This window comes from Dipteris shenzhenensis, chromosome 5, assembly GCF_047967505.1.
Source record: "Dipteris shenzhenensis isolate YYH24624 ecotype China chromosome 5, Dip_SZ_1.0, whole genome shotgun sequence".
In the NCBI taxonomy this organism is placed as follows: domain Eukaryota; kingdom Viridiplantae; phylum Streptophyta; class Polypodiopsida; order Gleicheniales; family Dipteridaceae; genus Dipteris; species Dipteris shenzhenensis.
Window position 1 is genome coordinate 35,690,736 of NC_141600.1, and position 72,089 is coordinate 35,762,824.

At 39.7% G+C, this 72,089-nt stretch overlaps 1 protein-coding gene and 1 pseudogene across 1 annotated transcript; both read left to right on the top strand.

The window, feature by feature from the left end:
• Nucleotides 1-20,741: 20,741 nt before the first annotated feature.
• On the top strand, nucleotides 20,742-21,994 carry LOC147901952 (geranylgeranyl pyrophosphate synthase 7, chloroplastic-like). Its single transcript, XM_087375088.1, has one exon. It carries the CDS (start codon nucleotides 20,880-20,882, stop codon nucleotides 21,915-21,917), a length of 1,038 nt encoding a protein of 345 aa, XP_087231214.1. The 5' UTR covers nucleotides 20,742-20,879; the 3' UTR covers nucleotides 21,918-21,994.
• A 5,266-nt stretch (nucleotides 21,995-27,260) lies between these two features.
• LOC147901953 (geranylgeranyl pyrophosphate synthase, chloroplastic-like) lies at nucleotides 27,261-28,179 on the top strand (annotated as a pseudogene).
• The last annotated feature ends 43,910 nt before the right edge of the window (nucleotides 28,180-72,089 follow it).

The window sequence follows — 72,089 nt, forward strand, 5'->3', positions numbered from 1 at the left end:
GAGAAGGAGAGGAAGTGCTCTTGTATGGAGCAGCAATGCTGCAACAGTGTGGAGGTGAAGTAATTAACGCGAAGCAATCGAGGCGAAGGTAGAAACTTGGACTTATGGAGCCTTATGGCACAGCAGCAGTACGGGACTGGGTATAGAGCCAAGGAGCTCTTAGTTATAAGGGCGACGAAGGTAGCGAGAGGGACTAAGGAAGAGCAATTGTGGCCTGGAGGATCAATGGAGTTCGACTCCAATAGCGTAGTCCTAGAGTATAAATAGGCTCCCTAGTAGATAGTCAGGGAGTACCACGGCTAGGGAGGCGGATTGGCTATATGCCTAAAACTACGTGTAAGTGTAAAAAACTAGGATTGGTGTAGAAAAGTGGGCTACAGGCGGGTAGAAAGTGCGAGGAGGGGGGTCACTAAATATAGGTAGTTTTAACCACTCTAATAGGCCTTAGTTTTAACCATTCTAAAAGGCTTTAAAATTAACCACTCTAATAGGTTTTAGTTTTAAGCAATCTAATAGAGGTAGATTTAGCCAATCTAATTTGCTTTAGCGCACTTTAGAAAAAAATAGGAATAAATAAGAAATAAATAAGGGGACTTTTAGAGAGAGAACAATATAATACAAATTAATTAAAGGGGGTTTTGAAAACACATAGGGAAAATATTAATAATAAACAATACATGAAAAAGCCATTATTAAAGGAAATAAAAAATTGGGAGATAAGGATGAAAAAAATAGAAACACCAATAACATTAGAATATATAAAAATTAAAAGAAAATTTAAATGGAAACTTTAAAAAATGAAGAAAATTTATAGAAAAGCTATTAATACATGCTAAAAAGGAAAGAGGAAAAAAAGAAAAGAAAAAAATAAAGAAGGGAGAGAAAAAAAGCAAGAAATAGAAAATTGAGGCACGTAAAATTTTTGAACAAATAAGAAAAATTGGATATAAAGTGTTAGAAAAAGGGAGAATACATAGGAAAATTAGGGAAACTAAAGAGAGGCATGGGAAAAACTAGGGGATGGGGGGTAGGTGTGAAAAAAGGGGGAAGAGTTTATGAAGTGTGTGTGTGTGTGTGTGTGCGTGTGTGTAAGACTTAAAAAATTAAAATCAAAAAATAAATTAACATTAACTAAAATCTAAAAAATTAAATTAAAATCAAAAAATTAAATAAAGAATAAGAAAGTGAGGAGGGTTAAGGTGGGCATATAAGGGAACCTAGGTTTGTGCTAGCATGGGGCTAGGGACTATATATAAAAGAGAGGAAGGTGTGTGTGTGTGTGTGTGTGTGTGTGTGTGTGTAGGTGGGCATATAAGGGAACCTAGGTTTGTGCTAGCATGGGGCCAGGGTCTATATATAAAAGAGAGGAAGGTGTGTGTCTGTGTATGTGTGTGTGTGTGTGTGTGTGTGTGTGTGTGTGTGAGAGAGAGAGAGAGAGAGAGAGAGAGAGAGAGAGAGAGAGAGAGAGAGAGAGAGAGAGAGACCAAGGGTTTGTGTGTGTGTGTGTGAGTATAGTTTTGGCCGATGAGTAGGAGACACCCTCAAGGAGACTATAAGCTGAGTAGAGATTCCCTCAAGCAGCAAGAACACTATAGGATAAACACACAAAGAGACAAAGTAACTAACTCAAAAACATCACAAACTTGGGGATCTAGCATTGCAAGACTCTAGTCTACTAGATAGCTCAACCACATAACAAAGATAGTAGCGAGAAGACGATTTTGAAAGTAGATATCTATTTTCCTACGTAAGTATAGCCAAGAGTCACCTGAAAAACTTCCTACATAGTTGCCATACCACTTGAAGTGAGAAGAAAATAACATGCCAAGGACACCCCAAGATAACTTTCAAGCATATGCGAGTCCAGCAATGTAAATAAAGAGGCAAGAGATACACATCGTCACACTTGAGAGACTGCCATGAGCATGTAAAGGTTGAAGCTTTTTAGAAACGTCCTTCTGGTTCACGAAAGATGTAGCAGAAACCAGTCAATGAGAGACAAGAGTAGGTAAAGGAAGTGGGCATCGAGTGCAGCAGTAGAAGCAAGCAAAGGGCAAGAAGGCGAATCCTCCAAAAGAAGAAGAGTAGGTGGTGCACACCAACACCGCCATTATATCCAGCCAAACATAGAAACCTATCCATTGATCGAGGAAGGATCATGCACACACCATAGCTGTATCCTGTCCTTTTCATTATAACTAAGGTGGGTGGTAAAGAACATTATTTAACACATTATTGTAATAATCCCCTCCAATGTACATAGATGCAACAAACTATCCAAGAGCATCAAATTTAAGCTATGATTGAATACACCATCATATATAAGAGGTAAGGAAATCAAACCAAATTAATCAAATTTAAGGTTCAATTTGATTTAGAGAAAACCATATAATGCCATATACTACCAAAGTGAAAGATAAAGCATAAAGAGGAGGATAGTATCTCCAAGAAGCTCTTGTATGATGTCTTAGAGCTTACCACAATGCCAAAATGTAATAAGAAATACACACAAATAATATAAAGTCCATCCCATCGCATCTGATGCTAATGATATGAAATAAAAAGGAAAACACCACAACACAAAAACTCAAATGTTCATCGGTAGTAGTGTCTCAATCCCAATGGCAATCATCCTTCCCAAACTAGAAAGTCTCAGTAGATCATTCATCCCTCAGATTGACTGTACCCTACATGCCACATAAAATAAACTTGCAATGTCAGTGTGTCAATTAGTGAGTCAATATCGATCAGGGTGAGTGTGTGTGTGAGTGAGTTCATATGTGCGTATGAAGACTAGGAAACATGTGTGTGTGTGTGTGTGTGTGTGTGTGTGTGTGTCAACATGTGTGTAAGTGTATGTGTAAGTAAGGGTGCACATAGAATTGTGTGTGTGTTTAAAATAAAAAACCTCTTAACAACATAGCACACGAAGCTCAAATAAGAGTGGATAAAAAATTATTTGTTACATGGTTGTTCATACAACTAGAAATTGGTACAAAAGTGTAGAAAAGTAATAATGCCGGTGTAGTCCTGACAAGCATCTTATTTACTAAAGAGGAGAATCTGCATACCTACCACCATCCAACAAGAAAACACGATAAGAACTAGGTTAACTTAAGTTGGGAAGACAGGTGTCATAAACCCTCCTCCCTTGTTATCGGGGTCACAATAAACTAGAAGCTTAGCCATAAACTTAACCAGCATGGTGTAACCAATTAAGTGAAAAAAGATGGGTTTGTTCAAGTGTGGATTGGGTAGAGTGTTTTAGGTGAGGTACCCTGTATGAAAGGACTATTTTAATCATAAACAATGAGCAAATGGAGGGTAAGAACAGTAACTTGGGGTAACTAACACATGAAAAAATTAAATGGGTATGTTAAAACGCCTAAGGTGATTAAAGTTAGGAAGAGGATACCTTTAAGGTAGTTTAGAAAGAATAGATGAACCTAAATTTGTATGGGGTGATCTTGGGTTTTTAAAAAAATCTTGGCCTTTGAAAGAATTTAAAAAATAGGAGGAAGGAGGTGGTGGATTAGAAGGTGAAAAAGGAGGGGAATTTAGCAAGGAAACCAAAGTGTGCATAACAGAGATGGGGGAGGGACAAAGAGAGGAGAATAAAAGAAAACAAAAAAGGGGGGAGATATATATATAGAGAGGAGGGGGTGGAAGGAAAAAAATGTGTATATAGAGAGAGTGGCGAGGGGGGGAGGGGGGTTATAAATATTTGTGAGGGGAGAACTTTTAGAAATAAATATAATGAAAAGGGGAAATTTAGATATTAATATTGAGAAGGGAGGAATTAGATGTAGATATATGGAAGGGGGAACTTGAATACTAATATTGAGAAGAAAAAGGGGGGGGAAAGGAAAAAATTAGATGTAAATATATGGAAGGAAAAAGCAAATATATAGAAAGGGGGAGTATTTTAGAAAAGGGGGGAAAGGAATTATAAGGGGGGACTTAGATGTGCATAGTAAATATATAGAAAAAAAGGGGGGTAAAAAGAGGTGAATAGAATTATAAAAAATGGGGTCACAATACCTGTCGCTATGGACTGTACTTGTAAGTCTATGGAGTTGGAGGGCTATCGAGGGAATCATCCCAAACTTGTGTAAGGGGAACATTAAAGGAGCCGCAATGATCACTGAGGTGACCGGGCAACGTAGTGGAGGAGGATTAAGGAGGCCAAGCGCAATCGGGTGGGAACTTCTATTCCTTTGAAGATCTGCAGTGGGGCAAGTATCGGCGGTACAGCGTGCAGGGCAAAGAGCAGGACCTCAGCAAGGGAGGCAAGGAGTGTAGTACTATAGAAGCTGGGCACTATGAGAAGAGCAAGGTCATACTCCTACTGGCAGCATGGACTAGAGCCACAAACCAGACTCGTTACCGGAGCCTGGGGCAGACTATAGAGAAAGAGGGCATTCTCTAGAGGACAGCTCCCATATTAACGCACACGGGAAGTAATCAGTACCGGGGACGAGAGAGGTGACTAGACGAGAGGCATCATCAATGCGGCCATGTCGTTTATGGAGGCTATCAATAAACAAAGGATAGGGAGGCTAGGATTAGACTAGAGGAGGAGTGTTTAAATAGGCTAGGGAGTCTTATTTAGGGAAGGGGGTCAAGAGACAAAATCAAGGAAAGGGGGCATCAGGTTTTTTGGGAAATGGTTAGGGATTACTTAATGGAAGATTTTAGTATAACATAAGTTTAGTTAGGGACTTTTACTTAGAGGAGGTTAGAAGTAAGCTTTAGAACTTTTGAATTGCTAGGGAGAAAGGTGGGAAAAAAGCAAAAAATGATTTTTTAGGGGCAATAAGGTATGGATAGTGATAGTTTATTAAATTATTTTCATAGTGGTTAATTAAGAGGAAAAAATGAATAAAAATTCGAGTAAAAACGCCCGAGGTGATCAAAGTTAGGAAGGGGATACCTTTAAGGTAGTTTAGAAAGAATAGATGAACCTAAGTTTGTATGGGGTGATCTTGGGTTTTTAAAAAAAGCTTGGCCTTTGAAAGGGTTTAAAAAATGGGCGGGAGGAGGTGGTGGATTAGAAGGTGAAAAAGGAGGGGAATTTTGCAGGGAAACCAAAGTGTGCATAATAGAGATGGGGGAGGGACAAAGAGAGCAAAATAAAAGAAAACAAGTTTTTAGAAAAAAAGGGGGGAGAGATATATATAGAGAGGAGGGGGTGGAAGGAAAAAAATGTATATAGAGAGAGTGCCAGGGGGGGGGTTATAAATACTTGTGAGGAGAGAACTTTTAGAAATAAATATAATGAAAAGGGGAAATTTAGATATTAATATTGAGAAGGGGGGAATTAGATGTAGATATATGGAAGGGGGAACTTGAATACTAATATTGAGAAGAAAAAGGGGGGGAAAGGCAAAAATTAGATGTAAATATATGGAAGGAAAAGGAAAATATATAAAAAGGGGGAGTATTTTAGAAAAGGGGGGAAAGGAATTATAAGGGGAGACTTAGATGTACATGGTAAATATATAGAAAAAAAGGGGGGGTAAAAAGAGGTGAATATAATTATAAAAAATGGGGTCACAATACTTGTCGCTATGGACTGTACTTGTAAGTCTATGGAGCTGGAGGGCCATCGAGGGAGTCATGCCAAACCTACATAAGGGGGACATTAAAGGAGCCGTAGTGATCACTAAGGGGACCGGGCAGCACAGTCAAGAGGAGGATTAAGGAGGCCAAGCATAATCGGTGGGAACTTCCATTCCTTTAAAGATCTACAGTGGGGCAAGTACCAACGGTACAATGCACGGGGCAAAGAGCAGGACCTCAGTGAGGGAAGCAAGGAGTGTAGTACTATAGAAGTTGGGCACAATGAGAAGAGCAGGGTCATACTCCTACCAACAGCACAGACTGGAGCCATAAACCAGACTTATTATCGGAGCTTGGGGCAAACTACAGAGAAAGAGGGCATTCTCTAGAGGACAGCTCCCATATTAATGCACACGGGAGGTAATCAATACCGAGGGTGAGAGAGGTGACTAGACAAGAGGTGTCATTGATGCGACTGTGCCATTTATGGAGGCTATCAATAAACAAGGGATAGGGAGGCTAGGATTATACTATAGGAGGCTAGGGAGCCTTAGTCGGGGAAGGGGGATAGGAGACAAAGTCAAGGAAAGGGGGCGTCGGGTTTTTTGGGGAATGGTTAGGGATTAGTTAATGGAAGATTTTAGTATAACATAAGTCTAGTTAGGGACTTTTACTTAAAGGAGGTTAGAAGTAAGCTTTAGAACTTTTGAATTGCTAGGGAGAAAGGTAGGAAAAAAACAAAAAATGACTTTTTAGGGGCAATAAGGTATGGATAGTGATAGTTTATTAAATTATGTTCATAGTGGTTAATTAAGAGAAAAAAATGAATAAATTTTTAAGTATAGAAAATAACGATACGAAATGTAGGATATTAGAAGATAAAGAAAAAGTATATATATATATATATACATAACTGTATATATAAATGATGAAAAGTTAAACAAGAAAATATAGTTTAGTAAGGGAAACTAGGTAACTAGTAAAAAAACTATTTTTAAAAAAAAGAAAGAAGTTATGGACACAAGGAGAACATTGAGGGAAAAGACAGAAAAAAGTTGTAGGAAACAAACAAAATTGGGGATAATAAAAAGTTACAAATGAAAGAATAAGAAATCGGAGAGAGAGAGAGAGAGAGAGAGAGAGGGGGGGGTCTAAACAAGAGAAAGGAAGGTGTAGGAAGTGTGTGTGTGTGTGTGTGTGTGTGTTTCCTATCAATAAATCTAGCCTACTACACTACTGGACCAGTCTTCAATGCTTCAGTAAACTAAATGCAAACAAAGGCCATTGCCCCTTTTTTTCAAAACAACAAGTGAGAGTAATCCATTAAAATTCCACCCCTTCAGATAGAGTATCGAAGTGGGAGTCATCATAGATATTCATATTCATATTAGTAAAATGTCAAACATACAAAAGTAATCTCAAACATATAAATTCATTCCCATATTACAATAGATGGAGATAATCTTCCACAAAGCTCTGCTTGAAGTTGCCAACTCTGTATTTTTTGTCCATTCAATCATGCCAAAGATTTTATAATGCCAATTCAATGGAGAGGTATGCCGACTCACCTAGCACCATCACAACATAATGAAAGTTAGGACATCTCATTCATGTTGTGGAAGCTAGGCTTCAATGCCAGCACATAGTTGTTATCCATGTCACCCTATCTAGATCAACATCAATTAAATCTTAGCTTTTTTGCATTCCATAAATAGACAAATGTTGGCAAAATAACCCAAAGTTTATGGAAATTTTGAAGTAATAAAGAAACCTTTAACTATTCAAATTTTTTCCCAAATGGTATAGACGAATAGTCAAAGCTATAATTTCAGCAAGCTCTATTGTAATTTCAGCAAGTTTTGACTACAATTTTAGCAAGTCATAACTATATTTTCAACCAGTCACAATTATAATTTTAGCAAGTCAAACTATAATTTTAGCAAGTCAAAACTATAATCTTAGCAAGTTTGACTGTAATTTCAGCAAGTCAAAAATGTAATTTTAGCAAGCTAGACTTTAATTCTAGCAAGTCAAATCTGTAATTACAGTAAGCCAAACTACAATTCCAACCAATCAAAACTGTAATTTCAATAAGTGAAACTCGTACATTTGCAAGTCAAACTATAATTCCAGCAAGTCAAAACTATAATTTCAGCCAGTTATACTATAATTCCATCTAGTCCAAACTGTAATTTCAGTATGTTTGATTGTTCCAAAGGATGTCTCAAATCCAAAATCCTTTCCCAAGTAACCCAAGGGTATTAAATACTACTTCTCAAACACTAGTTAAGCCATACAATCGCCATTCATGCTTCTCCCAAACATAAAAGTAATAAATCTACTTTATGCAGAGGAAAGCATACCTAGCACTGAGCAACATTTATAGCAATATCCGTGGTAGCTTCTTGATAACTTGTCCTAATTAAGAGACATAAATATCCATGGAAACCTAAGAACCATAGTAATTTCTTCCATGGTAACTTATCCCATGGCAACTTAAGAGATATACATATCCATCCAGCAACTTGTCTCGCTTAATAAACCTCCATAGGAAACGTAAGTATACATGGAAACTTATCCCACTACTAAAGAAGTATTAGAATGACTTTAAAGACAATAAATTTACAATTAGTAAAGGGAGAGCTTATATCAAATGTTAAGATTAGCAAAGGGAAAGCTTAAGAGGATGCTTTAAGCCTTATCACACGTAAAAATTGCAATAAGGTCCAAAAATTGTAGTACCCATATGATCTATCCTTTTCTACACTCAACTAAGTCTTTGCTAGCCCAAGATCATTTATTTGGGAATCATAAAAGAGACAAGACATCCTTCAGGAGCTTCAAGTATAAAGAATGCCCAAAACTTTCACCAAATGGAGTATAAAGCAAATTCAAGTACTATTTAAGACTCCGAAGGGAATACCATCCTTTAAAGGGATTCCTAAGTAATAAAGAAACCTTTAGAGTAATAAAGAAACCATCTATATCATCCAATGTAGGTTAATAAGTCTCAGTTCGCAATATGCACATGTAGTCAAGTGCCACCATGGGTGACTATAAGAGATGGTCCAAAGTGAAGTACTCTCTAGTGCATTATAGTAGCAATGCCATTGAGAGACTGTAAGAGAAAATCCAAAGTGAGGTAATTTAGTGTGTATCCAAATTACAAAACAACCAGAGAAGCATGTCATCATCGTGCTCGCTCCCTCATGCAACAGACTACCAATGTTTCAAAGGTCCATTGCCTCTGAATATGCAACCATAAACAGCTAGGAGAAACATGGTGTGCTCAGAGCTTGCTTCACACAGAATATATCAACTGCTAACAAGGCATTGCTAGAGGACCGGCTCCCTTCAGTTATAAACCCATGGCTACATTGACACAGTGCTCTAATCTATATGACAATGTAGAAGTCCTGAGCGTGGTTCCATCGACACAATGCTCTCAATATCACTAGTTCAAACGTTGACACTGTCAAGCCTCTATTAATTCTCTCTACTATTCTGTCCGCACACTAGGTAAAAGAGAATGCTCTTGAAAACACACTTAGACGTCAAAGCAGAAGGCACCACCAAAGTTGAGTACCCATCCATCTACCTCCAATTGACATATCATAAAAAATCAACAATGTTTCCAAGGGTGACTTGAGAGTGCTCTCAACGGAAGCAAGAATGGAAGAGAGAGAGAGAGAAACAGAGAGCCACACAAGTTTTGGTGGGTGCAGAACCACCCTAATCTTCTTTTTCATTCATTTATATATGTGTTTGAGTATTGTACATAACTGGGGTAAAGGCACAGTGACCTTTAACCCCCACAACCTCCCACATAAAGGACAATGTGCCTTTAAGGGAGAACAACCAGTGAGCATACTATCCAATGCCCATCAATACATGACAATACTCAAACCGTTGACTAGGTAAACTCCTCGTCAGCATATCTATAGGGTTATCGTCTGTATGAACCTTGACAAGCTCTATGCACTTATCCTCAAGTACCTCCCTGATGAAATGGTACCTGACCTCAATGTGTTTGGTCTTTGCATGAAAAACTGGATTCCGTGGTTGCTGAATAGCACTCATGGAATCACTATGCAATGTCGGTACACCTGTATGAATCCCCAAATCTCCCACTAGCTGATCAAGCCATATAGCCTCCTTGCAACCCTCTATGGCTGCAACATACTCAGCCTCTGTGGTAGACAAAGCAATGCACTTCTATGTGCGAGACATCCACAACACTACACCACCTACAAAGGTGAACACATAACCAGAAGTGGATCTCCTACTATCCACATGCCCTGCATAGTCTGAATCTGTGTACCCAAGTACACGCATGTCTCCTCTACCAAAGCAGATGAAAACATCTCCTTGGTACCCTTCATGTACCTCATGATGCACTTAACTGCCTCCCAATGCCTCTTTCCTAGATTAGCCATATACCGGCTAACAACTCCCACTGCAAATGCAGTGTCTAGTCTAGTAGCTATCATAGCATACATAAGACTCCCAACCGCTGATGCATAAAGAACCTTGGCCATGATGGCCCTCTCCTCATCTGATTTGGGACTATCTGTATGACTCAGTTTCACATATGGAGGTAATGGAGTTCTCACTGCCTTCCCCCCCTCCATATTGAAACGCTGCAATACTTTTGTAACATACTCCTTCTATGAAAGCCAAAGGAGTTTCCTACTTCGATCACGCGTGATGCGCATACCAAGAATATGACCTGCAAGTCCCATGCATGGATGATAATGATGATGAAGCACTTAGCAACAACGAACATTTTGTGGAAATATTGATGATGATAATGAGAGTGCTCTCAACGGAAGCAAGAACAGAAGAGGGAGAGAGAGAAACCGAGAGCCACACAAGTTTTGGTGGGTGCAGAACCACCCTAATCTTCTTTTTCATTCATTTATATATGTGCTTGAGTATTGTACATAACCGGGGTAAAGGCACAGTGACCTTTAACCCCCACAACCTCCCACTTAACGGACAATGTGCCTTTAAGGGAGAACAACCAATGAGCATACTATCCAATGTCCATCAATACATGACAATACTCAAACTGCTGACTAGGTAGACTCTTCGTCAGCATATTTGCAGGGTTATCATCTGTATGAACCTTGACAAGCTCTATGCACTTGTCCTCAAGTACCTCCCTGATGAAATGGTACCTGACCTCAATGTGTTTGGTCTTTGCATGAAAGACTGGATTCCGTGCTAGCTGAATAGCACTCATGGAATCACTATGCAATGTTGGTACACCTGTATGAATCCCCAAATCTCCCACTAGCCGATCAAGCCATATAGCTTCCTTGCAACCCTCTGTGGCTGCAACATACTCAGCCTATGTGGTAGACAAAGCAACGCACTTCTGTGCACGAGACATCCACGACACTGCACCACCTACAAAGGTGAACACATAACCAGAAGTGGATCTCCTGCTATCCACATGCTCTGCATAGTCTGAATCTGTGTACCCAAGTACACGAATGTCTCCTCTACCAAAGCAAATGCACATCTCCTTGGTACCCTTCATGTACCTCATGATGCACTTAACGGCCTCCCAATGCCTCTTTCCTGGATTAGCCATATACCGGCTAACAACTCCCATTGCAAATGCAATGTCTGGTCTAGTAGCTATCATAGCATACATAAGACTCCCAACCGCTAATGCATAAGGAACCTTGGCCATCATGGCCCTTTCCTCATCTGATTTGGGACTATTTGTATGACTCAATTTCACATATGGAGGCAATGGAGTACTCACTGCCTTCCCCCCCTCCATATTGAAATGCTGCAATACTTTTGTAACATACTCCTTTTGTGAAAGCCAAAGGAGTTTCCTACTCCGATCACATGTGATGCGCATACCAAGAATATGACCTGCAAGTCCCAAATCCTTCATATCAAAGGCCTCATGCAACTTGGCATGTAAGGCATCTAGCTCATAAGTATTCTTGCTAGCCAATAGCATATCATCCACATATAGTGCCAGGATTATCAGGCTATTATCCTTAGCCCTTTTAGTGTAGAGGCAGTGATCAATTTCACTCCTTCTAAAACCCTGGGACCGAATGAAAGCATCAAACTTCTGATACCATTCTCTAGGCACTTGCTTAAGACCATAGAGACTCTTCTTCAACTTGCAAACTAAATGCTCTTTGCCCTTTTCTTCAAAGCCTTCCGGCTGCACCATGTAAATTTCCTCATGCAAATCCCCATGCAAGAAGGCTGTCTTGACATCCATCTGCATAAGCTCCATATCCTATGCTGCCACTAGTCCAAGCATGCATCTAAGTGTGGTCATCTTCACAACCGGAGAGAATATCTCATCAAAGTCCACACCCTTCTCTTGCTTGAACCCTTTAGCGACCAAACGGGCCTTGTACCTAGGCACATCATCACCTGTGACCTTCATCTTGTAGACCCATTTACATAGCAATGCTTTCTTTCCATGTGGCAAAGAAACCAAGTCCCAAGTATTATTCTTCATAAGTGAACTCATCTCTAATTGCATAGCATACTCCCACTTGCATTGATCCTCATGCATCATAGCCTCTTTGTAGCAAGAAGGCTCCCCGCAATCAGTAAGCATCACATAGTCTACTCTTGGAACAAACCTATCAGGCGGTCTAGACACTCTAGATGATTTTCTCAAGAGCATTTCAACTTGTTGTCCCACCTGCATATCAGCCACATTTAGCTCATCATTTCCACTAATAGATGATCCATCATCTACCCTTGATTGTATACATGTGGGACTACTTGGTGGTACCATTTCTTGCACATTTGGTGCATGGACAGCTTGCTGTCTATCAACATATGCAAGTGGATTCACATCCTGGAAAGTGATTCTCCTCATTTCCACATCCCTCATGGGTGCCTTATGTATCTTCTTCTCATTGAAGACTACATCATGGCTGCGTATGATCTTCTTTGCTTCTGGATCCTAGAGACGATAGCCCATCTCTCCACTTTCACCATAACCCAAAAAGATGCATTTCCTAGACTTAGGATCTAGCTTCTTTCGAAGCTCTTTTGGCACATGTGCATATGCCTCACATCCAAATATACGCAAATGAGAGTAAGAAGGCTTCTTGCCACTCCATGCCTCTTTAGGAATACCACCATCCAAACTCTTACTAGGTGATCTATTGATCACATGCACTGCAATCTTCATTGCCTCAGCCCAAAAACCACCAGAAAGACTTGCATTGGAAAGCATGCATTGCAACCTTTCTTGAATGGTACGGTTCATCTTTTCTGCAACTGGATTCTGCTCTAGAATACGAGGGGATGTGAGCTCCCTCTTAATCCGAGGTGTATCACAGAAATGCTGAAAGTCATGAGAGAGATACTCTCCACCATTTTCAGTCCATAGGCATTTAAGCATTCTACCTAAACTAATTCTCAACCAAGGCCAGCCATTTCTGAAATACCTGGAACACATCACTCTTCCGAGCTATAGCATAAGCCCACACTTTCCTAGTTGCATCATCAATGAATGTCACATAGTATTCAGCCCCGCCTAATGATCGTGTAGGCATGGGACCACATACGTCTGAATGCACCAAATCAATCTTTTCAAACTCTTTCTTTCCCCTTCTTTTATGGGCTGATTTAGTCTGCTTCCCATAGAGACAGTGCTCACAAAATTCAAAATCAGAGAAACTCAAATGTGGTACATAACCCAGATGGCATAAGAGTTTCATTCCATTCTAGCTCATGTGCCCCAACTTGCAATGCCACAAAGAAGTGCTTGGCTGCTCGGTTATTGTAACAACATGATCAAATACCCCTGATACATGTAAGGGTCCCACACTTGGCACCCCTGGCCAAAAGCATAGAGCCCTTCTGAATTTTCCAACTTTGAAAGCCAAAAGTGGTGTGAAAACCAGCATCATCTAGCTAACCCACTGAAATAAGACTCTTGGTCAACTTAGGCACATGTCTCACATTTTTCAAAATAAATGCAGACCCCTTTGCAAAAGAAAACTTTATGTCACCTACTCCTACTATGTCACATGCATAGTCATTTCCAAGATGCACACAACCTGTCTTTCCACTGTCATAAGTGGAGAACCATTCCCTATGGGGAGTAACATGGAATGAAGCACCAGAATCCAAAATCCAATCCTAGGAATAGGCATCATCTGAAGTGGTAAACAACTCTGCAGATAAACTAGATATGAAGAGAACATCATTGTCACTATCATGTGTGACTGCATTGATCTCCTCGATCTTCACTTTTCCTTTATCCTCCCTTGGACTCTCTTCCTTTTGATTTGCACCCTAATTTGCATTCTTTTTCTTATCCTTTTGCTCTCTTTTCAGCTTCTAGCAATCCTTTTTCATATGGCCCTTCTTGCCACAGTGGTAACACTCAATGTTCCGTGCCCTGGATTTGCTATGAGACTTCCCTCTTTCTTGGGACTTCCCCCCGAACTGTGATCTGCCCCTTTGCACATTTAAGGCTGCATCCTGCTTGTTGCCATCCATAGACTTCTGTCTAATCTCCTCGGCCAACAAGCTACCCACAACATCATCAAATTTCAGTACTCCACTAGGTGCAGAGTTACTGACAGCTGTACGGAAGGTATCCCATGAGGAGGGCATGAGGATGGCAATGAACATAAGAGAAATATTGCCTTAGTCTCCGCATCAAAATTCATCTTTTGAGCCTAAAGCTGGCTGAAAATAATATTCAATTCATTCAAGTGAGAAGCAATGGAGACCCCTTCCTTCATCTGTAGCTCAAACAACCTCTCATGAGGTAAACTTTATTAGAGGCAGTTTCCTTTTCATAAGTGGCACACAGTTTCTTCCACAAATATTCCATAGTCTGCTCATTTACTACTGTGAAATAAACTGACTCTGCAAGATGAAGTTTAATAGTAGACTTTGCTAATGCATCCAACTCATTCCAATCATTCTCAGACATATTTGCAGGCTTAGCTTCAATCCCTACCAAGGGTTTAATCTGCTTCTTTTGAATAAGCACATCCCTTATCTGTTCTTTCCACAAAGAAAAGTTTGTCCCATCAAACTTTTTAATGTTGAAAAACTCCTTTTCAGACATGGAAGAGGATGCCATGATGCAAATAAAGCAAAATCCCAAATGCTAGTACCTGTAAGAGAGAATCACACCAAATACCAGGTGCACCCAAATGTGTATGCCACAATAGAGTGAAATATCACCAAAACTCATGTCTCAAAGCATCTGACTCAGGTGCATATACTATGCATCCATATGAGCAAATTTGGCCCAAAAGAAAATGCCAACTACAATGGCAATCCAAAATGCCAATAAGTGCCAAATGACTCAAGCATAAACACCATCCACTAGCATATGCATTAATAATATCTCATCCAAGAGAGCATAGCACTATCAATGCATCACCTGCAATGTGTTAAAGCTGTCCCTCAGCATAAAATAGCATCCATGTGCAATGCGTCCATAAAAATAGCATCCCACAAGCCAATTCGGGCCTATCAGCGCATCCAATAAGGACCGCAATGCATCCAAATGGCCTATAAATCATCCACTGCAACCCAATGCATACCACGAATGAGCGCACACTGCTCAAACTGCAACCAAAGTGATCTACATAAGGTATGCTCAAGAAATCATAGTCCCACGGTAATGACCGCTACTGAAAATAGAACCTGAGATGCCTCAAAACATGGGCGCCATTGCATAATCGGACTCAGCAAGAAAATCTGCAAATATCTCTCTTCTGTTGGAACTCCAAAATCCCAACCGATGAGTGAGAAATGGGAGTCAACACTTATCCATTGCCATGTGGCATAAATCTAAGGTTTCAAAACCTTACAATGAAAAATGCATAACAGAGAGACGAAATCGAATACACAGAGGATCTATAACTCTGAAAATCCTCCACCGAATTGTGTAAGAACTGAGAGGTAGGGGTTTTTGGGCATCCGGAACGCAATGGGATAGACGGTTTTGGAAACCGTGGTCTCAATCACTAGGTCCAACACACCGACTGAAAAACGTTTTTGGAAATAGAGCTATTTGTAAACTCCATCGGAGTGCAAATGATGAGCAACATAGAAGTTTTAGGACCTCTTGAGTCCACCAGAACTAACAAATCTACAAATGGTTGCTCCAAACTTGAGTTCCAACACCTGGGCAGAAAAACGTAGAAACTAACACAGTGAGTCAGAAATCCAATGAAATGATCCTAGATTCAAGAATGAAGGTGTTTCCAAGCTCTTGAAGTGAAGTGGACACCAAAAGCAAGCAATAGTTGCCTCTACAAGTCAATACGGAGTCTCTGTCATCGAACAAAACAGGGAAAAGCTCAAAAATTGACTTTTTCTTTGAAAACACTTAACAGGCTCTCAAAACCACTTCGCAAAACCAAAGTGACTTTTCCAAAGGTTCCTCCAAGGTCTCTACACACTCGGATGCAAGTAAAGTCACCCACAAAGCTTCCCATAGAGCTACTGAGCTTCAAGCATTCACACACGCTCAGCTAGATCACCCGGGCTCTGATACCAGTTGAGAGTGCTCTCAACGGAAGCAAGATCGGAAGAGGGAGAGAGAGAAACAGAGAGCCACACAAGTTTTGGTGGGTTTAGAACTACCCTAATCTTCTTTTTCATTTATTTATAGATGTGTTTGAGTATTGTACATAACCGGGGTAAAGGCACAGTGACCTTTAACCCCCACATGACCAAGGTATTGGCAATTTAAAAGCCTAATCCAAATGACACCCATATCAACTGTACCAAAAAATTATTAGTAATTTGACATATATGGGGCGAGTAGAGCCCATATCTTCTCGAAGCCATCGAATCAAGGACCATAAGGGAATCACCACAATTAATACAAGACCAATTAGGTCTTAAGCATAGTCCACATGCAAGGAAACTACAAGGATCCCCAAGGGAATGTATGTGTGTGTGTGTGTGTGTGTGTGTGGCCCACCCCCAACCCAAAGAGTAATACCACATGGTGGGGAGTAAGCCCACCATGGGAACTTACTCCCCACCTACTGATAATAAGTGAATAAAAGTGGATATGTATGATAAGTGTCAAAATAAAAAATGATTCCAATAGTAAATGTATAAACCACTTCTACAAAATCGATATAAAGGTTAGTAAAAACTAAGGCGGATAAAAACATGGCTAGGGATTTTCCATGCTAAAGAATTATCCAATGGATGTTAATTAATTATATGGCACCAGCCCAACCAAATAGCTAGAAAATCAAAGTGTGTGTTTAGATTAATAAGTTCCATCAATAATTGAGCCATACAATTAATTCCATCAATTGGATAAAAAGTTTTTTTTTAAGGGAAACATATAAGAAAAAAATGTTTAAGACATCTAAGTTGAAAAATGCAATTACCAAAGTTTGCGAAAAAATTCAACAAAATTAAGAATTTTCAATAATATTGAGTTTGACAATCACGATATTGAAAAGAGATGTCGAATCCTCAAGTAGTCCACGTTTTGAGGTCAGGGGCCACTTACCTGCCACCATCCAAACAAACTAGATGTTAGAACATCATAGTTATAATTGGGTAGACAAGTAATGCCTATTTTCCCCACTTTTTATTGCTTTACCTAGGAATATAGACAACCATATGGATTCTTAGATTATATATACATATATATAGATATATAAAGTTTAAGTCACAAGTGGACTAAGGAGAAAATGAGTGCATGGGTTGAGAAGGGCTTAGTGAAGGTATGGGAGGATTAGTGTGCTTTGTGTATGGGTTGATTAATAAGATAGTTAATGGAGAGATTTCACGGGGGCTTACTTAAAAGAATAATTCATAGTTGGGGAAGTATACATGTGTGTGTGTGTGTGTGTGTGTGTGTGTGTGTGTGTGGCCCACCCCCAACCCGAGAGTAAGACCACATGGTGGGGAGTAAGCCCACCATGTGGAACTTACTCCCCACCTATTGATAATAATTGAATAAAATTGGATCTGTATGATAAGTGTCAAAATGAAAAGATGATTTCAATAGTAAATGCATAAATTACATCTGCAAAATAGATATAAAAGTTAGTAAAAAATAAGGTGGGTCACAAAATGACTAGGGATTATCTATGCTAAAGAATTATGGACAATGGATGTGAATTAACTGTATGGCACTAGCCCGACCAAAGGCTAGTTGGGAAATCAAAGTGTGTGTTTAGATTAAAACATTCCATCAATAATTGAGCCATACAATTAATTCCATCAAATGGATAAAAAGTAGAAAAAGGAAAACATATAACGAAAAAATGTTTGAGACATCTAAGTTGAAAAATGCAACAACTAGAGTTTGCAAAAATTTCAAACAAAATTAAGAATTTTTAATAATATTGAGTTTGACAAACATAATATTGAAAATCCTCAAGTAGCAGTCCAAGTTTCGAGGTCAGGGTCCACTTACTTGCCACCATCCAAACAAACTAGGTGTTAGAACATCATAGTTATGTTTGGGTAGATAGGTAATGCCTGTTTTCCCTAGCTTGCTGTCGCTCTACCTAGGAATATAGACAACCATATGGATTCTTAGATAATTACAAAAATTTTAAGTCACACGTGGAGTAAGGAACAAATGAGTACTTGGGTTGAGAAGGGATTAGAGGAGGTATGGGACGATTAGTGGGCTTGTTGTCTGGGGTGGTCAAGAAGAGAGTGTAAAGGGGAGGTTTCATGGGGGTACATAAAATAATAATTCGTAGTTGGGGAAGTATCCATGTGTGTGTGTGTGTGTGTGTGTGTAAAGAAACAAGATTCTATGTGTGTGAGATACATTTACTAATCAAAATTATTATTTGTGCATGCGTGCATGCATGTGTGTGTGTGTGTGTGTCCTTATGAGAGCTATAAGGTGACTCTTATTTAATGTGTCTAAAAGTCAAGCATGCAATACAAGCATGGAAGAAAAGATTATCACATAAACATGAATATTCACAAAAAGTGACTTTAATAGGTGCATTAATTTACGATGGTGGATAATATGTACTACTTCACTACCATATGTACTCTATATAATCAAGTTCAAAATTTTTCATCTATTAGGCATTATTAATGTGGCTTTATGAAAGTTATTAGTGACTTCAAACCTTTGTAATTACCTAATTATTAAATCATTACATGGAATTCTTATGCTATAAAATGCTTATGTGACTTTGGATGAAAGTACGATGTGATTTTATTCTTTATTTAGTGTTAACATGGCCTAGCACCACCCAAAGTCATGTTGTGTGATTGTACACTTCCATCAAATAAAACATGAGTTTTACTTGCCTATGACTGACATTGAGCTACTCTATGGTATACATCTTCACATTTTAAAAGCTAAGAAATTAGTGTATAATGACAAGTCTCCTACTAGCCATCTCATTTAAATGTACGTTGAACTTGCTCATGGAATGAAGATATGCAAGGATCCCCATGATTTACCACATTGCCTACCAAGAACTTGAATTGTCTACTAGATTTCCTTTAGAAGTCACCCTTAAGTTGATAAATCAACAAGGTTGGAAGGGGCATTCATGGAAGAAAAGGTGATGAGTTAACCATTGAGAAAGTCTATGAGAGGTGGTACTAAGTGACATAGGCAAAGACAAATCCAAATAGGTTATAAGGGGAGAATGTGAGGCAAAATGTGTGCCCATCATAAGTGATGAAGGATTGGGGATGCATCTAAATGTTTCAACTCGTGCGCATTCAAAGGCTTGCCCAACACAGAGGGGAGGGGCGAGGGGCAAAGGGGGTAAGGGAAGGGGGGGGGGTCAGGGGTCACTTTGTGAAAACCCCATATAGCACGTGCAATCAAGGGGTATTTTAACATATGCACTTTTATAATCTATATACACCCCTTACGTAATTTTTGACATGATAAAACTATCCCTTTATGTACGGAAACTTTCACTTTTTTTATGTAAAAGCCCCTTACATATATATATTTTATGTAACTCCATAAAAATATAAAACCCCATATAGCACGTGCAATCAAGGGGTACCTTAAAAACCTCATACCTATGCATTTTTATAACCTATACACACCCCTTATGTAATTTTTAATATGATAAAAGTATCCCTTTATGTATGGAATCTTTTACTTTTGAAATTTAAAAACCCCTTACGTATATATATTTGATGTAACTCCATAGAAATATAAAACCCCATATAGCACATGCAATCAAGGGGTACTTTTAAACCCCCCTACCTACGCATTTTTATAACCTATATACACCCCTTACATAGTTTTTGACATGATAAAAGTATCCCTTCGCATTCAATGCACCATGGGAAGGCATGTGCAACTCTACTCTGTAAACACCCTTAGGGTGGGTTGAGATGGGGGTGGCGACATCACCTTCATCGGTGGGGCGGGCATTGGTTCGCAAGTGTGTCGAGGATTCTGTGTCCAATAAATAATGCAGTAGTGGAGTAGTCAAATGCTTACGATGTTGGTTCATTTGCCTAGATCTAAACATCCCAGAAGGCATCCATCCACCGCCGTAGAGGAGTTTTGACTGTGGTCGTTGTGGTTTGAACTAGGCGATAGTGTGTAGGAGAAGAGTGTTCTCACCTACACTTATTTGGATCTCTTACAAATTCCTCAAGTGGAGCCGTTTTCGCATAACACACCACCCTTAGAATCTATCTACTAATCTCCTTCTACTACTCGCATCATGCTAATAGAACCCCATTCGCACCTCGAATGAAAATGGATTAATTAATTAATCGCTTCTTTGCATCTACCGATTCAACCAAAGCTCGAGGGATCAAATTATTCCGCTCACCACTCACGCTTCATTCCTCTCACCTCCTTGATCCCTCTCCTCTCCCCTCTCCCGCTCCCTCTACCCTCTCCCTCCCCTTCCTCCCTCTTCTCTCCCACTCTCCCTCCCCTCTCCCTTCCCTCTTCCTCCAGCAGCTCAGTGCCAGCGTGAGTATTTATAGACCTCACCCTTCTAGATTCTTCGGCTTCCAAAGACTTATGATAAATGTGGGCTTCTAGAGACTTCTAATTAATCGCGCCATAAACCTTACCTTAATGGATGCACATAGTGTTTCTCTCTCGCTGAGTGGTGGGGCTAATAAAATTTATTCGGATCTCTTAGAAATTGTCAATAAATTTCTCGATTTTGCATTAGGAGGGCTTCAAGTTTCCAATGGCCCTTGCCCGCACCCACTTCATTGGCCTCTCTCTCTCTCCCCTGCATGCCTCTTCACCTTCTCATCACGCTATCGTCGAGTCTCCTGCCTTTCTCGCCACGTCCCGCTCAAACCCCGCTCTGCTTGCTTTCTGTAATAGCCAGCATATGGGCATTACGGGAATCGGTTTTTCGGTAGATCCTCTCTGTAGGCACGCCACTCCTCCCCCTCCCCTCTCTCCTTTCTCCTTGCAGATCCGGGCAGCCCTGAAAGACGCACCACCTGCCCTTGATGCCAGCCCCCTTCATCCTCATTTCAACTTCGCTGCGTATATGCTTTGCAAGACAAGAGCCGTGAACACTGCTTTGGACAAGGCCGTGCTTCCGAGCTACCCAGAGAAACTTCATGAAGCTATGCGCTATTCTCTTCTAGGGGGCGGGAAGCGGGTGCGTCCAGCCCTTTGCATTGCGGCTTGCGAGCTGTTGGGAGGAACCGAGGACATGGCCATGCCGGCGGCCTGTTGCATAGAAATGGTGCACACCATGATTATCATCCATGACGACTTGCCATATCTGGAGAACAACGACTTGAGAAGGGGAAAGCCCACAAATCATGTGGTATATGGTGACGCCATAACGCTCCATGCGGGGGTTGCGCTTCTGTCGCGTGCTTTCGAGCATGTAACGACCGCCACCGAGGGTGTGCCTCCTGAGCGACTGCTAAGGGTGGTGGAGGATATCGGGAGAGCGATATGGACGGAACGCTGGGTGGGGGGGCAGACGGGGGACATTGTGAACGAAGGGCGGGATAGCCCTTTGGGCTTAGAAACCTTGGAGTACATTCATCTGCACAAGACTGCAGTGCTGCTGGAGTGCGCAGTGGTGTCCGGGGCGATTCTTGCGGGGGGATGCAAGGAGGAGGAGATGCAGAAGATAAGAGAGTATGCACGGTGTGTAGGGCTTCTGTTCCAAGTGGTAGACGACATTGTGGACGTTAATCAATCGTCCGAGGAGCTGGGAACAACGGCAGGCAGGGGCGGTCAGGCTGAGAAAGCTACATTTCTCAAGCTATTGGGCTTGGAGAAGGCCAGACTGCTTGTGGACGAACTGCTGTTGAAGGCAAAGGCTCAGCTCTCCTCCTTCGACAAGCTCAAGGCTGCGCCGTTACTAGGCCTGGCAGATTACATTGCTTATCGCAACATATAGCACAGCTTCGATGCAGATGTTGACGCTAAAATATAAAACTAAATTAAACTAAGGTAGCTTGATGGTGGTACATGGGAGAGAATACGCTAGTGGTACATGGGCTAATACAGCAGATGCTACTAATAAAGCAGATAAGAGGTAACTCCATGACTTAATAGTAAAGCAGATGTTGTTACTACTCATAAAGCAGATAAGGTGTAACTCCATAACTTAATACTAAAGCGTATCTCTCTCCCATGTAGCTACCACATCTATCTACATTGCATATGCATAGTGTATTTCTTCACCACCTTCGAGTGTATTTGAGTTCAACGGCTTTAGAGTTATGTTTCTCGGATTGAAGGGGCTTTATGGTTATCTGAGGGCTTTAGCATCATTGAAGGGGCTTTCGAGTCATGTTTCTCCCATTGAAGGGGCTAGTTGTCCCATTAATAAAATGTAGGGTATTGTTGCTACCTCTACTAATGAAGCTAAATACATCTCTATCAACATAGCTCTCACCAATGGTATCTAGTTTCACAACATTCTAGCTCTCTATCTAGTTTCACAACATTCTTGTTGAAGTGAAGAAACATTTGCATTAATTGCATAATAAATCTTCCATCGCCATTGCCAAGAATGTCACAAAGAATGATTAAACAAAGCACATCGACCTTAAATACCACTTTATCAAGCACCATATTGCCTAGCAGTTGCTCACACTTTGTTATGTTCTTAGTCAAGACATGATTCCGTCGCGCAAATGTGTTCACCAAATCTCTTCCAACTTGAACACATTGGACTTGAGGGGATATAAAAGATTTGATAGTTTTGGACTTATTAAGCAAGTGGCCTCTATAGTAGATGACTCTTTTAAAGCTAAGCTTTAGAGTTAAGTAGGTGTTAGCACTATTTAACTCTAGTCTAGTTCATTTACCCTAACCTACAATATAGTGGTAGGTATGATGAGGAATGAGTACTAGATTATTGGACTCGTCCTCCTCAACTAAATAACTGATCATATAATGGTGTATGCTTTAGTTTACTTTGGATCAAATGCATTCAGAATTCCTTTTGGTTTCTCTATCTATCATCCACCTCCTTCTATCTAAATTCACATATAGCTTTTGAATCAAGGCTACATTGATATTCCTTCCTCTACTTTTCAAAGTAATGAAAACGGTTAGCCACTCCTGATTCCGGTACAAATAGGATGCCCAATGGGACCCTTTGACTATAAATGTATCACTGATGACATATCTATTCGAATCCCTCCCTCTCAAAGAAAATCTAACTCTTTTGAAATCATGTTTGCCATTCATGGACTATAGGACATATCTCAGAGGTAGAATAATGTTCAACTGGCAAAGCAATGAAAGGAGTGGCTAAGTGTCTTGCTCTAAATCCTGATTAATCACACCTACTATTAGCTAATAGTGTATTCACAAGTGCAACCATATGGAAGAATTGGCTAATTGTTTTGCTCAGAGTCCCCACAAATCATAACTATTAGTTTAGTTGCTTTGTTGAGAGTCAAGCAATTTTTGTTGTGCTTTATTAGCACTATTTCTTTAGAGGGTAGTGGAGACTTGGACACTCATTCTAATTTTATGTCTTTTTAAATTATTTATTAAATTTAGTATTTTTCAAAATGCCTTTTAAAAGAAGCTCCTCCTTCTCTCCATAAATCTTTTTGATTTTCATGAAATTTGCTCTTATCTCACCTGTCTTTTGTAAGGTATGCCTCAGAGAATTCATGCTTTTCTCTTATTTGTGTATGATTTATAAGGGATTTATGCTAATGCTTGTGATGCTAGAGTGCATGTGACCAACTTTGACTTTAGACTCTTCTTTTGCCCTTTTATTACCTACTTGGTTATGTGTGGATATGAGTCTTCTTTGGTTTTAATGCTTTGATTGTGTTGTTCACCTTGATGAGACGGTTCAAATTCCAAGATTTTATCAATACACGTCAAACCTATGGGTTTAGAGATTTATCTCATCCATAATCAATTTAACATTCAAGAGTGCATAAAATGATAGAATCTCTCAAGTCAAAAAGATTCAGTAACCCACGGCTCATATAATTCACACATGCAACACGAAATGCTACCTTGCTAAGATGGGCCAACTTTCAAGGTTACTAGTACATGTCAAAGCTATCGGTTATAAATTTATCTCATGCACAATGAATTTAGCATTAAAGAGTGGATAAAATGAAAAAATTGCTCAAGTCAAACTAATTCAGTAGCCCATGGCTCATATAGTTCACAAATGCAATACAAAATGCTGCAACCTAAACAAATTCAAAATGTAAGAAAGTAATTTTGGCAATGTATCGCTCAAAAATTAATAATATGGACAAAAGATGCCCTCCTCATATGAGCCTAACGGTCTTGTTGCAAATTACTTGAAAAAAAGATTCTGAAATTAACTCAACTATAGACTTCCTAGAACAACTGCTTTGCCTCAAGACTACAAGGAGAGTAAATAAAATGACACGACTCTTGTGCAAACTATGTAGATGCACAGGCCACCACATGGGCCTTAAAAAAGACATCCATACACATGGCTAAATATAGGTGGCCCATGGAAGAGACCCTATGCATCAAGCTGACAGCCTATTTACTATTTTTTGGACAAGTGATCTATCTACTAGGGATGATCATATGCCAAATGGATTCAAATCCTCCTTTTTTGACTCAAATTAATGGGCTTTGAGAGCTAGGCGGCTAGCTTGCAGATAGAAGCAGGAATCCAAGGGAATGACATTCTCATTCTTAAAAGCATTTGGCATATGCTTGGTTGTCATTATTACTGCCTTTTGTCCTATCTACTTAGGGTATTTATAGGCCAGTACACCATGGGCACCTCCCACAGATCATGGACGGGCAAGATTGCCCGCCCCACGTCCAACCCATAGACCAGATGCATTCGATGCACCATGGGAAGGCATGTGCAACTCTAGTCTGTAAACCCCCTTAGGGTGGGTTCAGATGGGGGTGGTGACATCACCTTCATCGGCAAGGTGGGCATTGGTTCACAAGTGTATCGAGGATTCTGTGTGCAATAAAGAATGCGATAGTGGAGTAGTCAAATGCCTACAGTGTCATTTTGTCTGCCTAGATTTGAACATCCCAGAAAAGCATCCATTTGCTGCAAAGGAGTTTTGACTGTGGCCGTCATGGTTTAAACTAGGCAATAGTGTGTAGGAGAAGAGTGTTCTCACCTACACTTATTTGGATCTCTTATAAATTCCTCAAGTGGAGTCGTTTTTGCATAACACACCACCCTTAGAATCTATCTACTACTACTATATCTACTATCTACTACTACTATATCTACTATCTACTATCTACTACTATATCTACTATCTCTACTATATCTACTATCTCTGCTATATCTACTATATCTACTATCTCTACTATCTCTACTACTGCTGCTGCTGCTGCTACTACTCGCATCATGCTAATAGAACCCTATTGGCACCTCGAATGAAAATGCATTAATTAATTAATCGCTTCGCTACTTCTATCAATTCAACCAAAGCGCGAGGGATCAAATTATTCCACTCACCAGTCTCATTGAGATTAAGCTTCATTCCTCTCACCTCCCTGATCCCTCTCCTCTCCCTTCTTCTCTCCCACTCCCTCTACTATCTCCCTCCCCTTCTTCTCCCTCTCTGCTTCCTCCCTCTTCTCTCCCACTCTCCCTTCCCTCTACCTCCATCGGCTCAATGCCATCATGAGTATTTATGTGGGCTTCAAGAGACTTCTAATTAAAAGTGCCAAATCTCCTTCTACCAGGTCCTTGTTCTTGAGGTTGCAGTTGAACCAACCACTCCCCATCTGAAGGTGGATCTGATTCTTAAATTTTGGATAAGTCTTAACCCATGGCTCTAAGATTTTCCATCTCCTTCTTTCATTCCATTAACCTTCCATTTCCTCCTTCCTCCTGAAGGTGACCTTCCATCTCCTCCATTCCATTGACCTTCTATCTCCTCCTTGCCCCTAAAGCTATCTCTTGTCTTTCCACCTCCTCCCCAAAGCCTGCCTCTTGTCTTTCCACCTCCTCCCCCCTCCAAGCCTCCATGTCTTTAATGACACGTGCTTTGCACGGGCAAAGATGCATGACCATCCTCAACCACTCCCCATCTGGATCTTTGATTCTTAAATTTTGGCTAAGTCTTAACCCATGGCTCTAAGACCTTCCATTTCCTCCTTTCATTCCATTAACCTTCCATCTGCTCCTTCCTCCCGAAGGTGACCTTCCATCTCCTCCATTCCATTGACCTTCTATCTCCTCCTTGCCCCTAACCCTACTTCTTGTCTTTCCACCTCCTCCCCTTTCCAAAGAGCTCCTTCTTTGCAACACATGGTAGGCTCTTCTCCTCCAAGCTACCACATGTCCTCTCCTTTTTTGGCCCTACAAGGGTCCTTAGTGATGGATAGGTTAGTCTTTTTTCTAATGAGGCCCATCCGAGTTCCTTCAGTTCGTTTGGTCAACTTGACTAGTTTAAGTATTGGTTTAGTGGTTGTTTAAGGCTTTATAATATGCTACTAATGTCTTGTTAGGGTCAAGTTTTTTCCCTTGTGGAGGTTTTAAATGCTTTTGTCTTTTATTGGGTATCTCTCTCTAGAGATGGAGGCTCTCTTTATATCTTGTATGACACCACTCTTGCCAAAATAGCCACGTTCCCGCTTTTATTTAATGCCTCGTCCCACTTTTATGTAATATTTCCTCCACCACCACACACATACACACACACACACACACCCTTTCACCTCTTTTCTCTAGTCTCTTTCACTCATCTAGCAAGGCCAAAAATCCTAGGGAGGCTCAAAAGGAAATAACATGATAAGATAGAAGGAGAAAGACAAGCAATATCATTTAATTCGAGGATGTTTTCTTAAATAGGTAAGTATAAGATCAACATCATCTTTTTTCAGCACCCATGTCATCAATCAATTGACGCAATCTACTTTATCAATCACATAATTTCTCTTAATATCCTATGGCACCACATTTCTCAATACCACGAAGCGACTTTACACTTAGACTTATAATGACATTCCAAAAGACAGCGCCTTAGTGGGATCCCCACCATTTTTTTTTGGTGTCTGTGGTTAATAGATTAAAGATTCGAATCTCTTAGAAATTGTCAATAAATTTCTCGATTTTGCATTAGGAGGGCTTCAAGTTTCCAATGGCCCTTGCCTGCACCCACTTCATTGGCCTCTCTCATCTCCCCTACATGCCTCTTTACCTTCTCATCATGCCATCGTCGAGTCTCCTGCCTTTCTCCCCACGTCCCGCTCAAACCCTATTCTACTTGCTTTCTGTGATAGCCACCATATGGGCATTATGGGAGGCGATTTTTCAGTAGATCCTCTCTTTAGGCATGCCCTGAAAGACTCACCACCTTCCCTTGATGCCAGCCCCCTTCATCTTGATTTCAACTTCACTGCGTATATGCTTTGCAAGACAAGAGCCATGAGCGCTGCTTTGGACAAGGCTGTTCTTTCAAGCTACCTAGAGAAACTTCATGAAGCTATGCGCTATTCTCATCTAGGGGGCGGGAAGCGGGTGTGTCCAGCCCTTTGCATTGCGGCTTGCGAACTGTTGGGAGGAACTGAGGAGATGGCCATGCCGACGGCCTATTGCATAGAAATGGTGCACACCATGATTATCATCCATGACTACTTGCCATATCTGGAGAACAATGGCTTGAGAAGCAGAAATCTGACAAATCATGTGGTATATGGTACGCCATAATGCTCCATGTGGGGGTTGCGCTTATGTCGCATGCTTTCGAGCATGTAACGACTACCACCAATGGTGTGCCTTTTGAGCAACTGATAAGGGTGGTGGAGGAGCTCAAGAGAGCGATATGGGTGGAACGCTTGGTGGCGGGGCAGATGGGGGACATTGTGAGCAAAGGGCGAGATAGCCCTTTGGGCTTAGAAACCTTGGAGTACATTCATATGCACAAGACTGCAGTGCTACTAGAGTGCGTAGTGGTGTCCAGGGCAATTCTTGCAGGGGGATGCACGGAGGAGGAGATGTAGAAGATGAGAGAGTATGCACGGTGTGTAGGGCTTCTGTTCCAAGTGGTAGATGACATTGTGGACATTAATCAATCGTCACAGGAGCAAGGAACAATGCAGGTAGGGGCAATCAAGCTGAGAAAGGTACATATCTCAAGCTATTGGGCTCGGAGAAGGCCAGACTGCTTGTGGATGAATTGGTGTTGAAGGCAATGAGTAACCTGACCCATCTATAATGGGCTAGAGACCCGCTCCACTGGGTCTCCACATGGGATCTCAAAGGCCACCTTGGTAATTTGAGAATGGTATCCAAAGTTGTGTTGCCGCATGCTTTCAAGATGGCAATAAAGGTAAAGCTACTTGGTGACAAACCTTGCCCCTGCATTTGCACATTGCATTCGCACATAAAAGCCAAAGGCTTCCTCACCTTTTTCTTGTTGGACATACCCCAAGATCATTGAGAGAGGAGCGGACAAAGTGAGAGAGGAGCGGACAAAGTGAGAGAGTAAGAGGGGAGAAGAGAGAGAGAGAGAGAGAGAGAGAGAGAGAGAGAGAGAGAGAGAGAGAGAGAGAGAGAGAGAGAGAGAGAGAGGGGGGGGGGGAGAAAGAGAGAGAGAGAGGGGGGTGGGAGAAAGAGAGAGAGAAATAGAGATAGAGAGAGAGAAGTAGAGATAGGGGGGGAGAGAGAGAGCACAAAGTTATAGAGATTGAGAGAGGTGCGGACAGAGTGAGAGAGTAAGAGGGGGGAAGAGAGAGAGAGAGAGAGAGAGAGAGAGAGAGAGAGAGAGAGAGAGGAGAAAGAGAGAGAGATTATAAACTATTTATTTATATTTATACTTAAAAATATATGTATTTTTATGTATAACATATGTTTACATACATACATACATACATATATATATATAGTACTCCATTTTGTGTACATATATATTTACATAATGTGCTTAAATGGAGTATTACATAATGTGCTTAAATGGAGTACTATATATATATATGTATGTATGTATGTATGTAAACATATGTTATACATAAAAATACATATATTTTTGAGTATAAATATAAATAAATAGTTTATAATCTCTCTCTCTTTCTCCCCTCTCTCTCTCTATATATTTATTTATTTATTTATTTATTTATATACATGTACTGCTCCCACATTTTGTGTGCATATATATTTATATGTAAATATATATGTACACAAAATGTGGGAGCATTACATGTATTTAATGTGCTTAAATGGAGTACTATATATATATGTATGTATGTATGTATGTAAACATACGTTATACATAAAAATACATATATTTTTAAGTATAAATATAAATAAATAGTTTATAATCTCTCTCTCTTTCTCCCCTCTCTCTCTCTCTCTCTCTCTCTCTCTCTCTCTTCCCCCCTCTTACTCTCTACTTCTCTCTCTCTATCTCTACTTCTCTCTCTCTATCTCTACTTCTCTCTCTCTCTCTCTCCCTCTCTCTCTCTATTCATCCATCTATCTCTGTAACTTTGTGCTCTCTCTCCCCCTCCCTCTCTCTCTTTGTTTTGTGTATGTGTGTGTGTGCACACAAAATGTGGGAGCATTACATGTATTTAATGTGCTTAAATGGAGTACTATATATGTATGTATGTATGTATGTATGTAAACATACATTATACATAAAAATACATATATTTTTAAGTATAAATATAAATAAATAGTTTATACTCTCTCTCTCTCTCTCTCTCTCCCTCTCCCTCTCCCTCTCCCTCTCCCTCTCTCTCTTCCCCCCTCTTACACTCTACTTCTCTCTCTCTATCTCTACTTCTCTCTCTCTATCTCTACTTCTCTCTCTCTCTCTCTCCCTCTCTCTCTCTATTCATCTACTATCTCTGTAACTTTGTGCTCTCTCCCCCTCCCTCTCTCTCTTTGTTTTGTGTATGTGTGTGTGTGCACACAAAATGTGGGAGCATTACATGTATTTAATGTGCTTAAATGGAGTACTATATATGTATGTATGTATGTATGTAAACATACGTTATACATAAAAATACATATATTTTTAAGTATAAATATAAATAAATAGTTTATAATCTCCCTCTCCCTCTCCCCCTCCCCCTCCCCCTCCCCTCCCCCTCCCTCTCTCTCTTAAATATAAATAAATAGTTTATAATCTCCCTCTTCTATATTTTTAAGTATAAATATAAATAAATAGTTTATACTCTCTCTCTCTCTCTCTCTCCCTCTCCCTCTCTCTCTTCCCCCTCTTACTCTCTACTTCTCTCTCTCTATCTCTACTTCTCTCTCTCTATCTCTACTTCTCTCTCTCTCTCTCTCCCTCTCTCTCTCTATTCATCTATCTATCTCTGTAACTTTGTGCTCTCTCCCCCTCCCTCTCTCTCTTTGTTTTGTGTATGTGTGTGTGTGCACACAAAATGTGGGAGCATTACATGTATTTAATGTGCTTAAATGGAGTACTATATATGTATGTATGTATGTATGTAAACATACGTTATACATAAAAATACATATATTTTTAAGTATAAATAGTTTATAATCTCCCTCTCCCTCTCCCCCTCCCCCTCCCCCTCCCCTCCCCCTCCCTCTCTCTCTTAAATATAAATAAATAGTTTATAATCTCCCCCTCCCCCTCCCCCTCCCCCTCCCCCTCTCCCTCTCCCTCTCTCTCTCTCTCTCTCTCCCCCTCTCTCTCTCTCTCTCTCTCTCTCTCTCTCTCTCTACTTATCTATCTATCTCTATAACTTTGTGCTCTCTCTCCCCCTCCCCCTCTCTCTCTCCCTCCCTCTCCCTCTCTCTCTTTGTTTTGTGTATGTGTGTGTGTGTGTGTGTGCTCATCCTATAACTCTATTTATTCTCTCTCCCCCTCCCTCTCTCTCTTTGTTTTGTGTATGTGTGTGTGTGTGTGCGCTCATCCTATAACTCTATTTATTCTCACTTCATCATAATCCATAAAAATTAAAACAATAAGAGTCCTTCATCTCATTCCATTAGGAAGCCCTTTCTCTTGCATTTAAATGATAGTACGAGTTTCTCAAATCAAATATTCACACCTATCTAAATATGACAAATACTAGTAATGTACAACCCAAATCTTCTTTTTTCCATCCCATAAATTTCTAAATGTACTGAAAGTATGTACAACAAAACTGTCATTGCAAAAAGTAGATTCCTGGTATCATGAACAAATCCATATCCTTAGGAAGGTATACAACAGTTATCCCAAATTTAGGGAAGTACAACAAAACTGTCATTGCAAAAAGTAGATTCCTGGTATCTTGAACAAATCCATATCCTTAGGAAGGTATACAACAGTTATCCCAAATCTAGCTTCCCTTTCTCTAATTCCATCACATAGATAGATATAGAACTATGAAATCAAGGGACTCGTATTCATTCCAAAATCCTGCATCATGGGGACTGTGTAGTTATGTCAAAAAGATACCCATAACTAATGAGTTCATACAAAAATGGGATTACTGATCAAAAATTTGGAACTAGAGGCCGTATGCAGATGTATAATCAGTGCTATAGGATATATGTAAAAGAGTTCCTCCTGCTTCAGTAGTAGTTACTACTCCATTGCAATAATCAAAAGTATTCAACTGCAAATCTAGATGAGAAGCGTGCCAACTCACTTGCATCCATCCACATAAAGGGTAAGTTTGAACCAAAACCATTTAATGTGGGACTGCATGCATCCATGCTGGCAAGCAGTTGTTATCCATGTCACCCATCCTGATTCGCTATGCTTGGAGCATTGGTAAATGAATCCTTCAAAGATATTGAGTTATTGGAAATAAAAATACATGAAACTGTAATTTTTTGGTAGCAACTTATTATAGTGAATCCCCCAATGAGGATTCATATTGCTCTAAAACGTCCCTTCATATGTAAATATCCATCAGAGACCCTTATAGAGTTTCTCAACAGTCTATCAACATGTAATGCATAACTATTAAAACAAAATACAAAAATTCAATCCCCATTAGTTATACATATTCATGCCCATCATTGTAGGAAGATCTCCCATTTTAATACTTTGATGATGGTGCTAAGAGAGAAAGTAGAATAATAGTCATTAATACTATCTCAGCAAAGGGAATAATTCATCCCTAACGGTCCTTATACAAAGATCTCAAATCGTCTCATGATAGTCATCTATGATATGAGCATGATCATGATAATCCTCATGATATTTGTAACCTACAAAATGATCATTTGAGAACTGATATAGTATATATCTGTTATAGCAACTGTAGGATACATGCATTCAAAGCTAGCCGCATATATCACTCGGATTTCCCACATTGACTCCACATTTCGCTTAATACTGTCTGTAACTACTATTACGTATTGTCATGGTGGTTTCTATTAAAATAAAGACTATGAAATTCGCAATACTTTGAGGACTCTATATTTTGACGTAGCGCAGAATTCGGAGTACGTATAGTTAGAAGTCACTCGGCTATCCTGGGGTGTTCTAAGGCACCCTCGGCCTTGTGATCCCATGACAAATTATCCGGGGCAATTGAATGCTAGATACTGGCATGATAGCTACATCCAAGGGATTAGAGCATCCGGGAGAAGTTTCGTGTTTTTCGTATAGCTTTTAAGAATTCACTAGCGGGTCGTATGGGACGTATCTATGTTTAGAGGAGAGCTGGCGAGCATTATCAGAGGAGGCTGGCGACCACTATCAAGAATCGTGGTTAGGTGCAAGCTCTGAATACAGAGGCACAACCAAGTACGTAGAAGATGTATGTAAATCGCTTCTCAGTTGTTGATGGGGTTCCTTTCTAGGCTATCCTAGGGCATACAGTGCGCCCTCAGCCTTCATGGAGCAGGGTTCCCCTTTTATTTACGTTAAACAATCCCGAAAGAATGTCATACTACTTCGATCTTTAGTTACTGGACATAACTCGGATTGTGTACATCTGCAACCCTTTGCACATATCAATTAATCAGCACATATCCATCCATCTCGTGAGAAGTGGTAATAAGAGCTCGTCGTTCAAGCTAAAAGTGCTTACAAATTGTACCTAGTAGAAAATTACAGGGGGATAGTCTTCCAAGGGCGTATCAGCCCCGATAATCAATAATAGTCTAGGACGATAGGCTGATCACACAGAGCAACCTTCATGCAAAGATTACAAACGACTCGTATAAACTAGAGACCACCAGAGGGACGATCATCTATTAGTCGTTCTTTATCATAACAGCACCGAGACAAGAACATGCGCTTGAGATCTCCCCAACTGAGGTCATTACTTTGACCTGCTAGATTAGAAGGCTTTCACCCAGGAAGGGGTTGGCGAGCACTCCATTGATGAAATCGTAGCAACTCGCCGGGATGGGCCTATGTATAGATGGAAACGCTTATTGTAGATGGGACTCTTCATTCTCTTCTATCTGCGGGATACGTTAATACATATCGTCTGTTTGTCTCCTACTTTTACTACACGAAACGACTAAACATTTCCTTCCACTAAGTCCGCAATATTTAATCGCATCAATGAGCTATGGGAATGGACATCGTTTTACAATCGCTTAAGCAACGCTCCATCCCAGCGGCGGTTAGAATACATAGTCTCTCCTCCCTAATCTGTCCACCTCCGGAGGCCAGCGCAAAATGGTGGAAGTGTATGGACTTCTATAAGTCCTATCAATAAGACTATGAGTATCTATATTGCCGTCCATGGAATTTTCAAGAACTATAGGTGTATTCCACGACTCTACTTCTTCATTGTGGGAAAGAGTCCGCCTTTTTAAAATCAGCTAATGGCATGCTTACCTGGACTCCGTCAATTCTCACACTCGTAAAACGTAAATTCTCCAGGTGCAATGATCTCCAAACCGGACTCTTCCCATTTCTTCAGTGTCTCAAAGCATGTGGGAAATGACGCTACTGTAGCTCAACTTACTTCAGCCACTGTGAAGTTAGAGCCTTACTATCTCGTTTTTTGGTGTATGCATTAGATGCTCCTATTGCAAGGCCTTTAGGGAGGCGTACCCTACGTTTCAACGTCTTCGTACAACTCTTAATGAAGTCATGGCGGCTTCATCTCAGACCCACTGGCAGTGCGTATCCCTGGCAGGACATCTCCCTTTTCGAATCGATTGTTGCGGGCCTTAAATTGCACTACTACAGTCTACGCCCTTGGTTAGTCGTTGTGGGTAGAGGGTAATATGACCTCGAGCGTGCTAATAGAGATAAATTTTTACATGTCTTAGAATAATGATAAAAATAAATAATTAAACATGAATGTACAATTCTATATTCACATCCCCTTTTTTCTTTACTAAATACATTCATTCAATCCATGGATTAGTAGACCTCTAAAATTCCTATATTAAACCCCTCTACATGCTCTCTACATGTTGGGCTTTCGTATTGCTCATTATATCCGAAATTTTGAGAAATGAATGATCTATTCCACAATAGTTTATATGGGCACACCTCATATCCCCAAGAGGTACTCCCTTATACCTCCCCCCAATGGGCTGGTGTGTGTGTGTGTCTGTGTGTGTGTGTGTGTGTGTATGTGTGTGCACGTGTGTGCGTGTGCACGCACACGTGCATGTGTGTGTGTGTGTGTGTGTGTCTCTCTCTCTCTCTCTCTCTCTCTCTCTCTCTCTCTCTCACCGTGTATAAGCCATCCTTCCCCATCAAGTTTTGTAAAACCCGTGTGGGTCTTGGTGGTTGAGGCTCTGGTTCATGTCGTTGTGTGTGTGTGTTCGATCCTTGTGGTTGACTTCGGATACTCCTACTGTGTGCGTCTTGGCATTGTTGCTATGAAGTAAAAAACACTCTCTCTCTCTCTCTCTCTCTCTCTCTCTCTCTCTCTCTCTCTCTCTCTCTCTCTCTCTTTTTCTCACTTTGTGTGTCTCTTCACTCTGTGTGTGTGTGTGCGTGTGTTTGTCACTTTCCTCTCTCTCTCTCTCTCTCTCTCTCTCTCTCTCTCTCTCTCTCTCTCGCTCGCTCTCTCTCTCTCTCTTCATTGTGTATGTGTGTGTGTGTGCATGCGCACTTTCACAAAAAAAAAGTGTGTGCATGTATGTGTGTTTGCGTGCGTGCATGTGTGTCTCGCTCTCTATCTCTCTCTCTCTCTCTCTCTCTCTCTCTCTCTCTCTCTCTCTCTCTATCCTCTCCTCTCTCAATCTCTGTAACTTTGTTCTCTCTCTCTCTCCCTCTCTCTCTCTCTCTCTCTCTCTCTCTCTCTCTCTCTCTCTTCATTGTGTGTGTGTACTTTCATTTTAAAAAAAGTGTGTGTGTATGTGTGTGTATATGTATGTGTACTCTCTTAGCTCTCCACCTTCGACAAGCTCAAGGCTGCGCCATTACTAGGCCTGGCAGATTACATTTCTTATTGCAAGATATAGCACAGCTTTGATGCAGATGTTGACTCTAAAATACAAAACTAAATTAAACTAAGGTAGCTTAATGGTGGTACATGGGAGAGAATACGCTAAGATAGCAAATGTTACTACTCATAAAGTAGATAAGATGTAACTCCATAACTTAATAGTAAAGCGTATTTCTCTCCCATGTAACTACCACATCTATCTACATTGCATATGCATAGTATATTTCTTCACCACCTTCGAGTGTATTTGAGACGTTCAAGGGCTTTAGAGTTATGTTCTTGGCTTTATGGTTATCTAAGTGCTTTGGCATCATTGAAGGGGCTTTAGAGTCATGTTTCTTTCATTGAAGGGGCTTTATGGTTATGTAAGGGCTTTAGTATCATTGAAGAGTTTTTTTCTTTTTGATCATGTATCCCAGTTTTTGGTTTATGTTCATCAATGATGTTATAGTGGGATCTCAGTGGTATAGAGATCTCATAGCAACCCAAAATCATATTCCTACTTCTAGTGGAAGGTGGGCTTCATCTCTTTGCATCGATGTCTCTTTGCACTCAAGCTTAGAAGGACCCTATAGTAGCAAATCCATATTGACAGATCGTTGACATAATACATGCACATGCCTTGACATTTTGTTTGAGCATGTAAAGTGTCTCAACAAATGAGAATCTTGGCATGCATCACTAGCTTATTGTTAACCACTTCTTCTGATATCTAATGTAAAAACAGGAACTTAGATTATCTTCCACACATAGGATTATCCTATATTAATAGTAGGTTGGAGTGATGCTAGGACTACTGATTGGCGATGCGACATTGACAGTCGTAGATCCACCATGGCTATTGTTTTCCAATTTATGGTGGTTCCTTGATGGTCTAGCTGTCTCATTAATTAAATGTATGGTATTTTTGCTACCTCTACTAATGAAGCTTATTACATCTCTATCAACATATCTCTCACCAATGCTATCTAGTTTCATAACATTCTTGCTTAACTGGGTTTTCCTTTTTAAGAAACATTTATGTTAATTGCATAATAAATCTTCCATCACCATTGCCAAGAATGTACTTATCACTTGATGGGATAAAGATGTGATAGTCTTGGACTTACTGAGCCAAAAACCTCTATAGCAGATGACTCTTTTAGACCAAAGGTTTAGAGTTAAAAGGAGGTGTTAGCACTATCTAACTCTAGTCTAGTTCATTTACCCTAACCCAAGATATAGTGGTAGATATGATGAGGAATGAGTACTAGATTATTGGACTCATCCTCCTCAACTAAATAACTAATCATATAATGGTTGACTATATGTATGCTTCAGTTTACTTTGGATCCAATGCATTCACAATTCCTTCTGGTTTCTCTCTCTATCATCCACTTGCAAGTTCTCCTTCTATCTAAATTCACATATAGCTTTAAGACTATATTGATATTCCTTCCTCTACTTTTCAAAGCAGCAAAAACAGTTGGCCACTTCTGATTTTGGTAGAAATAGGATGCCCAATGGGACCCTCTGACTGTAAATGTATCACTGAAATCATGTTTTCTGTCCATGGTCTATAGCACATATCTCAAAGAGGTAGAATAATGTTCAACTGGCAAAGCCATGAAAGGAGTGGTTGAGTGTCTTTCTCTAAATCCCAATAAATCCCATCTATTATTAGCTAATAATGTATTCACAAGTGCAACCATATGGAAGAAGTGGCTTTTTGTTTTGCTCAAAGTCCCCACAAATCATAACTATTATTAGCATTGTAAGTTTAGTTGCTTTGTTGAGAGTTAAGCAATTTTTGCTATGCTTTATTAACACTATTTCTTTAGAGGGTAGTGGAGACTTGGATGCTCATTCTAGTTTTATGTCTTTTGAAATTATTTATTAAATTTAGTACTTTTCAAAATGCCTTTCAAAAGAAGCTCCTCCTCTCCTTAAATCTTTTTTTATTTTCATGAAACTTGCTCTTATCTCACCTATCTTTTGTAAGGTATGCCTAAGAGAATTCATGATTTTCTTATTTGTGTATAATTTATGAGGGATTTATGCCTATGCTTGTGATGCTAGAGTGCATGTGACCAGCTTTGATTTTGGACACTTCTTTTGCTCTTTTCTTGCCTGCTTGGGTTATGTGAGGATATGAGTCTTCTTTGGTAATGCTTTGATTGTGTTGTTCACCTTAACAAGACGGTTTAGATTCCAAACTTTTATCAATACACGTCAGACCTATGGGTTTAGAGATTTATCTCATCCACAGTCAACTTAACATTCAAGAGTGCATAAAATGATAGAATCTCTCAAGTCAAAAAGACTCAGTAACCCATGGCTTATATAATACACACATGCAGCATGAAATGCTACCTTGCTAAGATGGGCCAAACTTCAAGATTACCAGTACATGTTAGACCTGTTGGTTATAGATTTATCTCATGCATAATGAATTTAGCATTCAAGAGTGCATAAAATGACAAAATCACTCAAGTCAAACTGATTCAGTAGCCCATGGCTCATATAGTTCATAGATGCAATATGAAATGCTGCAACCTAAACAAATTCAAGATGTAAAAAAGTAATTTTGAGAATGTATTGCTCAAAAATTAATAACATGGACAAAAGATGCCCTCCTCATATGAGCCTAATGGTCTTGTTGCAAATTACATGAAATAAAGATTGTGAAATCGACTCAACTATAGACTTCCTAGAGTAGCTGCTTTGCCTCAAGACTATAAGGAGAGCAAATAAAATGGCATGACTCTCATGCAAACTGTGTAGATGCACAGGCCACCACATAGGCCTTAAAAAGGACATCCACATTGCCTACCCATGTCCTTATAAAAGGTTGCCAACCATTCATTAGGAAAAAGGGAGCTCATTTTGGGACCCTAAGAGAAATTCATGACTTCTTCACTTTTCTTTCCTATAAAACAATAGTATATGACATAATCCCACTATTATATCATGCAAATTTTGGTATTTTTGACATCACTGGCACGTCTAGGCAAGCTGAAACCTTCGAAAGGACTTTTGAAATGCCAAAAAGGGGCCCTGAGGCCCGGAAAAGGCCAAAAAGGCCCAAAATACCACTTGTGCAATTCAATGAGATTTGACAATTTGGCACCCTACTAACCTTTCAAATTTCATTCAATTGCTTCTCAATTGCATAGGATGCCAACCTATCAAATCACATTCAATTGCACAAGTGGTATTCTAGGCCTTTTTGGCCTTTTCTGAGGCTTTGGGTGCCTGTTTTTGGCATTTCAAAAGTCCATCCGAGGATTTTGACCCACTTTGGACATGTTGATAACGTCAAAAATATCAAATTTTACATCTTATGTTAGATATAATAAAGTAGCTCAAGTATGCTTATTGAATGCAAACTCAACCGCATCTCTTTTTTCTTTCTTTCTTTAATTTTTTCAATGTTATGTTGGCCCTCCTTTGATTGGTGGAGGGCTATGTTCCTTCTGGTCTAAAAGGCCCCAAAATGAGATTTGATTATTCCTAATGAGATTCACATGATGCATGTCATTTTCCACTTGTACTCCATGTATAGGTAGATGCCTCATTTCATGCATGGGCCTATCATGAACAACCAACCAGCCACCATTGACCAATCATATGCTAGCAAAGGAGGCAATAAATGCCAACTCTCCACACACATGGATCAAATCCAAACACAAACCCTAAACCTAATCATTAGCCTTGAACCAGGGTTTATGCCCCCATGAGGCATTGTCCAACAACCCCCCGCAAAGGCTGAATGGAGGAGAATATCAAAATGACCTACTAACAATGTTGCTAGAACTGCTAATGACGAAATTGACAACCCAAGATAAGTGCAATGACATCAACCACCATAAGAATTTTGACCCACCATTCACAATAGGTACCATATAAACAGCATTATAAGAGTTAAATCTATAGCTCAAGATAAGTGCTAATAACCAACACTATAAGAAAAATATAACACCTAATCATGCTCCACAAATCTTGCAAAATATGCATATTCATCCAATGTTGACACTTCATAGACTTTTCCTTTTGAAATTCTTCCCGGCTATAGATTGGATGCCCCTCAACTGTATCTAAAGATTTAAAAAAAGATGAATTTTTTAAAACTGGAGGCTAAAAATCTTAAGAGGTGTTCACATGGGTGTGATAAGTGCCTTCAATGTGGGTGGCTTATAAAACATTATCACATTGTCAAGGTCTTCATGGGCTTTACTATCTTCTTCAACACCATTTTGGGCTTCATTGTTGGCATTATCATCATCAATATTTCCACAAAATGTTTGTTGTTGCTAAGTGCTTCATCATCATTATCATCCATGCATGGGCCCTAAGTCATAGTTCCTTGGAATAACTAGCATCAAAAGAGGACTCTTCATCTCACTCAGGAAGAAGTAACAATATCAAACTCCACCACAATACTGTAAAGAGGTGGCCACATCTCTTGTGCCACAGCTTCCCCTCAATCAGCTTGCAACCAATAGCTAAGACCATTAGTGTGTCCCCCCCAACTCCTACCAAGGTATAGGCTATCCTGCAAGCCTTTTATATAATCAAACTTCACACAACCCCTATTAACACTCGTACAATGACAATTGTGTATGGTCCTTGACCGCAAGATGTGTATTGCTTCAATAGCTCACATTGGGCACCATGTAACTTATGTTAAGAAAACCATCATGGTGATCGACTGCCTAGTTTGTGCATGGTTTTTCCACCACCATGATCCTACAAAGTGACACGTATCCTACATTAAGAACTAGTGTAATGGTCCACATTGGATACTAAGCTAGTCCATGTGTGCACAAGCTCGTGGTGGCACAACGATAGATGAGATAGCTAAGAATTGGATAATGAACTTCTCCCTTATCTCCTTTGGTTTAGAAAAGTCTTAAATATAAGAAATATTATGAAGCTTGATCATAATGTCAAGGAACCAATACATGTCAATCGTCATCAATATGCATATTCTAAAGAAGTAATTTTGGAGTGGGAGGAGTTTACTACTTAAGTGCATCAAAGCATTCTTGGAGGAATCTACCCCAAGACCAGTATTTATTTCAACTAGTTCAAGTCTCATTCAAGTGATTTTGGGATCACCCAACATAGAAATGAAAGTAAAGATACTTGTGAGCCAGACAAGTGAAACAATCAAAAAATTTTCAAGAGTAGGAGCTTGAACCGGCCAAACTACCTTCAATTTTTTTGAATGGAAGCTCCTGAATAAAGTGGACAAATTCTTTGAGTGATATGCAAGCTTATTTATATGCCCTAAAATTAGGTTATCTTTGCCCGTATATCAATGAAATGCTTGCAATAGTGTATATAACATGTCTACAAGTATCGCTTGGATTAAACATACAATAACTCTTTGAGAATGGTAATTGCTCACTTGTGATGTGTCTTTTTCTTAATTTCCTTTTGATGACTTGTCAAAAAAAGTGAAGAATGAAGTAATTCTTGAATTTGACCCTAAGATGAGTAGATTGTCTGAAATATATTTGAGTTCAAATGTGTCCAATTTGGAGTGAAAAGGTCATCAATTTTAGAACTTGCAGGTTATAATTTGTTTGTACATATAGATGTAGAAGCAAACACATACTTTTTTGTCTACAATGGACCAAAGTATGGTTATAATACTTGGATTACTCTTTACTCTTACTTTCCAAGGTTGAGGACCCTATGGTCTCCTCTAAGATCCAAAAGTTACACCAAGAGAGGATAGGCAATACATCCTGAGAGATGGCCTTGATTTACCACCTTGGATTGAAGGCAAATGATACTACAAGGCATAGGCCATTTTCCAATGAATATATCGACACTTTTTACATTAAAAAAAAATTTTTTCACGGGCACAAATATCGCTATAAAAGTCGCTAAAAGCGTCGGAAAAGAACTGTCACTATAAAGCGTCGCTATATAGTGACTATGATAAATGTCGCTATATAGCGACACTGGTAAATGTCGCTATATAGCGATGATTAACAGAACTTTAAAAAAAAAGGATTAGTGGGGCTAAACAGGGCTTGCTATGGCCCTAGTTAGCCCCACTAATCCTTTTTTTTTTTTGTAATTACAAAATAAAGTTCTTTTATAACAAAATTTCCCTTGCGAAAAGGGTGATACAAAATTGCTCAAATGAAATGATCGAGCAACAAAAGCATATAGATGTTGAATATATATAACATTGTTTGTTACAAAATTACCCTTTCGAAAGGGTGATATAAAATTGCTCAAACGAGCGGATATACAAAATGACATACAAGGCGAAGAAAATGCTACTACCACTACTACTACTACTACTCATCCGAATCCAAATCGTCCTCGTCTTGTTGGCCTGTTCCTTGGTCCTCGTGAGCTACGTCTTCTTCCTGATCCTCATGACATGCATCTGATCCCTAGCCCTGTTGATCGCTTGCCTCCGATGATGGGACGCTTGAGCTTTGACCCTAAGAGTGAACCATATAAATTGAAAATTAGATTGGAACTTAAAGAATAAAACAATTTAAAAAGTGAGATTACAAGGAGTAAACTTATACCGTGCGAGTAGCCACCTCAGCCCAATCGACCGTCGCTCCCATTGCCTCTTGCTCAATAAACCATGGCTTTGTTCCTATCTAAAATGCGCATCATGTCTCTACATCTGTAGGAAGACAACCCATCGCAGCTTGCTGTGGATCCAATTTACGAGAGTTATAGTTAGCTAAAGTGCATGGAATATGTAGTAAAACAAATAGAACAATACACTAAATGAGAAGAAGTAGACTTACCACTGTTGCCTCGAATGCCAACCGTCCGCCTGCACTAAAGTGCGAAGTACCTACGATGTCCAACTGTCTCTTCGCAGCCCTCCTCTGACCTTCGAACAATTTGGGATGGTCCCTATTCTGCTTCTTGAAGAACTTCCAATCAGCTTTGTTTGCCCATCTGGGTTTAGCTAACCCCTTTGTGATGGAAGTATGCAAGGTTGATCTACGATGCTTCAAGACCAAACCCATGCGCTCTCGCATATAATCCTCATGAAACTCCCAATTTGGCAGGTTAGGGTATTTTTGTTTTAACTCATCGATGACCGCCTGCTTCTTTTGGCCATCTTGATACCACCAATCGGTAGCAATGCCGCTCTTGAAGTGATGGCTCATCAACTGCCTCATGGTGGCCATCACTGCTTTGCCCTTTCTATCTTCTATTATCTCTCCGGTAGCTGTGATTTGATAGAAGAGATCCCTTGATGAGTAAGGAGGACTGATGGTACTAGAGTCAGAAGGAGTAGAAGCTGCGCGAGTGCTTCCGGGAGGAGTAGTAGTGGGAGTAGGAGAGGGAAAGGGACCTGACTGATAGTGTGTCTCCGGACCAAGTGGAGACCTGTAGGAACGTGAGTGTGCTGACTCGTCTACATCTCCAAAGTCAGCACAACATAAGCTGCCCTTCCTACTCTTCCTTCCCTTATGAGAGGCATGTGCAGGTGATGAACCCTCGGTCGAAGGGGCATGAGGGGACAGCTGGGCAGTACGTCAAGCCGTCGATGTAGGGGAGGGAATTGCTGAGGTCCTCTGAGATAGTAGAGAGAAGAATCTCGCTACCTCCTCATTGCTCATTTGCGCTATAAACTCGTCGGACTCCCAACAAAGCCATGCGCGGCTAGCAAAGGAGTTCCCCGAGGGGTAGTCGCAATGCTATGTGGAAGAGGAGTTGGACCAAGGGTAGTCATAGTGCTAGGTCCAAGGGGAGTCGGACTAGGGGTAGTCCTCGAGGTAGTCACCTGGGAGGAATCAAAGTCCTCTAGAGCATATAGATTGTGAGCTCTCCTCCTACAAGGCTGTCTGTACTCGTCGGATGAGTGACGTGATCCCATGTCTAACATAGACACAAACATGAAAACAAAAAACAAAAAGACAAACATAAGCATAGGCATAGGCAAAGATGGAGAGAAGGGGGAAAGAGGAAGAGGAAGAGGAAGAAGAGGAAAGAAGAGAGAAAGAGGGAAAGGAAAGAGGGAAAGAAGAGGAGAGAAGAGGAAAAGGAAGAGGAAAAAGAGGAAGAAGAGGAAGAAGAGGAAGAAGAGGGAGAGAAGAGGAAGAAGAGAGAAAGAAGAGGGAAAGGAGAGGGGAAGAGAGGAGAAGAGAGAAGAAGAGGAAGAAGAGAGAAAGAAGAGAGAATAAGAGAAGGGGGAAAGAGAGAATAAGAGAAGGGGGAAAGAGAAGGGAAAGGAAAGAGGGAAAGAAGAAGAAGAAGAGGGAAAAGAGGAAGTGGACAAGAAGAGTAAGAAGAGGGAAAGGAAAGAGGAAGAAGAGGGAGAGAAGAGGAAGAACAGAGAAAGAAGAGGGAAAGGAGAGGGAAAAAGAGGAGAAGAGAGAAGAAGAGGAAGAAGAGGGAGAGAAGAGGAAGAAGAGAGAAAAAAGAGAGAATAAGAGAAGGGGAAAAGAGAAGGGAAAGGAAAGAGGGAAAGGAAGAGGAAGAAGAGGGAGAGGAGGAGGAAGAAAAGAAGAGAAAGAGAAGAGGGAAATGAGAGAAGAGCATAAGAGAAGAGGAATCTCTTATGCTCATGCATAAGCATAAGCATTCTTATGCTCATGCTTATGTTTATGCATGAGCATAAGAGAAGGGGGGGGAAAGAGAGAAGAAGAGGGAAAAAGAGGGAAAGAAAGAGAAGAAGAGGGAAAGGAAGGAGAGATTGAAAAAGAGGAAAGAGGGAGAGAAAGAGAGAAGGGGGAAAGAGAGAATAAGAGAAGGGGGGAAAAAGAGACATATGCTCATGCGAATGCATGAGCATATGTCTACTTCTCTTATGCTCATGCATAAGCATAAGCATGAGCATATGTCTCATTTTCTTATGCTCATACTTATACTTATGCTTAAGCATATAAGAGAAGGGGGGGAAAGAGAGAAGAAGAGGGAAAAAGAGGGAAAGAAAGAGAAGAAGAGGGAAAGGAAGGAGAGATTGAAAAAGAGGAAAGAGGGAGAGAAAGAGAGAAGGGGGAAAGAGAGAATAAGAGAAGGGGGAAAAAAGAGACATATGCTCATTCGAATGCATGAGCATATTTCTACTTCTCTTATGCTCATGCATAAGCATAAGCATGAGCATATGTCTCATTTTCTTATGCTCATACTTATGCTTAAGCATAAGCATAAGCATAAGCTCATGCTTATGCTTATGCATGAGCATAAGAGAAGGGGGAAAGAGAGAATAAGAGGGAAAGGAAAGAGGGAAAGGAAAGAAAGAAGGGGGAAAGAGAGAATAAGAGAAGGGGGAAAAAAGAGACATATGCTCATGCTTATGCATGAGCATATGTCTACTTCTCTTATGCTCATGCATAAGCATAAGCATGAGCATATGTCTCATTTTCTTATGCTCATGCTTATGCTTATGCATGAGCATAAGAGAAGGGGAAAAGAGAGAATAAGAGGGAAAGGAAAGAGGGAAAGGAAAGAGAGAAGGGGGAAAGAGAGAATAAGAGAAGGGGAAAAAAAGAGACATATGCTCATGCGAATGCATGAGCATATGTCTACTTCTCTTATGCTCATGCATAAGCATAAGCATGAGCATATGTCTCCTTTTCTTATGCTCATGCTTATGCTTATGCATGAGCATAAGAGAAGGGGGAAAGAGAGAATAAGAGGGAAAGGAAAGAAAGAAGGGGGAAAGAGAGAAGAAGAGGGAAAGGAAAGAGGGAAAAAGAGGGAAAGAAAGAGAGAAGAAGAGGAAAAGGAACGAGGGAAAAAGAGGAGGAAATAGATTGAAGGAGGGAAGAAAGAAAGAGATTGAGGGGAAGAGAGGGTTCCTACGCCCATCATTACAGCTAGCGCTTAAGGTGCTAGCTGCAAGCCAATGCAAATAACAAAAATAATAAATGGAAAAAAGAGGAAGCACTTACCTGAAATAGTACGTCCCCCTTGGTGTTGTGGAGTGGCCCTACAAAAGAGAGGAAATGACCCATTTTTCAAATATTACAAAAGTAACTTCTTGAAAGGAGGAGATTGAGGAGACAAGGAGAAAGAGAAGGAAGAGAAATACAGAAAAGAGGTGTCTTCTTTCTTTCTTGAAATCTCATTTTTTGTTTCAATCCTTTGAAAACAAGCATGAAAACTAGTTTACAGGTTTAGCAATACAAGGAGAAGCACTCACAAAACTAAAGCTAACAAACAAATAACCTACATTGTTGAAACAAACTCACCTCTTAAAGAACTTCCTTTCAAGAAACCAAAGAGCAAAAGGGTAGAGAGGGAGTACAAGAGCTAGGAGAAGGGTGAGGAGTGGAGAATAGAGTGGGAGGTTGTCGGAAATAGGTGGGAGGTCGTCAAAAATAGGTGGGAGGAGAGATTGCCTAGCTTACTTGAGAGATTAGAGAAGGGGATAAAGAAAGCGCCGTGCAACAGGAGTCTCGGGTTTTAACCCATAGCGTCACTATATAGCGACACTTATCTGTCGCTATATAGCGACGTTTTTAATTAAAAACATCGCTATATAGCGACAGAACAGAGCAAAATGTCACTATATAGTGACGCTTTAAGTCACTTTTTGTTGTAGCATGAAGGGAAGCTCATAGATGCTATTTTATAACTGTTAATATCTCTTCTTGCAACTTATGTTGTGATTTTATAAGTGTAGATGGAAGGGATGAGTGGAAGCTCATCCGATGATGCACCAATGCTCAGGAGCATGAAGTGGCTTACGGAGAGGTTATACTATCATTGCACTCATTGCAAGCGAGAAGTATGACATCAACATCGTATTATCATGCGCCACTTACAGATGTATGGAGAGGAGCCTGAACCAGTACCCACCATTGGTGTTGCACATGTTGATGGACCATCGGTAAGTCAAAGCTATTTAAGTTCACAGTCTTATTGTATACCAGGAAATACAAGATCTTATATTTATACGAAATCTTAAAATATGATGAGGAGGGTGACGAGGGTACACATATACCTTCTCACTTTCAGCAAGACTATAGTCTCCTGGATGATGACGAGGGTATGGTCGACATGATGGATTCCATTTTTAGGGGCACTACATCCCATGTACATGTGATGTCAGAATCTGAGGTCAAAATTCAAGAGTTGTAATCAACACAATTATACGAGGGTGCTAGGATGTCTAAACTACGTGCTTGTCTCTCAATCTTGAATCTACAAGTAAAGTATGGGTGGTCGGATACAAGTGTCTCGGCCTTAATGAGGTTAGCTCTTGCATTAATTTGACTCATTATTTGGATATTGTTTGTTTTGAGAATCATCATTTGGATAGTGTATACCGAATCATCATTGTTCGAAGCCTATGTATGTTTTGAATTGTCATAGGTTGCTCCAGAAGATGTTGCCTGCACCAAATACCATGCCCGCATCAAGAGATGAAGCGAAAAAGATGCTAACAATGGTGGGTATGGATTATGATACCATCCATGCTTGCCGTAATGATTGTATTCTCTTTCATCGTGAGCATGGAGATTTGGCTAGTTGTCCAAAGTGTGGGGAACAACGATATAGAGATAACTTGTAGGGTGAGCGGATATCGATAAAGGTCTTGAGACACTTTCCCATCATTGCAAGAATACAACACATGTTCCGATGCAAATCAATAGCGGAGTTGATGACATGGCATGCATTTCATCGGTCCACTGATGACACATTGAGGATTCTCGCAGATTGTGCAGCTTGGAAGCACATAGATAATCAGTGGCCGGACTTTGCGAGGGAGCCACGCAACTTACATCTTGGGCTAGCCATGGACAGCGTGAATCCTTTCGGGTTACGCTTGACATCTTGGTCAACATGGCCCATAGTCGTGGTGAATTACAATATCCCACCATGGCTAACAATAAAAAAGGGACACGTCATGCTTGCACTACTTGTGCCAGGAAAGTACAAGGCAAAAAATATGGACATGTACATGGCACCTTTGATAGAGGAGTTACAGATATTATGGAGAGGAGTGCATGTCTTTGATATTTCCAGAGCTCCTAGACATACCAATGATATTTTGGTGAGGGGTATCTTGATGTGGACCATGCATGACTACCCAGGATATGGAGAGTGCATAGGTACGTGGTTGTGTCTTTACATGTACAATGAGGGATTATGCTTTTATGACTCTCTTTCACACACATGTCTTGTACTAACACATTCATGCACCGTGCAGGACTTGTTACAAGTGGGTACCATGCTTGTCCTATTTGTGGACCGGCTCTAAAATCACTTGCATGCTACTCCAAACATATGATTAAAAATGTTTATGAAGGTCATGCTTGATACCTTCCACTCGACCATCTCGCACGTGGAGGTCAGCTTGATCCACCACCATCATATTTGAAGGCAAGTGACTGGATTCAAGCTTGGAGGGCGAATGGAGAGGAACCTCCTCCTGGTATGAAAAGGCTATCGATCTTTCACGAGCGTCCTTATTGGGGTCAGTTACAAATCAATCATCTCTTGGATCCCATGCATATCTTCAAGAATGTGGGGGCTACTATTTGGGCACACTTGGTTGGTTCCAAAGGCTCGAGAGGAGTGCGAGAAGACTTGCGTGCTATGAATAGGATGTCTCGTTTGTGGCCCCAAGTGCATGCTTCAGGAAAAGTTGTCCTCCCGAAATCAACGTGGATCCTCTCTACGAGGGAGGAGGCAGCAGTCAAGGTAGACATTGCATCTTTTCAAACACCAACAAGGTACATGCATTGCTTGAAAGGAGCATTTTCAAAGGACAATAATCTTAGTGGGCTCAAGTCCCATGATTGGCACAAGGTCTTACAGGTATTCTAAGTAGAATTAGTATACCAATAATCGTGATACATTAGCGTAATTATTATTATGTTATATTGTTGACATGACTTCATTGTTGCTTTGATAGTTCATCCTCCCAATTACAATAAAAGGGTGCTTACAAGAAGATGTTAGAAATGCTATATTCAAGATCTGTGGTATTGTGAGGTATGCTTACTATCAAATCGCATTGAATGTATTTTCTTCAATTTAAGCTGATTAATCTGTAGACTGATTATGAAAATATCTTACATGGACATGTGAAATAGGTGGATATCTCAAAAAGAGATCTCCATATCGAGCATCAAGAAGGCTAAGGTGGAATCCATCGAAGCCGTATGCTTGCTTGAGAAGCACTTTCCCTCGAGCATTATGACAACTCAAGTCCACTTGCTTGTCAACATAGTTGATGAGGTGGCTATAGCAGGTATCGTTCATAGTCGATGGATGTTTTTTCTCGAGCGGTTTATGAAAACTTTAAAGGGATTTGTATGACAAAGAGCAAGACCAGAAGCAAGCATGGCAGAGGGATGGCTTGTGCAAGAGTCATTAGTATATATCACAGAGTTTCTTGCATCCACGGATCCCAATATGCCACAAGCTTGGCATAACAAGGATGATGATCGCATCATTGGCGAGGTTCCCCAAGGAAAAGGGATTGAAAGAAAGATGAGCGAAGAGCAAATGGAGAAATTCAATAAGTTTTGTATCCTCAATAGCCCTAAGATGCAGAAGTGGATTGAGAGATATGAAGTGGCCAAAGCAGAAAGAATAAATGCAAGGACAAGATTCAGAGTAATGTACAGGTGATCACAACCATATCCATGGGATCTGGCTCTTCTCCCTACTCACATGTCACTTAATTGGCTACAACTAGCTCTACGTAAAGTCGAACATGATGGAGAGACAATAAACAAGCACGAGCGAGAGTTATCATCTGGATGTATGGTGCATGTAAGTTTCTTACCTCTTGACATAATTAAGTAATTATTTGTGGCAATATACACTATAAAATAGATGCATCTTCATTGTTTTAATGATGCTCTTTTATAGTACAAAAAGTACAGTGCAGTATGGTCATATGGACGATATTTTCGCATGGAATGCATCGATTCAAAGAGAGTCATGTATGATTGCAGAGTCATGGCTAACTTCACACAAGATAGCCGAGCAAGTGCTTCGGATACCAATCTTCTCTCCTCAAAGTTGGATTATTTTGGAACCATATGCGACATCTATGAAGTTGATTTCAGATGATTTAGTATTTTCATTCTTGATGTAAAATGGTTTAGAACTATTTACAACGGTCCCCATGCAACAGTGAGAAAAGATAGTAGTGGTCTCTTTGCAATAGACTCCACCAAACATTGGACCGATGAAAGTGATACTTTTGTTCTTCCCGAGCACTGTGAGCAAGTGCATACTAATGATTTAATTAATCGAAGCTTTCATTTTTAAAGATCCATTAATACATGTACTTGAGCATAATTTCATATATATAATTGATGACATTTGGCACCCATCTTCAATATAGGTGGTTTTTCATCTGGATCGTTCTGATCCAAGATGGTGGTACATGATCCAAGTTGCACCACAAAGTAAGCAAATTTTTGAAGATAGAGATGTGGATATGGAGATGCCACTACCAGTGCCGTATCCAATTGATAAATCTAGCGAAGAAGATGTATATCACCATATGAGCCAAGAGGAAGATGCGCATAATGACATCGCACGGGAGGAAGATGGAGATCACGATATTGAGGAAGAAGACAACGATCATCAAGAATCACCACACTTTATTGAAGAAGATGATCAAATACTTTTAGGTGAACGTACGATGCTAGAGTACGATGATGATATAGGAGATCAACTCGGTATAGAGTTGGAGATAGACTTGTTTAGCGCCTTAGACTTGGCTCAAGATGAAACAGTTGATGTAAATGCTCTTAATTGATTTTTCTCATCTCAAACTTGGACATGAATATATGAGCTTCAAAGGCTTGATGTGCATGCTCTCATTTTTTTATTCTCTATGAGATCAAACATGTATGAAATTTTAAAAAAATTTGTCATTGGAAAAAACTAACTTTTAAGGCCTATATGAAAAAAAAAACCTCTCTGGAAAACGTCGCTATAAAATAGTATATCAATGTCGCTATATAGCGACACTTAAATGTCGCTATATAGTGACTTTTATAAAGGTCACTATATAGCGACTTTTAACAAGCATCGCTATATAGCGATGCTTTACGGAACCCGCTTTTCATACTGATGATTAACGCTAAGCGGGCACTAAACGTCGATACGTAGACGTCATAATAGGATCCGTGTGTAGTAGTGTGACATGTTTTGGATATGTATTTGTTTGGGTATATTGTTGTAAATTCCCTTAGGGATATCCATGCAGGACATGAGTTGTTTTATGAGTATGAGTTTTGACATGTAACACCATTATCATGTTGTTATTGACATACTCGCAAAGATATTTGAATTTATAATGTAAGATTGGTAATTTAAAATCAAAGGTGTTTCTTAACATTTTCTTTCTCTTGAGAAAACTTTGATATTCCATTTGACATATCAAACTGTATATCATTTGTAACACCAAACTTACAATATATGGACATGTTTGGATTCACACTACATGGTAATTGGTATTTCACATGCAACATTCTCAATATCCCAATAGAATTACATAATATTATCCAAATTAAAACTCAAATATATCTTTGATTAGAGAGAACTTATGCAAAATATATGAATTCCTTAGTTCATTCCCTTTCAAATGAAACAAAATGCCTTGAACTTTTGGATTTTGAAAAAAAGTGGGAATTGGGATTTTTCCAACATTACTAATATATGGTGTTTAACCTCAGCACATGAGATATTGGAGTAGTCCTGCACTTTTGCAACCACAATGAATAATCCCTCCCTCATGGTCATCCTCTCATGACTCAATTGTGATCCAATTTACTCCAACATACTATGTTTAAGAGCTATGGACTACAATCTTGCTGGATGAAGATTGCTTGCAGCTCCCACAATTCTTTTGTAAACAAGAAATTAGTAGGAAAGTAGGAAATATGACCATTTGTAAAAGCCATATTATTAGTCTTTTTTCTATATACCGATGGTATTTGTACCATTACTACCAATGATAGTCAAACAACCCGTCAGTATAAACACTATATATCCTCTTATTATCATTGATAATGTTGTATTTATTTAACATAAATTTATTCGGTTTATCGGTGATGTTTTTATATGTGGAACGTGTTTTTTACTTCAAAGTCTTGATACTTGTCAATTCATGTGTGTCTTATTCTTAAAATTACCTATCCATTGTGTTCTAATGCTATGTGCAAACTTATGAAGTTTTGAAGTGGAAAACCCACCCACATACCACTCATTAGTATAGTTTGTTTGCTTCTTTTTGGTTTTGTAAACAAGAAATTATTAGGAAAGTAGGAAATATGACCATTTGTAAAAGCCATGTTATTAGTGGTTTTTCTATATACCGATGGTATTTGTACCATTACTGCCAATGATAGTCGAACAACCCATCAATATAAACACTATATATCATCTTATTATCATCGATAATGTTGTATTTATTTAACATAAATTTATTCAGTTTATCGGTTATGGTTTTATATGTGGAACGTGTTTTTTACTTCAAAGTCTTAATATTTGTCAATTCATGTGTCTTATTCTTAAAATTACCTATCCATTGTGTTCTAATGCTATGTGCAAACTTATGAAGTTTTGAAGTGGAAAATCCACCCACATACCACTCCTTAGTATAGTTTGTTTGCTTCTTTTTGAAAAACCAAGGATTATTATGTTATGCTGATGAGACACTCATGAAATCAATGAGTTCATGAAAACTTGGAACATGGCACTGTGAGGTCAAGGAATTTGCTATCATGACATGGAAATGTTAGTCATATTCCATTAAAGTTTAATCATGAGATGGTGGTCAGTCGAGTCTTAAGCCATTACAATCAAGTTGTGGCATGAAAAATAATAACACAAGGTTGAGATTCAAGAATATCTTTTCAATTCTTCGATCCATATCTGAAACTCAAGTCTACATAGCATCTTTAACAACCTAAAAAAGTTATTTTCTTGCCATAGGCAAGATGATATGAGGGGGGCTAATCAAAATGGGTCCCATGATGGGGCCCAAATTGATACTCCAATGGCCCTTTTGCATCATGAAATCACTCCACAAAGGTCAAGTAGATTCTGCTGCCTCGCTTCACCACTTATGCATGCCACACCAAGGTGGTGGATTTCTCTCCACATGACTTAAACTCACTCACTATCGGTTCTCTTAAATTGTGAGATACCTTGGAGGTCAGTTGAGAAAGCATCACATTAGTAGTTGCTCTAGTAGCTTAGGTGACATACTTCAGGCAACACAAGAATAAAGTAATCAAACAAAGCAAAAACAAAGAGATCACTACCACTTGGATTACCACCCTTGGACTTGCTAACGTTTTATGAGTTATAAAGTACCTAAAGCTCTTGGACTATAGTCTACTAGATGCATGCATGCATGCACATGTAATATTGTTACTTTTACTTATGTGAAGTATATACATAGTGGGACTAGTAAGAGGGTGAAATGATGCATGCTAGTGTGGCTATCTCAAAGTGGAGGCAGCACCTTCAAATTGTTGTTCGAACAGCAGATGCTTTGACCTATCTTCATTCTATAGCCAATCCTCCTATCTACCATAGGGACATCAAATCACCAAACATCCTCTTGGACAAAAACCTAAATGCTAAGGTAACATATTTTAGGATCTCCAAGCTAGCTCCTCTTGGGGCTACTCATGTCTCAACAATTGCCAACTAAGGAACGATCGGCTATATAGATCTAGAGTATTACATGAGCTTTTAAATTAGTGACAAAAGTGATGTGTATAGATTTGGAGTCGTGCTCTTGGAACTCATCTCTTCCCAATCTCCAATAGATATTAGTAGAGGCTATGATGATGCCAGCTTGGTGAGCCTTGTGGTTCTTCTCATCAACAATGGGGATTTTCAGGAGATTGTTGGTAAACTACTTTCGCAACGAGATCAAAGAATAGGCCTACTATGAAGGAGGTTTGGAAAGAGCTGCAAACACTCTGGCCAAATGCTTATGCCACTGCTATATCAGTCTAGATTAGATCCAACACTATCATGAGGAAAACGGTTCACAAGCCATTTAGTCACTTTCCAATTCTTCTTTTCGTTGTCAAAGCAAAACATGAAACTTTGGTGACAAAATAGAGGGAGAAGGAAATATATATCTAGAGGGGAAAAGATTTCATACATAGAGGGAAAGGTATATATACAAATATATATACGTATGTATATAGAACAAAAAAAATCGGCAAAGCGCACAAAATTGAGGACTAAGGGGATTAGAAGAAAGTAGTAATAGGGGTTTATTTTCAAACAAATCACGTGTAAGTGGCATGCAGAGGAGAGTACTATTGTGAATTCATCTTAGGAAATCCTTATAATTCAGACATCTGGATCACGTCCAACTATAAAGTCTTGACTTGAAAATTTTCTAGCTCACTGGCATAGTAGAAACAATGGATGTTCTATGAACTCAAAGAGACCATAAATCTTAAACACACACACAAATATTGCCATTAGGGTTTGGTCACCCTGATTCCTTGAATATATGACTAACAATACATCTTATGGTTGTTCTTCAGATGGCCCTATAGCGGCATGTTGATCTAGTGGACATATGTTCTTTTGACAATCTACTGATTCCTAATCCAGTGGTACAAGCCACTTTGGCCCTCATCGATAACAAAGAGATACATAAAAAGATCATTGAGCATGAGATGGGGGCTAAGGAAGCAAGTAATGACACATTGTTACATAACCTTGGCATTGAAGAATGGCCTTTAGTCCTGGATACACACCGAAAGAGTACAACAAAACCCTATGCACTACTTTCTGAAATGGAAACTATGATAGATGAAATCATTTCCAATGATGATGTCAATATGCATCATCATGAAGAAATGCTGCCTAGAATTGAAAAGTCTCTATCTTCTACTGTTATACCTGACTATCTAATATGGCTGTAGAAAAATGCAAACCGGCTACTCTTAAAGGCATCTCATTGATAGCTTTCAAGAAGGTAAGCATTCCTTGTGCACCTGCACTTTCTACAACGGATGCTAGGAAATGTTCTAACTCCAAAATACTATTACTTGTTCATGGAGGCTTTAACTCCAGTACAAAAAGGGCTTCAAATTACAAATCACTATGGTGGAATTGGTTATGACCATTCCTCAGGTGTGCCTATATTTCTGACAAATGTGGTGGTTCTCTCATCTGGGCAGATCATGTTATATGGTATATGGTGAATCACTTGGATTTCTTTTACCTGGATATGAGTTTAGCAACATCCTTTACTGTATTCCTCATATGGCTGAATGGACCGACAAAACCCATAGTTGAAACTCTTGTTACTTTCATCTTTGTAAGGGAGTTTATGATTCAAGGGGTCTTGGAATATGTAAAAAATCCAAAAGCCAAACTTTTTTCTTCAATGGATAATGAGCAAGGACTCTCTATGATCGAAAAATTAATCAAACCCCTTTCCTTTTCAAAAGAAAGTGCCAACCTTATGAAACCAAAATATGGCGGTAAAGGCAATGTAAGAGGCAATCCAATCCCTTTTCGGGGTGGTTGGAAGAAGTTTCACAAGAGGAAGATGTCATAGTAGTGGTCATGGATCTACTTTTCCTCGCCAAGAAGTAGTGGATGTATACACTCCACCCTCTAATACCCCTAGCAGTGCGGTTCTAATAATTGGGGATAGTACTCTGGCTTCAGGCTCTAGCTCCAATAAGGGCGAAAGGCCTATGACCTATAATAACAATAATGCTCCTTCCTTAGCAAAAAAACTTAAATGGTCTTTTGTGTGACAGAGGTTCTAGATCTCTGATGGAGTCTTATGGAAGATTGGTTTTGGTAAAAAATTCTCTTAATAAGGAAACTGTTGGCATTCTGCATCTTTATTACTCCTCCTAAATTCTGGAGAGGATATCTCTTAGGGATAATCTAGTATCTTGCTTTAATAAATTCTATCCCAATTCAACTATTATACTTTCCAATCTCCTTTTTGGATGGAGGTATGATAAACCAACAAGCTAGATACTTCTTAACTCAAAAGAGGTATTCCATACTTTTTAATGGGAAAAAGAGAAAGACAAGTGTAAATGCTCTACTTTTAAATGATTTAAAACATTTATTGTAGAATTGGATGGTGGAATGGGATCACATGTTCAAATGTTAGATATTAAAATCTTTCGAAATAAAGTTATTAGACAAACATTTTACAAGGGCTTTAAATCACATCCCTTGTAAGCCTTGAGTCCCTCGGTAATTTTTGGATGGATTTAATGGCTAAATGCAACCTAGTTAATAAACAATCAACTATGTCATCTTTCTTAAAAGACTGTGCTGATCAACTTAAAATTTTCAATATTACAAAATTCTGGAAAATATGAATTTTGGTTAGACAAGGATGTTTTGGATGAAATTGAATGGATAAAATCTCATTTGTACATTTCAAGATTAGACAAATGTGCTAATACTATGGTATTTGAGTGCATTCACTAGATATGTGATATGGCTAGCTATAGACTTAACGGGCCTGACTTCAACCCATGCATCGAAGGAAGTACATGGACCATCTCAAATCAAGTTGCCTCTAAACTCTTTGAGGATTTAATTCACCTTTTACCCAGTGTGACACCATCTTATGGTAATCTACCTTTCTTGTGTTCAATATTTAAACCACACAAAGGATCTCATAGATGGATTACCAATGCTCATAACTACATCTATTCTTCCCTTGCCAAACTTCTTATGAGAATTTATACACTTGTATTAAATGTTTTGATGGAATGGGCACATAACAAATCCTTGATTGTTGCTAAAACCTTTTTAAAAGCAGATACTTCATTGGTATGGATAGTCAACTCTATATTTGAGGTTTCTCTTAACCTACCCAAAAAAAATCACCTTGGTCTTTTGTGCAGACATAGCTAAATGCTATGAATCTTTACCTCTATATGGGGAAGATGGATTAGTTACCATACTTGCTAAAGTTGTTACTCTAACCTTTAAGCAAAAAGCTAGGCACCGATTCATCTTGACACATTTTAATGAGTCCCAAGGGACATGGGGTAAACCAACATGGTCAAAATCTAAGACAAATGCATAGGGTTCTATTTGCCTAGACAAAGATAAATCAATCTTATTATAAACATGGCTTATCACTCATTGTTTTGTACAATGTGGGGATAGAGTTTGGAAACAGGTTAAAGGGATTCCAATGGGTTTTTCATGCTCCCCATTATGGTGCAATTTATATTTCTTCTTGTATGAGTCTTCGTTTATTTTAAGGCTCATGAGGCTTAGTAGAATCGACTTGTTATCACTCTTTAAACATATGTTTAGATACATTGATGATATTCTGAGTATTAACAACATTTGTATAAAGGATTTTCTTCATCCAAATGCTATCAAAGATCCAACCTTTTTGGATTTATCCACTACCTATCATTGAGATTAAGGAAACCATACACAAATCCATTTGGGTGGTAGATAAAGTAATAACTCTATCCACAAATTTTATGAATCTCTCTATTGAAATTATGGGAGATGGTAACTTTATAGTGGATAAGTTTGATAAAACAAAAGCATTTCCTTTTCATATATCCAGATTTATCCACTTTTAATCTAATAGACCTATTGGCCAAGCATACAAAATAATCCTTTCCTAAATCTTTCCGATTCCCTACTTATGCAATAGTAATGCCAATGCTATTAAGGCTATTTTAGAAATTGTCAGTTTTATGACCAATGATGGTTTCAAAAAGCAAATATTACACCTCATGCGATATTTCCTAGCATCCTCGAAGTTTCCTGGCGCACTACTTAAAGTACTAGAATTGGTTGAACTCCTTGAAGGTATGCTTCTATAGGAAGAACTTTATATGGTTGTGGAGAATGGTAGGCACTTCCCATAATGGGGTGTCTACCATCACTCCAATTATGGTGTTGTGACATGTAACAAAAGAATTTTTATTCAGCACAATAGGTCGAATAACACATGACCTCTTTATAGTTATTCAAAAAACTAACAACTCCAAAAGGGGAGCTAGTTGTCCATAACTAGGGGAGGACATGAAATTGACCTTAATAGTTATGGACCTATATTCAAAAAAAGGGGGTAATTACTTAACATTAACCCCAAGCTTCCAAAAAAGGAAAAAAGCAAAATAAGGGAATTTTGTATGCTCACGTGGTTATTGGGATTAGGAAGAAATTAAAGAAAAATAGGGAGAAATAGGGAGATAAGAAAAATATTTAGAATTAGGAAAATTAGGGAACAATTGTAATAAGAAGTTTTTTGGAAAAAGGAGGAAAAAAACAAATTGGAGAAATTAGGAACAAATTTAATAGGGAGAGGAAAAATTAGTCACAAATAGGGAAATAATGGAAAAAATTTAGGGAAAAGTTAGGGAAATATTGAAAAAAAGGGAAACATTAGAAAAAATTGGAAAAAATGGAAAAAAAAGGAGGAAAATATTGGAAGAAAATAATAGAAAAGATAGGAAGAGGGGGTTGGGGGGGGAGGGAGAGAATTAAATTTCAGCAGGACACCTGGCAGCCTTCTCTTCTCCTTTGGACAGAGGAGACATGATGGATTGCTAGAGAGACTACCCCATGAACTGGAAAGAGGGAAGGGGGGTAAATTTCATAAAGAAAGGTATAAATGAGAGAAAGTGAGCATTAATGCATGGAAGGGATGTGTGACTCCATCAAGGGCTTGTGGCAGTACAATCGATGGAGTATTCTACACGGGGTGCAAAATGTAGGTCACAGCGTACGTGCGACTATCACACAGAGAGTCCACTATCCAAACTCTAGAGTATGTGGGCGGGGACAACAAGGAATAGTGGGTTGGCACTGTATCAGAGGGATAAAGAACACAGGGATAGGGGAAAGTGAAGTCTGCATGGGCGGGATGGATAGCCAAGGTGCCACAGTTGAGGCATATTGAGGGGAAGGACAACCGTCACGGCCCATGTGTAGATAGGCAGTGGGTGGCTATTGTGGCATGCAGGACCAATAATCGAGTAGGGAGGAGATATCGCACAAGCACAGAGAGCAAGAGAGCCTAGAGTGTCAGAGAAGTATGAAGGCGAGGGTGTTTGAAGTGGGTAAGAGTGAGATGCAAAGCGGTTTAAGTAGGAGAGATGGTGGGCAGTCGGGGAGTTGTGTAGGTTAGAAATAGAGCCATGGGGAGACTAACAAGTAGGGAGGTGTGTAGTGCGTCAAGGGTAGTGGAAGTAGACTAAAGGGATAGTGGAAGTAGACTAGCGGGGCGATGGAGGTTTGCATAGTAATTAGGTTAGGACATTAAAATAAAAGATTTTAAAAACCAACAAAATTAGAAGGTGGAAAAGACGAACAAAGGAAAAAATTAGAAAATTAAGAAGAAAGAAAATTAGTAAGAATAAGAAAGCAAAAAGGAGAGCCAAGTAAAAGAAGGGAAAAATGGAAGAAAGGAAATAGGGGAAGAAATGGGAAAAAGGGGAAATTAGGGGAAGGAGAAAAAATAGGGAAAATGGGGGAGAAATAGGAAGATAGGCAGGGAAAAAGGGGGGGGGTGGAATTAGGAAGAAATTAGAGACAAATAGGGAGCAATAGGGAGATGCAAAAAACTTAGAATTAGGAATTAGGAAACAATTGTAATAAGAAGTTTTTTGGAAAAAAGAGGAAATTTTTAAATTGGAGAAATTAGGAACAAATGTAACAGGCAGAGAAAAAATTAGTGACAAATAGGGAAATGATAGAAAAAATTTATGCAAAAGTTAGGAAAATATTGAAAAAAAGGGAAATATTAGAAAATTTTGGAAAATTTGGGAAAAAAGGAGGAAAATATTGGGAGACAACATAGAAAAGATAGGAATAGAGGGTTGGGGAGGGGATAATTAGGAAAAATATTAGGGAATTTTTAAAAATGAGAAAAAATAGAAATAAATTGGAAAACTTAGGAAGAAAGAGAATCGAGGAAGGGGTTAGGAAAAAGTGGGAAAGCAAGGCTTTAAATAGAAGGGGGGAAAGGGTAAGAAGTGTGTGTGTGTGTGTAGTAGACATTAACAACACCCCTTTCCATAGTGAAGAGTAGACAAATTTGGAGTAGGAAAGAGAAATGTTTAATAGATAAACTTTCCAAATAACATCCATAAAAAATGAAGTAGAATCATTAAAGGATGAACAATTTTTTCTGAAAGAGGAATTGTGAGCAGTAGAGCTTTGATAAGTCGATGGCAGCATCAATTTTATTGAAGAGGGGAGTCTGCCTACCTGTCAGCATCCAACAAGAAAAATGATAAGAACCATATTTTAACTTAGTTGGGAAGACAAGTGTCATAGACACCCCTCCCTTGTTATCGGGTTCATAATAAAAAATAGTTGCACATGCTAAAGACTTATAAAGCAAATTTTTAACATTGCGCTTTTAAGCGTAAAGAAATAATGAACCTTTGTAAAAAAAAGGGGGGGGGGGGGGGGATTGACACAAATTAAAAGATAGAGAGGGGGGAATTCTACGTAGAGGCTAGTGAAGGAGGGCACAGCAATCGAGGCAACAAAAAGCAAACTGTGTATGGTGTGTTATAGGGCCTATAGAGTAAAGGGGCAGATAAGGAAGGCTGATGGTGAGATAGGCTAAGCAACGGGATGGCCGAAACTAAATCTTGGCATGCTGAAGGGGACTGGGGGGTTTTAATAAAGGAGGGAAAGTGGTTGGCCAGTTGGAAGTAATCAGGGCCAAAAAGGGAGCATAATTTGTAGGGAAGGTAGTCATAGTGGGGGGTTAGTTACGGAGTCAAGGTAGTTAGGAGTTTTTGGTGGCCAAAGAGGTGGGGGTTTAGGGAGTTCGGGTAGTTACGGGGTTTTAGCTAGTTCATTTATGTAGTTAGGTAGAAAAGTGTAAAAAAAACCATGAAAAATAGGGAGAGACTAGAAAAAAGGAAAAAGGCCATGGGGTAGGGCCAGAGGGGAGGGAAGCTGGGGGGGATCGTGGAGAAAATAAGCGAGTAATTAGGAGAAATGAAATATAAGAATTAGGAGGGTCATAAAAATAAGAAAAGAGCCTTACTTAAGTATACATAATAAGGAAAATAAGATATTAGAAGGTAATAAATAAGCAAAAGCAAAAGGTTAAAAATTACATGAAATAATAAACAAGACAATAATCTATGGGGATGAGAAGTAAAATTGGAATTAAAGGTAAAGGAAAGAAGGGAAAATAAGGAAATTATGAGTGAGGGAGAGGGGAGAGGTAGTTTAAGGAAAAGACTAGATAGGAAAAGTAGGAAAAGGGGAAATTAAAAAGTAATAAATAGAGTAAGACAATAAAGGGGAACAAAGGGAAAAGGGAACATTTAAGAAGGGGAATGAATGGAGAGAGAGGGAAAAACTAGGGAGAGAAAATGAAAGAGGGATTTGGAAAGGGGGGAGGGGGGGTGTTTGTCGGCGGGAGATTTAATGATCAAGTGTCCAAACCAATGGAGGAAGGTATAGTAAGTGTGCGTGTGTGTGTGTGTATGTGTACCCACCTTTGCCGAAGTAGGATACAACACACTAGGTGAGACAGTAAGTCATCACCTAGTGTCATCACCGTGTGATGACCTACTGTCTACTCGAAGAGGTTAAGAAGTATTGAGAAGTGCAAAATTTAAGGGATGGGAAATATGTGCTTGAGTAAGGTAGGTCAGAACTTAGTAGTGTGGAAGCAAATAGAATAAGTCGAGGTCTTAGTAGTAGTAATAACAAACAAGGAGAGGAAAGTGGGCAATTCTAACAATTGTTCGAGTTTGAAGAGTCTTTTAAAAGGTGAAAATTTAAAAGGTAAGTGGAAAAAATAATGTTTCTCATAAGAGAAACATAAGGAGCCAAAAAGGTGAAGGCCATGATGACTTAAATGTAATGTTAGGGAGGTGAGAGTGAGAGTCAGAGTGGGTTGTTGAGAGATATGGATTGGATTATGATATCCCATGAATATTTCAACAAGGAAAAGAAAAGGATTAGAAGAACATTTATAGAAAAGAGGAAACCCAAGTTAGATCAGGGAGTCAAAAAGCCAAATAGTGGCCTTGATGACTTTAAAGGTCCTATGTGCAACCGACCAAAGTTGCAAGGGAAAGCATGTGTATGTAGTAGACATTAACAATACCCCTTTCCATAGTGAAGAGTAGACAAATTTGGAGTAGGAAAGAGAAATGTTGCGCAAAAAATGAAGTAGCATCATTAAAGGATGAACAATTTTTTCTAAAAGAGGAAATGTGAGCAATAGAGCTTTGATAAGTCGATGGCAGCATACTTTTATTGAAGAGGGGAGTCTACCTACCACCATCCAATAAGAAAAATGATAAGAACCATATTTTAACTTAGTTGGAAAGACAGGTGTTATAAACACCCCTCCCTTGTTATCTGGTTCACAATAAAAAATAGTTGCACACGCTAGAGATTTATAAAGCAAATTTTTGACATTGCACTTTGAAGCATAAAGAAATAATGAACCTTTGTAAAAAAGGGGGGGGGGGAATTTGACACAAATTAATAGAAATAATGGGAAAAGGAGGGTTAGGGAATGGGTTGGAAAATTTTAATATAAGTAAAGGTAATCTAAAAATTTAAAGATGATGAAATGTTTAAAATACTAGGTAAAGAAAATGGAAAAAAGGGGAAAGGGTGAAGGTCTTGATGGGATAAGGACTATGATAAACAACCTTTTCAAATAAACAAATAAAATCTTAAGAAACAACCTTTTTGGATAAAATGTAAAAGGATAAGAAAGGAAAAATAAACCTAAAAAGGGTTTGAAAGAGAATTTAGTATATGATGAGAAGGGGAAGGGGAGGGTATAAAGAAGGTTTTAAAATTTTTTTGGAAATGTTTGTGGGATGAAAAAAAGTTGGGGGGGAAGGGTTTGTTTTGTTGGATGGGTTTTAGAACTATTGAAGAAAGCTAAAAAGAATGAAAGGGATAAAGTAACAGGGAGAGGTCTAGGGAGAGAAATAAGAGAGAAATAAAAGTCAAGAGTTTATTATTTTAACAAAACCTAGGAAAGAAGTTTAAGAATGGAATGAGGGGAAATAAAGAATTGGGGGGCGAGGGGAAAGGAGATCAAAAAAGGGGGGGGGTTATTAAGAAGAGAGAAGGGGACCCGTGAGTCCAATTAAAGGAGGGTAGTCTGCAGAGCATGATGATGGCAGCACAAGGATCGTCTGTAAAGGGCATTTGGAATTGCATACGTAGCTGTATGGAGGTGCGAGCTTGTACTCTGCCTTGTAGAAGCGACAAATTACTAGATAGAGAGGGGGGAATTCTACGTAGAGGCCAGTGAAGGAGTACACAACAGTCGAGGCAACAAAAAGTGGACTGTGTATGGTGTGTTGTAGGGCCTATAGAGTAAAGGGGCACATCAGGAAGGCTGATGGTGAGATAAGCTGAGCAACGGGATAGCCAGAACTAAATCTTGGCATGGCGAAGGGGATTGGGGGGTTTTAATAGAGGAGGAGGGAAAGTGGTCGGCCAATGGAAAGTAGTCAGGGCAGAAAGGGAGCATAATTTGTAAGGGAGGTAGTCATAGTGGGGGGTTAGTTACGGAGTCGAGGTAGTTAGGAGTTTTTAGTGGTCAAAGAGGTGGGGGTTTAGGGAGTTTGGGTAGTTACGAGGTTTTAGCTAGTTTGTTTATGTAGTTAGGTAGAAAAGTGTTTAAAAAACCATGAAAAACAGGGAGAGACTAGAAAAAAGGGAAAAGGCCATGGGGTGGGGCCAGAGGGGAGGGAAGCGTGGGGGAGGGGGGAGGAATCATGGAGAAAATAAGCGAGTAATTAGGAGAAAGGAAATATAGGAATTAGGAGAGTCATAAAAATAAGAAAAGAGCCTTACTTAAGTATAGCCAATAAGGAAAATAAGATATTAGAAGGTAAGAAATAAGCAAAAGTAAAAGGGTAAAAATTACATGAAATAATAAACAAGAAAAGAAAATTTAATAAAGGAAAAAAGGGAAAGAGTAAAAATATGAAAAAAAAAATAAGGGGGGGGGATGGGGGGTAAAATAGGATAACCTATGGGGATGAGAAGTAAAATTGGAATTAAAGGTAAAGGAAAGAAGGAAAAATAAGGAAATTATGAGTGAGGGAGAGGGGAGAGGTAGTTTAAGGAAAAGACTAGATAAGAAAAGTAGGAAAAGGGGAAATTAAAAAGTAATAAATACAATAAGACAATAAAGGGGAAATAAAGGGAAAAGGGAACATTTAAGAAGGGAAATAAATGGAGGGAGAGGGAAAAACTAGGGAGATAAAATGAAAGAGGGATTTGGGAAGAGGGGAGGGGGGGGGGGGGTGTTTGTCGAGGGGAGATCTAATGATCAAGTGTCCAAACCAATGGAGGAAGGGATAGTAAGTGTGTGTGTGTGTGTGTGTGTGAGAGAGAGAGAGAGAGAAGCGTTTGAATTTTTAAGAGAATGGAAAATCGAGGGTAGGGGTCAAGCATGTACTCTCAAAGTGTTCACACAAAAAAAATTTCTCAACAAATCACAAAACTTGGGTTTTTAAAATTTGAAGGTTTTTCTTGAGTATTTATGGATTTTTTGGCTAAAATATAACTAAATCGCCTAAAATTTTGGAGTTTTTACAAAATTGAGAAAATATTTTTTTCGGGTGAAAATGAAAATGTTGCAGGTATATGGCTTGCAGGTTTTTTGTGAACGCTGGTACTCTCCTAGCGTAGTCTTTTAACTTCGAGGGAGACCTCTACACACCTTCGAAGCCATCTCTTTTTCTATTCTCCGAATGAGGATGCAATTTGGGGCAACCCCCAAGCTACATCCTTGTTGAGCTTGCATAACAGGTGTGCAACTCTTTGAGTTTGTAGGCAGTCTTGTGATATGTAGTGCAATTGTTGGCCAGCCAGTCCCATCTCCAGACTTGAAGCACCCTTCGGAAATATTCTTCCATTCCAGCGTAATTTTGGCAACGCATGAATGCATGGCACCCGGTTGCCAGCCCTTCTCCTTTCAAAGGCGATGACCAACTTCAAAACACAGACCTCCAGCTCCCACCTCGCCATGGCTTCGTTCCGCTCCACCATGAATTTGAACGTAGAATGGACTCCATCACCGCCGCGAGCTGCTAGCGTGTCTCAGCGTCCTGCCAGTACCACTCAGCTCGTCGAGTTCATGCCATCAACACAAGTTTCTACCCTTGCAAGCGAAGAACGGTGGGAGACTTGCGCAGGGCCAGCTCTATCAAGGCGTCAAAGAAAAAGGGCTCCAAGAAGCAATCCAACACCACCGAGGCAGCTGCAGGCACAAAGAAGAAGAACTCCAGTGAAACGGTGGACAAGACGAAATGGAAGGAGTGGGAGATGATTGTGCTGGTGGAGTGCAAGAAGCAATTCGACATGCTTTTGCAGAAAGGTGGAATCCATGCACGAGTTCAAGATCGTTGGTGAAGACAAGCGAATGGTGCATGCAGAGGAATGTGTTGCGATCCTCGCAGTGCAAGGACAAGTGGGAGAAGCTCTCCGGGCTTTGGAACAAGATCTACGACTTAGAACGGAGTCATAAATCTGGAGCTTCCATGTATTTCGACACATCGTCTTCCCACCGAAAATATATCATTCCAGGTTTACAATAAGATGGTTAGCTTGTTCGGGCTAGAGAGGCAGATCAGCCCTGGGAACATAGTCGTCGAATCGTTCAACGGTGGCCTCCTCAAGCTCGATTGTATTTCATGGATTTGTCCTTCTGTATCACTTAGTTTTCACTTGTTTTTTGGTTTTATTTGCAGGGGACAAGGACCCAAACGATCTCCAGAATTCCCCTCCTGCACCAACGAAGGACGTCGCAGGGGAGGAGTCATGCAGGGATGACTCTGGCACTGCAATCCCCAAGAAGAGAGCACGAAGACTTTTAGGAGGCAGGCGTGAAGTTCACGAAGCACTGAAGAACTTGGCAGGGGTGTATGAGAAGCAAGCTACGGAGAGAGGCGCGAGGTTTGTCACAGCTGGGCGGGCCAAAAAGGAAAGAGAGGACGATCACCGCCTCGATGTGGAGAGGATGGAGCGCGAACGTTTGATGGGAAACAGTACCCGGGCTCTATGCGATTCGCTCCGGTGCATTGCAAATTTAGTGGCTCATCTCAGGAAATAGTTTCTCTGATATTTGCAGGTTCAGTAGCTTCCATGGAATTCTCGAATATTTTATGTCGTTGGTATCTACTCTTCATTCCACAGTCGTTTGGAATATGGAGCAAATTCTTTTCCTCGTATATGCAACACCATTTATGCAAAGTATTTTTGTTCTATACGCAAACTTTTATATGCATATTATTGTACTTGCGTTTCTTCCTTTTATGCAAACTATTTTCATAGTATATGCAAATTCATTATGATATTATTTTTTCTCTCTTGAACCATCCATCCTTTGTTAAATTCTCCCTTTTGTGGCTCTCAAACTTTGTTTGGAAATTGATAAGTTGCAATATTTTGCATCCTTCCGTTCATGCACTTCCCTCAACCAATTCACCTCACGAATTCAATGTAATTACACAAAGCTTCACTGTAATCAATTCTTTACTTTAACCATTCCGGCTTGTGTGCAACATGTAAAAATTAGTTCTTGACATTAACCATTCTATTTCAATTGGGGTTTGAGTGCAACATGTACTTCATAAGTAATTGATGCACTTACAAATCAGTTCTCGACATCAACCATTCCATTTCAATCAGGGCTTGAGTGCAACATGCAACCATTACATTGAATAAACATAAATGAACTTTTTTTTTTCAATCGGTGCTTGAATGCAACATGCAACCATTACATGAAACTTATAACGCAATGTGTATGTTACAACACCATGTAGTCTTGAGCCTTTCAAAAGCCCTCTCCACTATTATCCTAGTAGATGAGTGAATGAAATTGAAGTCCCTCAATCTTTGTGTATCTAGTGCCGAGAAGGGAATGACGAGCCAAGGAAAGCAGAAGTAACCTCCATCCCTTACTATGTATTCCCGTATCGCAAAGTCCCCATCAACAAATGTAGGACCATTCAAGAGCTGCCCTCCTTCTGATAGATGATAGAGAGTGGAATTTTGAAGGAGCCTTAAATCATTGAATACACATGTGAAGATGTCAAGGAAACGCATGTTCGCCTTCAAAGACATGGAATACCTAGAGTTGCGGTCTCTCCAAGCAGTGTGCCATTCACTTGAGGCAACTCGATCTCAATGTGAGTGTTGTCTATCGCACCGCAACAGTTGGGGAATCCGTGAAGAGCCTGGAATTCTTGCTTCACTTTTTGCATGCCCTCGTCAGTTACAAGCCAACATATGAGCAACATATGAAGTCCCCCAGATGTTTGTTCAGTGCTTTCACAAACTCCTACACAACTCTGCTAACTGTAGATTCCCCTACTCCATCGTGCTCTAAAAGATTGATGAGTTTCATCCTCGAACCCAACTGATGCAAAGCAATAGCGACCTTCTTCTCCACAATCAAAACTCTGGTAGGAATTCTTTGCAATGAGAGCGGGATGGGTTTCTGAGAGAGGTCATCGCTGAGCAAGTCACATACAAACTGGTACATGGCTCTAGGCAGTCTTACAACTACCTCGAACCTCACATCGTCGTCATGATCAACATAAGCAAAGAAATTTTGCCACAAATGAAGGGAGTGTGGCTTCACATACCAAAGTCCATACGCATTCCTCTTGCGTAGGATATCCAGTCGAAAAAACTCATCCACCAGTGTCCCTATTGTGTGCTCTAAGAGGGCTTGGATGAATTCCTTAGCATCTTCTTTGTCAGATTCATACTCCTCGTCTGATGAATCTTCATCACTGTGATGGGGAAGGTGAGCATGTTCGGGCAAGCTTGTGTGCGTTTGCATCATTTGTAGCCAATGGTGAATGCAAAGGCCCACTTGCATGGTAGCAGCAGCAGCAACTGTAGCAATGACCTCTGGATCCATGCGCGGCTACTTCAGTGACCCTGCGCTGTCGAACGTAGGTGGTGGCTGCTTGACTCACTGAATGCAAGTGCTTGCAAGAGCTTTGGACGTAGTTGCTATGGTGGACATACATGCTGCTGGAGAAGTCTGTGGATGCAGGTGCTACGGAAGAGGCGATGCACCAACGGGAGTTTAAGGCAGCAACACGTGTGGGAAGGAGATGGAGAAGTTGTACTGGCAGCTACCCATGCAGAGCCAGTGGCATGGCAATGAGTGTGGTGGCAAGTGAGAGAAATTTGCTAGCGCATAAGGACTCTCTGTAGGTGCATGGGGACCGGCTCTCACCCCTTCAGCCAATGACCTCTAGCCTAGTAGCATCTAGCATGGCATATAGCAGCAGCATTGCTATTTGAAATTGCAACTCAAAAGAAAATGCATCCAACATCACAAAGGCCAACGACAAATGCATAGTAGCAAGGCCGTGAGGAAGATGAGGATGTGGCAAATTTTGCCACATGGTAACTCTCCTATCATGACACATGGAGGATTCTCCATATCCCCATACGTCATTGCCTTCCCTTTGCCAATCTTCAAAGGTTACAAGTCGTGGGTTGGTTGGGGCCTCATGTCCTAGCTTAATGTTGGATGCTTGCATAGACCGTGGACCTATTCCCACCAGTCCAAGGTAGATGTGCCCCTAGATAGGACCATTGGTGGATGAGTGGGAAGTGGGGGTGTGAAAAGAAAAAGGGTTATTTTGCCACTTCAATTCTATCCCTAATGTTGGAGTTCTTCAAGGTTTCAAGCACTAATCCTATAGTTTGCAACTCAGATGGCAAGGGCATTTGTCGGCCTACACAACTAGGGGTGCTCATTCCCCCCTTTCCTTGTGTCTGAGAGCTTTTGGGGGCGAGGGGGGGGATCCTTAGCCTCTCCACAGACTCCTATCCTTAGCCTTTATGCTTGATTCAAAACAAGTTCAAACTCCAGAGCCCTGGAATACCTCTACTTTAGCCTCTAATTAAGTCCCCCTTACTAAGTAGCTTGTTTAGGCATCTTCAAGGGACTTTTTGAGTGTCCATTTCCACTAAGCCTCCTCTAACCATGTTTAGACCTCACCAAGCCTCTCATTTCAATAGTTTTTCAAGAGCACTTTTCAAGGTTGTCAAACCAAACTCGATTTAACTATATTGACATAAAGATTGGAGAGGGTATATGCTACTTGCAAGAGGTCAAGTACATAAACCTTTGAAACACTTGCAACAACAAATGCAAGTAAAGGTGCACTACTCTATGGAGTGCCCACATAAAGATCTCTCCAAAAATGTGAGCAGGATATGCACTAGGGAACTATTTAGGGGAAACAAGGGGACATTAAAAAACATAATCAAAAGACATGCTTAATACTCATACAAGCAAGTCTAATACTCAAGATATCCACATTGAGTTCCAGAGAAAGAAAGGTAACACATGGCTCCGAAAGCCAATGTAGTTATTTCTAAAGAGTCCACAAGACAAGAGGCATTACAGGATCTCTTTTTCTAAGGGAGGTGGTTACTCAGTCTACCAAACAAGGCTCCAAAGGTAAACAACAAAGACTCATAGCCAACCCGAGGATATGTCGATGAGGAAGTGGTGGAGTTCTCAAACGAAGAAGCCATGGAGATTAACCACAAATTTGGGAACCCATCCTTCCACTTGAGAACCATTAGGATAAAAATTATACCCATCCTTCCACTCGAGAACCGTTAGAAAAAAAGAGAAAAATGAATTATGTATTTTCTTTGTTCTTTGGAAGACCGAGATAGTTTCTCTTGGTTGCTATTTTTTATGAACTTTGAGGCTATGGTTTCCACCTTCTAGCTTTGAGTCCCTTTGTTGTAAGATTATTTGGTCTTAACATCTAATAAAATCCACTCTATTTTAAGAGTAAGTATGTAAGGTGTCGGTATACACTTTACTAGGCTGTATGTAATGAATTAATAAAATCATTAATGAATCACTTACAATACGAATTGAGCCAAGTAACCCCAAGACAATGGTCCACACTGCCTTTTTGCTTTCTTCTTTTGCTCTCCCCTTCTCTACGTTAGTGAATTGCTCATGTGGCAAGGAACTCAAATAAACTTCTAGGTCACACTTACATGTGTTATTTGTATTGATGTGAGTGTCCCTCAATTCTTACTAGAATGGGCCACAATGATTCTATCCATCGAAGCCTCATGACGGGCATGGTCCTTTTTTTTGCCTATCTACACTCTAGTAGGAGCAACTGTAAGAACTATTTCTCTTAACTTCATTGACTCTCTTCTTTCCCCTCTTGTCATCATGCAAATAATCTATGATATATTTTAGTAAAAACTCAAAAACATTACTTTACCATCATGAAGAAAGTTATGGAACACAATAGGAAACTTTTTATCAACTTAAATCAGCCCATTAACTATACTTGGCTATGGACATCAGAGCTTAGCCATGACCATGTCCAACCTAGGTTAATATCATAGCTACTATGATAGGCATAGCCAAAAGGTGGAGTAATATCATAGCTATGATAGGCATAGCCAAAAGGTGGACACAATGCATAGCGCATGGAGATGGTAAAACCCATGCTATGAACCATGGGGATGGTCACTTAGCAATAATCATAAGACATGATATGTCCTTGTATGCTCAGGCATGTGCTTGGCAATATGGATGACAGAAAACTCACATTTTGGCCAATTTTTAAGTGCATATCAACACACTATGAACGTGAGGAAGAAAAAACACTATAAGCTGGATAATGAAGTGTTCAAATAGCTAGCCTCATAAGGTTGAAAAAGCGCTCTAAGGTGGACATTGAATCATACAAATAGCCATTCTCATAAGTGTCCATATTTGGCAAGTGCATGGCATAGACAATTAATCCATTTTTGTGATCAATGTACAAGTTTTGAAATGATGCTTTTGGTTATGCTAGCCGCTGCTAAATGGAGGCATTTGAGAATTGTTTTCGCTACACATTTCAAGGCACTTTTTTGGTCAATCTACAACATTTAAAACATTGTTTCTTGAGAGGGCTTTGAGGGCTTTTTGGCTATGCTTGCCACCACTCAATGGAGGTGTTCAAGGGTGGTTTTAGCTACACATTTGAAGGCATTTTTTTGCTCAATATACATTTTAAAACACTATTTTTTAGAGGGATTAGAGTGGTTTTTGCAATGTTAGCTGGCATTTGAGATTGGTTTTGGCCATACTATTTGAAGGGATTTTTGTGGTAAATCTACAATGCTTTAAAATGTTTTTGTTTGAGAGGGATTTCAGTTCTTGTTGTTATGCTAGCCACCACTCAATGGAGGCATTCAAGAATGGTTTAGCTACACATTTGAAGGCTTTTTTGTGCTCGATCTACAATGTTTTAAAATGCTAGTGTTTGAGAGTGCTTTTTGGCTATGCTAGCCACCATCTAATGGAGGCATTGAAGAATGGCTTTAGCTTTAAAAATTAAGCCAATTTTGTGTACAACCTACAATATTTTAAACACTAATTTTTGAGAGGGATTAAAGTGGTTTTTGGCTATGTTAGCCACCGCTAAACAGAGGCATTTGAGAATGCTTTTGGCTACACATTTCAAGGCAATATGTGGTTAATCTACAATGCTTTAAAATGTTTTGTTTGAGAGGTATTTGAGTGCCTTTTAGCTATCCTAGACATTAGTCAATGGAGGCATTTTAGAATGGTTTAGCTACACATATGAAGACGTTTTTGTACTCAAACTATAGCATTTTAAAATGTTGTTGTTTGAGAGGGATTAGGCTGCTTTTTGGATATGCTAGACACCACCCAAAATGGAGGCATTCAAGAATTGTTTTAGCTAAACATCTAAAGGAATCTTTGTGCTCAATCTATAGCATTTTGAAACTTGTTGTTTGAGAAGGATTAGTCTGGGTTCGTGGCTATGCTAGCCACAATTTAATGGAGGCATTTGAGAATGTCTTTGACTACACATTTGAAGTCATTTGTTTGGTTAATCTAAAAAGTTTTTAAAGCATGATTCTGATATATTCACTTGAGTCCATTTTTTGTTTGGTAGCTTGGAATTTGAGTGCATTTTGCGGGTTTTAATACCAATTTGAATTCATTGCTATGAATATAAATTTTGGGATTGTAAGGTCAAGCCTTAGAGTGCAATGTAAAATGGCTTGTCTACAAGTGCTTTTATGGTCCTTTCACATTAAAACCCTATCATTTTAAAATGCAATTGTGAGAGGTTCTATCTTTCCCCCATTGAGAGCCTTTCTAGTTCCTCTAAGAGACCAACCATGTACAACCCTTTAGAGCTATATAGAACAATGGTTGGAGACACTTTGAGCCATATAAGGACAACGTTTAAAAACATGCATGTTTCAACATGAAAACATGTTCTTTTGAATCCATTTCAAGACTTGGACTAGAAAGTAAACATAATGTTATTGATTATTTTTTAGTTATGCAAGTAATTCTTCAATATTGTATGCCTTGTATTGTTAAAACAAAAACAACAAGAGGAGGTAGAACGAGGTCCCTCAAACTTTGACCTAACCCCAAATTATACTAGCTTCTTCACCTCAGGTATAAAGGGGGAAGGAGTGTGATCCTCCAAGTGTGGGGTTTGTGGACCAATCTCTAGATGAGGACAAAATGTGGATAAGGAAGTGAAGCTTGAGTTTGGTGTGGTAGCAATTGGTAATGTGTGATCCTCCAAGTGTATGGTTTGTGGACCAATCTCTACATGATGACGAAAAGGATAAGGAAGTGAATCTTGAGTTTGGTGGGAGCAATTGGTAATGTGGGACAAGCTGAATGTTCTACATTGCAATCATGTGATCATAACAAGGATAATGATGTGGACAATTATCTTGAAGAACTTGACTTAGAAATGGATAGTAAAGAAGAAGTGATTGGTAGGTGTAGAATTCTCATATTTGATGAGTTTGT

Excerpts from the sequence above, each read along its gene's own strand:
- LOC147901952 (XM_087375088.1), top strand. The coding sequence starts at position 20,880 with ATGGGCATTACGGGAATCGGTTTTTCGGTAGATCCTCTCTGTAGGCAC.